We start from the raw sequence: 72,089 nt of genomic DNA on the forward strand, positions 1-72,089 counted from the left end.
AGAGGACCGTACCTTAGTCCCATACAACTAGCCCCAAAGAGCGGCCAAACCACGAAACAGCTTCCACCCTACCGCTCCGCCGCCCTCCCAAGTACCAGTACTCCGTCACGCTGTTTTTATTCTTTATTCAGGTAGCTCCTGCAGCGCCGTTGAGGCATTATTGCAGGGGGCGAACAACACAGAAAAAAACATTTCTGCATTTGCGGCGCAAACAGTTTCAACACTTAAATTGTTCCAATTCCTAATGGTCCTAACAAAGAAAAAATTTTTGCACAGTTCCGTCCTGGTGGAATATTCGCGCACTTTGTGGATATGATCTTTACGTTGGGAATTATAGTAAGGGGTAGAAGGTAATGAAAACCATTAATACCAGTGTGTTTATTATAAATGCTGAATGCATCGTGTTGTCCGGAGTTCTTAAGAAAACAAATAGAGGACCGTACCTTAGACCCATCCAACTAGACCGAAAGAGCGGCTAAACCACGAAACAGCTTCCACTCTACCACCTCCACTGTGGCGGCCGCATTGAAGGCGGACGTCGAAAGCATGAAGCCACTATTTTGACGTTTTACGGAAGTGACGTCACGGACGTGTAAATATTGTGTGAGATATTTTCACGGTGGGCTTCGAAATGGTCAGTCTAAAAAATAAATTATTGTTCAATATTTGCACGATTTTACAAGTCGGGTTATGTGGAAGCCTACCTCGTGTAATATTCGTCATTTTAGCCGCCTAAAAAAGGACATTTCTTGTTTATTTAGAATATTGCTAGGCATTTGTGTCTCGTAGGTGTCGGTTGCCCTTCAGGCATTCCACGTATTTCCCAACATTTTGAGGTTATTTTAATTGCATTTATATTATATTTATAACAATCTTTTACTCCATTTAGGATCTATTTATAATGTTTTATGTATCTATGTGTATTTGAAGTTTCCTTAATTCATATCTTTAAAAAAAGTATACTTGAAATTGTATTTTCAATATATATCTGAAACATATATTTAAAGTTGAGCAAATATAGTTTTTATTTACAAAACTACATTTGAAATGAAATTCAAATATACAAACCTGTTATTTCTGCGTCTAGGTTTTTCTTAGATGTATTTGGAGTATATAGCTAATATCTATATTTCCGACTTTTTTTCAGTAATGTACTTTTTTATTTATTTTTTATTTATTTGAAAATACTGTCAGCCCTCTCTTGAGGGCTATTACAGGGAGAGTATCCATCGTTGTGATGACACATAAAAAAAGACGCAAGCATAAGGAATTGTCAATGTAGCAGACACTGCTGTTAGAACAAGCAATGACAACAATGCACAACCTTGGCCCTCTAAACAAATAAACAAATTGAACAAATTGACCCACATAATTATTACAAATTGCACACTTAAAGGACATCACTTTAAGCTCTCATTATGTTAACAGCTTTGCAATGGAATCTTCAAAGGAGGACACGGTTTCCAAATTTACAACATCATTGGGCAAGGAATTCCAAGCCTCAATAGTTTTTACAAAGAAAGACTGTTTAAAGGTATCTATTCGGCTTTTATAAGTTTGACATATTTTTGTATGATTCAATCTACTTGATCGTTTTGAGCTGGATGGGAGAACGTATTTATTCGGGCTTAAATTTAGTTTGTCGTTGATCATTAAATAAAGCAATTTCAGACGTGCGACTTCTCGCCTTATGTGCAGAGGTTCTATATTACTAACTCTGAGCATTTCCGTTGGGGATGCTGTCTGTCTGTAGTTCGAGTGAATAAAACGCGCAGCTTGTCGCTGGACCTTTTCTAGCCTATCAATGTGTTTTTTTGTATAAGGATCCCAGACGACAATACCATATTCCAAGATGGGCCTAACGTGCGTTTTATAAGCAACCGTTTTGATCTCTTTAGTTGTATGTTTTAACTTGTGTCTCAAAAAACAAAGCTTTTTATATGCCGATGTGCAGACAGTGTCAATATGCTTGGTCCAGGTTAGGTCTTTAGAAAACGTGACACCAAGGTACTTAAAGTGCTCCACATTACTCGATTCTATGTCTCCAATGCAGTATATAAATGGCAAAATGCTTCGCTTCTTAGTGATATGGCAATACACGGACTTTGTGTCGTTTATTTTCATATCCCATTTGTCACACCATTCTTTAATGCGTTTAAGATATTCATTTAGTGAAGTTTGTTGATCGGTTGAATTAACAGCAGAGTAAATAATACAGTCATCGGCGAAGAGCCTTATATGAATGTCTGATGGAGTGTCTTGTACTATGTCATTTATACATATTAAGAACAGCAATGGCCCCAAGACAGAGCCTTGCGGCACGCCCGAGTAAACTGGAAGAAGGTTTGAGGCGTGGCCGTTAATTTCTACATACTGGCTTCTATTAGTTAGATATGACTCTATCCCTCCGGTAATCGTTGAGTGAATTCCGATTGTTTTAAGCATTAATATTAGTTTCCTGTGAGGCACGCGATCAAAGGCTTTGGAAAAGTCTATACAAATAACATCCCAGGTAGCACACCATGTCGGCCGATACTGGGATTACGTCGGCCAGTACCGGGAGCTGTACGGCGGATCCCGGCCAGGGACGCCGGTGAGAAACCGACACCGGCCGATATCGGGGACTCGTTGTCTAAACTGGCCAGCACCAGCCGGAAAGTTCCCGATACCGGCCGACATCGTTTTCTTGCTGTAGTCACCGGCCAGTCTAGCCATGGAGTTTCCGGTGACTGGCCGACATCGTTTTCTTGCTGTAGTCACCGGCCGGTCTAGCCATGGAGTTTCCGGTGACTGGCCGATATTGTTTTCTTGCTGTAGTCACTGGCCAGTCTAGCCATGGAGTTTCCGGTGACTGGCCGACATCGTTTTCTTGCTGTAGTCAGCGGCCAGTCCAGCCGTGGAGTCTCCGCTGACTGGCCGACATCGTTTTCTTTCTGTTATCACCGGCCAGTTCAGCCACTGAGTTTTCGGTGACTGGCCGACATCGTTTTTTCGCTGCTTTCACAGGCCATTCGAGCCATGCAAGTTTTGATATGTAACCGACATGGCTTTTTCGCTGATATGGAAACTATATGATGGTTACAAATGACCGTTAGTTTGGGTATGTCTTCAATGTGCTAAAAGGTGACACCTAATATTATCCTTGGCCTAGTATTAACGCCGCGTCATCCTTAAACCACTTAACAAAGGCTTATTTCAGTTTTGTTAAAAAAGACGGGATCAAACATCGCTGTGGAATGAAAATTTAATTTGGTTTACATCTATTAATTTTTTAGAGAGCAGCTCTTAGGCGCCCGTTTCCGGCTTGAGCGGCATCACCGTCGCAGTCGCCGTCGGCGTCGGCGTAACCGCGCATTGCATTATGGGAAACGTCCCATAATGACGGCGTGTGTGACGTCACGAGGGTCCCGCGCGTTGCATTATGGGAAGCGTCCCATGATGCAACGCGCGGTCGGCGACGGCGACGCCAACATCGCCGTTGGCGTAACCGCGCGTTGGGTTATGGGAAACGTCCCATAATGCAACGCGCCGTCTCATTTGTGACCCGCGCATTGCATTATGGGAAGCGTCTCATGATGCAACGCGCGGGCCGGCGACGCCAACGTCGCCGTCGGCGTAACTACGCGTTGAGTCATGGGAAACGTCCTATAATGCAATGTGCAGTCGCATTCGTGACCCGCGCATTGCATTATGGGACGTTTCCTATAATGACGTAACAATTGACGTCACGTGTGACGTCACAAGGGTCCCGCACGTTGCATTATGAAAAAAGTCCAATGATGCAACGCGCGGGTCACTCGTGACCTGCGCGTTGCATCGTGGCGGCGAAACTTGCTTTCGATGAGTTGGGCATTTTACTGCGGCACTGCGCTTCCACATGTTCTCAACGACAAGTCTCAGGGCTTACACCGGGTTTTAAAGAGCTTCTTCGACGAATGACTACGAACGAGTAGAAAACGTGTCTTCAGCATGTTGCCGCCAGCCTCCGGAACGCTCCAAAAACGCGATTTTTCAACATGCAAAATCGCCGATCGGTGGCTTCACTCTCGCGCTGCAGCTGCAGCGACCAAGCGGGGATGCGCGATCCAGCCCTTCGCCCAGGCAGATGCCGAGCGCTCCGCGCAAGCAGTCGTTGAGCGGTCGGCCTCATTAAGCGATCCACCCAGTTGCACGCGCTGCCACCGCTTTCATAGCGTCTGCCCTCGCTTTTTAACAGTTTCGGTTCCCATTGCTATCTTGCTGAAAGCATGAAGTTCTGATCGGAACTTCATGCTTTGACAAAAATGTTGATTGTTACTACTTTATTTACGGTGACCCCGACGTTGAGGCAGTATTTATTTTTCCTTACAGTTATATAAACCCGATGAAGACAACTACAAGTGCTTTTGTACGAGCCGCAGGATGCAATAGGCCCTTTGCAAAAATCCCAAAAGCCCGCGCGCGCCGCGCTTCAAATAATGGGAGTCCTCGGTACGCCCCCCCCTCCGGCTTCCACGTGGCATACGCGAGCAGGCACAGGTTACCACGGCAACAAAGCAGCCGAGTTGGGCCGTTGGTTGGGCGAGCGACGATCCGACGCCTGCCCCTTTCGTATCCCTCTCCTTTGTACCGGTTCTGTCGTCTGCTGCACCAACGCTTTGTCGAACCTGGTCGAAACCTGCCATGGTTGCGGTGCAAACTAGATGGATTTGGTGACACTTCAATACGTGAAGGTAAGTTCCGACGAATAACGTATTGGAATGAGTTCACCTGTCGCGATGCCTTTACGCTGCCACAGATACGGTACGCCGGCAACGACGTACGACTCGGCGGGATGGCTGCAACGGCTGCTGGCGGTAGCTGCCGGGACGCGCGCGCAGTCGCGGAGGCGCAACGAGAAAGCGCGTGCGCGTGATCTGTACCGAGGGTTCCCAAAATTTCCTGCCGTCGTGGCGCTGTACGTTTTGCAAAGGGTCTATTAAGCAATACCAAACACGTATGCCGTAAAGCGACCGTCATCTCGGAAGGCGAGTTCCATCTGAGGGGAATTTGTCGTATTGTCTTCTAGCAAACGACATACCTAGCTCTTCATCCGAATAGGTGCGCACAACGTCTTCGACGTAACGCCATATCTTGGGCCTCTTCGCTGGCAAGGCGAATGAGTCGGCGAAGACTTCGCCGAGAACGGCTGCCTCGTCGTCACTCGAGCTGGAGCTAAGCTGGTATCTTCGTCGCTGTCGCAGATTTCGCTGCTACTGCGTTTTCTTATACCTCCTCAAATTAACTGCAGCGATGTCAGCGCCGCAGTATGCTCGAGCCAGTCGGTCATGACAAGAGGAACGAAAGCAAGCACAGCAAGAGAGCCCACCCAGAAATCGAAACAAAAAAACAGCGAAACTCCTTCATTCCCCCGCGGCAACGTTGATAACGAAACTGAAATGTTGCGAGTGACTACAGATCGTACTCCCCCGAAAAAGGCTGCGCGGAGAACTACTCCGGGTCCGAGCGGTCTGTCCGAGGAAGACACAGTTCAGGCGGCACATTCGTTTCTTACATCTTTCTGCATGATCACAATCAAAACATCACGTGCACCCTATATTCAACCAGAAAGGGTCACTACATTTAACTCTTACGCGCTTATTAAAACCAGATCTGCTTCTCGCTACCACTGCTAGGGGATTCTATGGACTACTTCCATAAACCCCTGCGTGCAACACGGCGCACGTTGCTCTTTGGAAACTAGTTGGCCAGGGAGGAGAGTGGCATGGTTTCGGTTTCGATCGGCAGCGTGGACTATTAACGGCCGTGATCTCACGTTTTTTGGTCACGAGAGCATCATTTTTGGTCTCTAAACTAACCTAAATGGCCAGACCTCGAATCTATAGCACAAGCCCGAGACGTATAGCTTGTCTTCACACATGCTTGTTGCATTTTTCTACACTATCGAGCCTTTCTGTTTGCGTTTCGAGATATATGTGAACGAGCCAGTGCTGGAAATCTCGACGCTGCGTAGCTCGGGTATCTTGCTTGTCTACGAGTCAACAAGCTGTAACGACCAATAAGTTTGCATACATCAAACTCGACCCTTTACAGCTGGTCAGGAAGTTTGTTTTGTGCGTCCATAGACGAAATATTATTTTTTGCAACTACTGTTTTTCTTAATACGCCTAAGTACGTGAGGTAAAACTTGGGGGCGCCATTGAAAAGCTCAATTTGAACACACATCTTATCTCTTATCTGCACTGACCCGCAGCACTGCACGAAGCTAAGTCCCCACCCGCTTGCATTCCACTAATATTCAACATCGCGTACGCACATAAAATTTTTCTGCAATCATATAGGCACATTCCCACACACAAACCTTTTTAAGAAAGCAAAAGTCGAGCAATTGTGTGAAGAATGTCGCACCGTTCGCCGGAAGTGCGTCGGACGGGCGTGAACCTCTATGCGGTGTGCCAAAGGAACGAAATTATTCAAAGCGCATTTGACGGTTGCTAATGGCCGTAATATTTATATGTTTGCTTTCTTCCTGGCTGAGTATGCCGAGATATTTTCAAACACACCGTTCAGACACAGATCTTGGGCGTCAGTAAAAGCTCGTCCAAAAGGCTTAGCGAAGAGTAGGAGACGCTTGTTGGAGCCTCTGTCGTAGCTAGCCGACCTCAGCGTTTGCGAAAACCTAATTTCCTATCAGCGTAAAATTTGAGTGGGCGATATATGATGACACGAGGAAGACATCATAGTAATTTGTGTGCAGTAATTTGTGTGCAAGGAAATTGCCCCAGTTTTCGTTTTGTTTTGTTCGAGAATGAATGTATAGTACATTCGTGAAAAGTCAGATAATCGAAAACTCGAGCGGCGCATTCGGTCACGGCGTGATAGCATGAAAGGAAGCTGCTCAATCGAAACCGAAACTGAGTGGCCAACTAGTTCCCAGAGGGCACTTCGTCGAAGCGTCGTGTATTTCTTCGTGCCCCCGTTTCTTTTTTCTTTTTTTTTTTTTATAGAGTAGCACAGTAGCACAATTATATATTTGTAGCATTGGCTGCGTCTGGACCGAAGCTGAAACGAAGCATAGAACAGACCTCATCCAACATCGAGCCAGCTGTTGATGGACTTTGCTACACAGCCGATCCAGCATCCAATCCAAAGCCGGACAAGGTGAGCGAAAACAAATGGCGAGCGTGACGTTGGCGTGGTTCGCGACATGGTTCAGGTACAGTGGCTCCAGGGTTGAAAAATTGTATGTGACCGTGGTGGCGAGTGAAAGCGCTGCATGTAAATCTATGCGAGGCAGAAGTCGCTTGAAGTTACCGCCTGTGCTTTGATTTTGATGTTCGTGTTCTGTCGGTTTCGTCGTATGTAGGCCTAGTAAATCAACTTCCGCTCAACAACGCTTTCTGGTGGTTGACTCGACGGTGTTGACGGCCCTTCGCCGTATCCCGACGATCGTTTCGTCGGGATGTCCCGCAAGACAGAGTAGCCGTCAAGTAAGAGAAAGTACGAGCAGCAGGAAAGGGGTGCGGCCGCGTATTATTTCGTAGCGGCGAGCGGCGGCACTTTTCTGTTTACGTTCGCGCACGTTTCTGCATCGGCTTCTGCCCGTTCGTAGTGTAGATGCCCTTTGCCTTTCGTTGCATCGCGCTGTTTCCACGCTTCGAGTCGCACCTTCGGGGCTCCCGGCCGAGTCGCCGAGTATGGACGAGTGTCGCGCCGCTAGCCCGGCGAGACGGCGACATTGCCTCCGTGTGTTGTAAGCGTTGAAGTAAAATTAAGGGGGGGGGGGGGGGGGGGGGGGGGGGGGATAGAGTCAATCGTGTACGCGCGCTAGGCGCATTTGTCACTGACTTGGGGTAGGGTGAGGGGAGAAGATAGAAGTAGGAGTCGGGCGTCAGGAGCGTCGTCTCACCGTCCCGCTCGCTCGTCATCCCATCGTCGCGCTTAATCCATGAGTGAGTGAATGTGAGTGTGTGTGTGTGCGCGCGCGCGCGCGTGCGTGCGTGCGTGCGTGTGTGTGTGTCTGTGCGCGCGCGTGCGTGCGTGCGTGTGTGTGTGTGTGTGTGTGTGTGTGTGTGTGTGTGTGTGTGTGTGTGTGTGTGTGTGGGGTTTAGCACTGGTGGCTGGCACCGCGCGGTGTCCGGTGATCAAGGCGGTCTCCGGGGGCGACCGCGCCGTGTTGGTGGAGGCATGCTAGCTCGCCGAGACGTTGCTGGCGGGGCATCGGTTTGTGCCGTCCGCGAGACGCTTGTCCGTTATTTTATTTATCCTTGCATCAGGTTTTAGATTAGGACGGTAACCTTGCATTGTTTGCCATACTTCGCAAAGTCGTAACAATTTTTCTGCACGCGACTCCTAGAGCCGCTCGTCAAATTTTGGGGCACGCAATACAACTTCTTTTTTTTTTTTGCATTATAACTTAGCGGTATATCGAAACTTTCTGCTCGTAGCGCAATCACACCAATGCTGAAAAATTCCGCACGTACTGGCTAACCGTCATCATCATAAGCTCGGCTCGTTTTTCCGAGTTCACATCAAACAAAACTAGGTTCCTTCTATGAAAATACGGTGTACCGTTAAATACCGGGCAAGCGCGCACTCATACTTTGGAAATAATTGCAAAAAAATGGGGGATGGGTGCTTGTCCGGTCGTCAATTTTACATATAAATGTACTGTGCGTATTTCCTCAGATCTCAAAAATTTGGTAATGGGCGCATAATGTGGAATGGGCGGATGCACGGTATTCTACGGTATGTCCAGGCAGTTAGCGGCATCCTACGCCTTGGTAAGCACAACCGCGCGTTGTGCAGTCCACCACCGACATGGCACAGGGCCCCGTCCTTACCTAGCGTGTCGTCTTATGCAAGGAATGTATACTTCGTTCGCCCCTAAGCTGAGACTAGAATCTCTGCCTTCAGTGCGAGCTCGCTGGCTTCTGCAGTGCTTTGGTTTTGCGTGCCTGCATGATCGCACTTGTGTTAGCAAGGGCAGAAAGCTTGCGTTGAAGGCGGAGCTTCTAGTCTCAGCTTAAAAATGAACGGAGTATAGTCGAAACGCCATTGCCATTGCTTGAAAAACTGGATGTAAATAAGCTATTTGCACGAAACCTGGGTATCACGAAACCGTTGCAAGTAAAAAGCTACAAAGCATGGTGTAAACAGACCTTTACGCGAAATGAGCACCGTTTTTCTCTTTTACTGCTACTTTTATTATTTGGCGTTACCGGAATGCGACGCCGTCATGTTTCATTGTGGCCGTGCATGGGGATATAGCCATGGAGTTATAATATATGCTAAAGGTTGCGAAGACCTGACAGTGTGAAGTAACTTGAATGAACATCATGTCTGACCACGCCTTTTATTCTAGTGAGGAGGAGTACTGTTCATCGAAGAGAATGACGAAATAACGGTGGCGCCCGTCCCTCTGTTGTGGTTTGACGTGAGTATGAAACAACGGCGTGAGGCCAAGCAAAATTTTGGGGCGGACATCTTGTCTCGTGTGCGAGCGTACCGAGCACCAGACCCTGACTGGCCTTCGTTCAGAGCATCAAGTTTGCAGAAATGCAGTAAGTATTATTTTGTACTGTTCCTTTTCACCTAAAGTCCTGATAATGTGCTAGCACACGTTTTTGATCTGCCCTCCGTTAGCATGCTTGACCAGATTAGCTTGCGTGCAGTTGCTCAATTTAGTTAGCTCCAAAATCTTCGTAGTGACACATGCACAATTACAGTGGTGACAGAGTCCTTCAATACGCTACTGGGCACAAAACTTTCTCGTAATGCTGTGGGAAAGCATTGCATGCTGCCAAGAATGGCCGTGGTGCTGTCCTACTTTGGAGAGGTTCGACGGACAGCGTAGAGGCTTGTTTTTAGGTGCAGCAAGTTCGCTTCGGCGCCGTGCTGTGCAGCTTCTGTTTGTACCTTGAAATGTTGTACTAATGGCCCGATTTTGGTGTTTTGTGAAATTGAGATCTCGGTAGGCTTGTACTGAGGGAGCTGACCTTTCTTTAACAGACACGTCGCCTGCTAACGTGAGTAAAGAGGGAGTGCTTGTCTGCCCTAGAGTGTCATTTGCTGCGGGAAACAAGACGCCGTTGCGTCGTCTGCTACCAGAACCGAAGAAAGGTGGGTCATCTGTTACGCGCTGTATGCTGCAAGTGAAACGATAGAAAAAAAGTTGCATTGGGAACTTCTGCTATTTAACAAGGGGCACAATTGATGACCTGTGCTTTACTTGGAAGTGCCAATTCATTCTAAAGCATCATATGCCTAGGTGCGAGGTATCATGTGACCACAGAGCAGCCACTTGCAGCCAATTTCGTTTTCTATACCAGGGCAAGTGTTCTTAACGGGATTCTCTCCCATTCTTAGACGGTTGATAGTTTAAAAAAAAGGCCGTCCTGAAAGCCCAGAAAATGGCAGTTCCAACAAGGGTACAGGCACCAAGCTAGGCCTAATAGGCACGGACCTATATATCAGATTTTTAAACTGGTGCTTATCGCAGCCAAGCGCAGCGCGTCTTGCGTGCGTCGCCGACGAATCAGTATTGTTATTTCCTTTGATTGTCAAAAAACATCATAAAACTTTGTGGAAGCATTCATTTTGACCGCACAAGCCAAAACTGTGAAGTTCTGAAAATTGGGGCTGTGTCTCCTTTTCAGAAAGTTTATTTGATTAACACATTTTTTTTATTAAATTTATAAATATTGCATACAAAAAATAATTTCTCTTAAATTTTTACAAAAATTTGAAACACTCACTGTGTCTGGCAACCGTTCCAAAGCTACCCAAACCATCCGAAACCTGTAGGTTCAAGCGTTCTTCTGAAACTTCCCGAAACCCAAGTTTCTGAAAAAGTTTCTTCGCATCATCAGTGCATAATGTTGATCAGCAAAATGGATAATGCTTTCTTATGCTTTGGTTATCTTGCAGCCTTCGACGCTCAGCTGCTTAGGCCGTGATAGACCTGCACATCCAGAATGGGCACCTACAGCAGCAGAACAGGGAACTGCAAGTCTGTTGGGCAGGTGCTCGGGCACGTGGTGTCTTTCAAGCACCAGGGAGAGCAGGCGAGGCCCGGGGAACAGGCGACGCCCCAGGAACTGGCCAGGCCTGAACCACCCGAGCTGTTCCTGATGCCTCTCCGCAACATGGAACAGCTTATGCTGCAGAAGCGCAGCTGAAGAACTTCACCAACAGGACACTGCCGGTATTTATGTGTCCTCTTTTTCACAATATTGACGGGCATAAGGCTACGATTCTTACTTTGTGGTTTAACTTGGGTTATCTGAAGATTTATGCAAATGGGATTGGAATGTGGACTGAAGCCTTTTACCGTAACATTTCAAATGGATGCCCACCCAAACTATGTTTTAAGCACGGTCGGTGGCAAATCAAAAATGAGTAAGTTGCCCTACCTTCATTATGGGCCTTCTGTTATTTATAACAGCAGAGTGCATGCACAGCCAATGCACAATGGAAGGCTATTTATTGTAAGGGGTACCCTTAAACTGAACCGTGCGATAGAATTGTGTCAAGCTGACGCAACGCCTGTTGCACGTTTTGTAAGTCAGCTTTAGTAGCCTGCGTAAACTTTTTGCAATTGTTAAACTGCGTTTCATAGAGGCTACTGAAGGGAGAAATGATGGACGGTGGCCACCAAAAATAAATATTTGTGCATCATTACATTTTTGAACAGTTCTTTCCACCCGAAGGTCGTGTAGACAAGAGGCCTTCATGTGCAACCTCATTGAACGGCATTTTATGTCTTTTTCAACTGCCGCTTCTTGAAATATTTTTAAGTAAAGCATTTCACAACGGGGGAAGTAAAATCGCCCAACATATATGCCTTTGGGTGCTTACAATATGTCGGCCTGCAAATAATCATAAATCTTGCTGATTTGCTACGACACTTCTGCCCGTTATATCCTTAGAAGTTAAATTCCGCACCTGCAACAACTCTCGCCGTGAGTATGTGTGCGGAGCACACACAAACCTGCCTGCGGGCTTTTTGTGTTTAATGCTTGCTTGACAGAAGGATCGATATGCTGTAGTATATATTGGGCTTCTTTTGGTTTTGTTCCTGTTCTCACTTGAGGCTATAATCAAGAGATCTAAATATTTAGGGCAATAAATTCATTTGTGCTTTCGGCATCTGCTACAGAAGTAAAGGTACATGCTTGAAAATAACTTTCAGCCTGGTCTAAAATCGCTTTTGAGCGTGCCCACCATATGCGTATGCCCAAACAAATTTGTAAGGGGTTGCCAGATAAATCTTAATTAATTCCATCTTTACATTAGTATTGCATTTCCAAAATGAGATGTTAGCCAGTCCTAACCGAAGGTCACCCTATGAGAGGAAATCAAATTTTCCAAGGTGAAAGAGTAACTGTCATTGCATCCGCCACTTTATTCAGGGGGTGTGAGTGCATGTGTAGCTGTGTCTCCAGGCATAGCATACGGTAGTCGCGCAAGCGATTATTACACGAGGCGAGCTTGAGCTGAGTAAGTTAGTTCATTGGCCTACAGGGCCACCACTGAGTCAGCACTAAACAAAAATATGGAAAGGTAACTACTCATACTGTGCTGCTGTTGCCATTTTTTGCAACTATGATGACGGTTTTGGTCAATTCCTGCCTTTTTATGCCTTTTTCAATTCCAGTCTTCGTAAAGTCGTAAAATAGGTGATAAATTTGTAGGGTGACTAGCCGGCAGCTAGACTAAGCTTTAACAAAGTCAAGATGCGCAGGGTCTTGAATGCACTGTTTTGAGAACCACATACATTATTAAAATTACTGAGTGGATGCTGATGGGCAAAGAGGATCCATCAAAACGTTTGCACAATTTGAACGTTGCAACGAATTTGACTGACTGATGATATTTAGCGGAGTATGGAGGGGAATATTTTAATCTTTCTGGTTTCGTCTAAGACAGGTAGAGATGCCATATATTCTAATATTTTTTATTCTCTCTCTAGTAAATATTGTAACATTTTGATGCATGTATAGTGTGGCTTGCTGCATTTACCTGGGCATTCACATTCTCTTACTTGAGACATGTTCATACCATTGTATCTGCATATAAATAACTTTATTGACATATTGAGAACACATTTTGTCTTTCTAGCAGGAGCAGCTCGTGTCTCTAGGAGACAGCAAGAAGCTGCAGAAGGTGGTACGAGAGATGGTGGGACGCCTGTTCTCAAAGCAAGTCCAGGAGCAGTTTTCCGGCCCTTCTGGGCAACCAAGGAAAGTCAAGGTTCAAGGACGCCATGATGTGTAAGGTGGTCATCGGTAATGCATATTCTTTACTAGCTATTAAATTGATGGTATCTCTATTGGAGCTCAATAGACAAGCACAATCTTTGAAATAGGTTGACAATTGAAGGGAAACTGAAACACTTTTTGACAAAAAAACGAGTTATAGGTGACTTCTGGCGTATTTTTGTCCTGTGAATCTGAATATCACTTTCGTTTTCCCCGAAGGTGTAACTAGACGCGAGAAAACACGAAAAGCCTCAGAGCAGTCATGACGTCGTACTAGGATCTTTGGGGCGCCAAGCACGTGTCGCTCGTGTGGGCGGCGCGTGCAATTGCAAGCTTGCCAGTTGTATTTTTCCACACTGATGCCAGTTGTGGCGTCTATTTCTGACCTTTTTACAAATACAAGAGTTCACGTGCATAGGTTTGAGAGGAGCTGAAGATGAGCGAGAGAAGAAATTCCGAAAACTCCCAGCATGACGTCACGCCCCGGGAAGGAGGGGCTTCAGCTGTACTTTAGAAATTAATTTCTGCAGCCTCCGTGCACCAGATTGAAAAAATGAACTCGATATTCGTGATCCTGGATGCCATATCAAGACGATTTTGGTGTTCTTCCTCAAATACAAAACAGCTTCAGTTTCTTGTTAAGTCTTGCAATATGCAAAATTTAACTCGTCAATTTCTGTCGTTATTTTATTTTTTTTTTTTTAAATTTGACTTGCATTTTTTATTATGAATATCTCCTGTGTTACCATTCTCGGAACCTTCATACTGAAAAGCAGCGTCTTGAAGGAACTGTGAAAAAAGGTTTTTGTTGCTCTTGTCTTGTTATCCTGTTAGTTTCCAGGTTGAAAATCTAATGACGACCATTTAGAGGCCTTGGTCTGTAGAGTGTCAGTTGGGGAAGTTTTGCTCTTTTTTTAACCACTCATCTCTGCACCCCACCCCTTCTCGCCCCCGCCCCGTCTCGCCCCCCATTTCAGATTAATAGGATGTTGCGTGAAATAGCCATATGCCTCCATAGAATCTGCACCTTAGCGTGGTAGCCAAACGCACAATCTCCACCTCTGTGGTGCTCTCTTTCTGTCACCTTTGAATTGCAGGCTAAGTGAGGGACCTATATTTACACAAAGTAAACGCTCACAAACTGCAGTGTGTGAACAGCACCTTGTGTGTAGCTAATATGCAAGATATTGGCTTCCCCTATCCCTCAACTAATCTGTGTGATCTGACAATTCTCTTTACAGGTGCCATACAAAGTTGCACTCGTGCAGCGTGGACGCGGTGCAGAAGTGGCTGACGGGCAGGGAGGCGGGCAAGGGCAATAGAGTTAAAAAGACGGGCACTCCACTGGTGGTTCCAACCGCCCTTGACGATGAGGGACACTCTGGCTGAGGAGCTAGCTGCTATGGATGCACGAGTCACAATAAAGAATGTCACGGTAAAAAAAAATTTGTATGTTCCCTTCTTGTACTACCCACAATATGCATCTGGGCGACAGATGAATGGGACATGTCGTCTCAACGAGTATACAGTAATTGCCATGAGTATCCTGTATACATGGAGAAAGTCAATTGTTCACACAGAATTGTTTCTTAAAATTGCACAAATACTAAACCGGCTTTTTTCAGTTCAAGTCCAAGTTCAAGTGGGTACACTGAATAACGCATACGCTGGTGCTGATCCGCAATTTCGCAGGCAATGACCTGCAATTACGCTGGCACTGATCTGTTTTTACGCTGGGACTAATCCGCAATTGGACTGGCTCTGACCCGGAAACACGCTGGCACACTGATGGTTTCCTACCGTACCACCGGTTCCATGCCGGGGATCTGTGTCGGGAGCTCGCTGGGAACATCCCGTATTCCCGGCATCCCGGTTTCCCAATAAGTTCCCAGTACCGGCCGGATTCCGGCATTGGGCCCGGCCAATGTCGCCCCTTGGGGCGTTTCCGGTACTGGCCGGTATCAGTATCCCGGCAGGCCAATACCGCCCCATCCCCAACCCGGCGTGTTGTGCTACTTGGGATTAACCTGAAAAGAGTCAAAGTACAGGCTAGCTGGTGGAAGTAAACCATTTCGTCGTTTACCCTGAGACTGGGTTTTTTTTTTTTTTTTTGAAGAGCAGGAGTAACAGAAAAAACAGACAGGTCTCAAACTCAGCTACCTGAGTTTGAGACCTGTCTCCAACTCAGCTACCTACTAGGTTGCTGAGTTTGAGACCTGTCTGTTTTTTCTGTTACTCCTGCTCTTCAAAAAAAAAAAAAAAAAACCCAGTCTCAGGGTAAACGACGAAATGGTTAACATTAACCTGTTGTTTAGCTTTAAGTGTGGAAGCTATGTCATGGGTTACCTCAACCAGTTGCGTTGTTGTCGAAAGTCCAGACCGGAACCCATGCTGATCGGAATAAAGCAACTTGTTAGTTTCAAGGTGATAAAATATGTGTTTTGCTATTATATGTTCCATGACTTTACATGCTACAGCTGTTAAAGAAATTGGCCTGTAGTTGCCTACGGCCAGTCTATCGCCCGTTTTAAAGGTCGGGACAACACGTGCACACCGCCAATCAGAGGGAAGCTGGGATGACTGTAAAGAACTTACAAATAAACAATGTAAATAAAACGAAATCCATTCCGCATACCTCTTGAAAAAAATAGTCGGAATCTTATCTAGACCACATGCTTTCTTTGTGTCGAGGTGTAACAGTTTTGACAGAATTCCTTCTTTTGTTATTGTCAGTTGTGGCAGGGGGGGTACGGTATCACTCATTCGGTCTATCTCTGGCCCTGTTTCTATATCACCGACATTCTGTCCTGCCTTTCTTTTAGTCATGTTTTCCAAGTTCCCCTTTAGTGTCTCGCGTGTAAATACTGACTCTAAAAACAGGTTAAAACTATTTGCAAGAACAGTGGTATCTGTTACTATCTTTCCGTCCAGGGTGATTTGTTCAATATCTTCTTTTTTCGGGTTCAGGTATCGCCAGAATTTTGGGGGGTTGTTACTTAAGAAGTTATGAAGAGTTACTGAAAGGTAATTATGTTTTGACTTTTTTACCATTTCTTTAAGTTGTTGGCTTAACTGCCGTATGCTAACACTTACATTCTTATTTTTTTCTACATCTTTCAATTTTCGTTTAATGTGTATTATATTTCTTGTGATCCAAGGATTATTCCTCCTCGGCTTTTTCACTCTATTGGGTACGTATTTATTTATGCAATTGGAAACTGTGTCCTTGAAGTAATTCCATGCACGCTGAACATCACCACTACTACACAATAATTCGAAGGAGTTGAATGATATTTCCAAATGATCAAGAATGCTTGTGTCGTCGGCGCCTTCATAGTCCTTTATGTAAACTTGCTTGGTACTGAAGTCAACAAAACCATCTTATGATCAGATATGCCATCAGCCACAAACACTTTGTATTCACTAATATTATCACTTGCAAAGATTAAGTCCAACACTGATTGACTAGTGTCAGTTACTCTAGTGAATTCTTTTACTATTTGGGTGATGCTGTGGCTGAAGGCAATCTCGTCATTTTTTCGCCATTTACTTTGTCCGCACTTCCAGCTTGCAAAAGTTTCCAATTAACAGAAGACAAATTAAAATCACCCGCCAAAAGTACTCTCGTGTTGTCATTAACGTATTTATGCAGTATCAGATCGAAATCTTCTAGAAAATTAACGGGGCTGTTCGGGGCACGATATGCCGCGACAACAAGAAAGGATAAGTCACAATATTTTACAGAATAGCATCTCACTCAAACAACGTTCTAAGACAATACAATGTAAATCACACTTAACAGCAATAGCGACACCTCCTCCCCGAGAGCCCCTATCGTTTCTTATTAATTTGTAATTAGGTGGAATGACACAGTCACTCGTTACGTCGGGCGTAAGTCATGTTTCTGTTATAATGAGAATATGTGGTGCGTGACAGAGAAATACGCTTTCTAGGTCAGTGACTTTGCTTAATATACTTCGTGCGTTTAAATTGATTACTCGGAGTTTGGCCGGTGCGTATTCTTGCTTTTTTTGTCACTTAGCCCGTTCACTGCGGTTTCTTACAAACACGCGTTGATCCTGCTTCGGGTCCCATTCATATGTCTGATTATTGATTTTAAGTTTATCGTGGACTAGAAACACGTCATCCCCATCCGCCCTGTTCTTCGAGGCGCTGTTCCTTAGCTTTTTTCTTTCCCTGGTTTCTTTGGCATGATCGCTGCTAACACTGATAGTCGTTCCTTTCAACTTTTTGCAGTTCTTCAACACGAACAGCTTTTCGTTGTAGTTAAACAGCTTCATGATAACTGGCCGGCATGATTCGTTTCGTTTGTATCCTAATCTGTGGATCCGTTCGAGAGACGTGACTTGAACACCAAGCTTAACGTCAAACAATTCTTTTATCACCTTCTGTTTCAAATCATCTTCGCTCTCTTTATCTTCTTCTGGCAGTCCGTATATTATCAGGTTTTTTCTACGGCTTGATTTTCGAAGTCAATCAGTCGATCGTTCTGATGTTTTATCGTTTCTTCTAAACTTTGAATCTTCTTGTTAATTGCTATCACGTTTTCATTCAGGCCTTGTACTGTTTTCATTGTGTTTTCAAGTGTATTGATTTTATTGTTAATCTCCTTTATGCTATTCTCGAGACATGACTGGTTAGATTTTATATTATCTTGGTTTGATCTTATTTCCTTAATGTTCTCGGCAATGCCACTTTGATTAGCCAATATCTGACGAAGCAACTCTTCGACATTTTCGTCAGGCCCAGGGTTTTCCTCTACGTCTCCTGAGAGCAACAGTCGCAATATACAGCCCAACGTTACAACGTACCAACAATCATACAGCATTTCACGACACATTTGAGGGCTCGGCAGGACTAACAGAAATCTACAATCGCTACGGAACTCATGTAGATTTGCTGTATAACTAACCTGCGTGATGAACAAGGTGAATTTGAGCATCTTGATCGCTGCGTGGACGCCGAGCCCTCTCAGATCGTGCAGGTCCCGTTGATGGCTAAATAGCCCAGCCGTTGATGGCGTCGATGTGGGCGAAATGGTCGGTAGCCAATCTTGGCTGCCGAGTAGGATGGGAGCCGTGTCAGCTGCGTCATGTCGTGGCACGTAGAACTGCCTTGCGGTTTCAGACTGTCAGAAAAGCCACGGCAGCATCTGCGTGATGAACAAGGTGAGTTTGAGCATCTTGCTCGCTGCGTGGACGCCGAGCCCTCTCAGAGGCGTACTTTCAGTGTATTTCCACATTCAAAATACATATAAAGTACATTTTAACATATTTCAGACATATTCATTTTCGCTTGGGGCACCGTAAGTATTTTCGCGATAGTTGCATTTATGTTTATATATATATATAAAACTGAGAAGAAAAAAACCCTTAGTGAAAACAGCAACAACGGACGATTTAATCTTCGACGTTTCGGCCGGAGTCCGGCCTTCGAAGGCCGGACTCCGGCCGAAACGTCGAAGATTAAATCGTCCGTTGTTGCTGTTTTCACTAAGGGTTTTTTTCTTCTCAGTTTTATACCCACGCCTTCGGCCTCCCGCCACCATGCCCGTTATATATATATATATATATATATATATATATATATATATATATATATATATATATATATATATACATATATATATATATGCGTGTTAAGTGTATTTTAAACTAAATTATGATCGAATCTATTTACAACTCCTGCGATAATGCCCTTTGAACGTTGCAGGATAAGTTGAAATAATAAATAAACTAAGCTTCAATTCACCTTACCTACGATCGAAGCCAAAGCTACAAGTTCTGAAAAATAGTCTGTTATTTGAGGAAGGCGAACGCAACATCATAATGACTCTAAAAGGGCCACCGAATGCAAGCAAAAATCTTATACCCGTTCCTTCTTTATGAACACGGTGTTTACTTCATGCTTAAGTGGTCAAACCATTTCATTGCCCCTGCAAGAAAAGTCTGTCATATTTAAAATTTATGCCATTTGACTCAATATATAAAAGGAAAAATTTACTGCGGCCATAAATTAGAAGGTATCTCTCCTATTTGGATTACCATATAAAATGCATTTTAATTAGAATGACCACTTGACAGGCGGGGTACAGATAAAAATGTACCTTCTAATTGTTATAACCACTCGGTAAAAATCATCCCAGCTGAAATATCCGATTGGCTGCGTCAGTACTAATTGGAAGTGTAATTGGTTAAGAGAACAATATGAAAAATCTGTCCAATTAGGATAACCACTTGAAAGTGTGGTTCCAACTGGGACAGCCTGTTGGAAAATGAACACAATCGGAACGGTCAATTGAAAAGTTGTTTCAATTGAGACGAACAATTGGAAAATGCACTCAACGGAAGCAGCCAAATAAAGGTCGTGGTTTGAATTGGCCAGCCAATTGGAAAATACACCTATTTGAGTAGCCATATTGAAACTATGGTTTATATTGAGACAACAAATTAAAAAATATGCCCACTTGGGATATACCAAATGAAAGATATAATTTCAATTGGGCCAATCAGTTGGAAAATGCACTCAATTAGGATGCCGAATTTCGGCATCCTAATAGGCCCTTCCCAAAAGTGAGCGCCTCTGGTGCCAAACGAGCGAACTACACAAAATCCGCCATTACTGCGTCGTCGAGTTTTCGCACCGCTCGGCTCAGTGCTATATTGGTGAGATGCCGACTCACTGCTGCGTCCCCCAATGCAGCCAAAGAGGACCAAAAGATGAAGAAAAAAATAAGGTAAGTCATTGTTGTGAACATAGTACTTTATGGTTGTGAAGATGCATGCCAAAAATGCTAGGATTAATATAAATGGGGTTAGGCAGATCCGCGCGGAAGAGGCAGCCTCCATCCGTTCGCACGGGGTGAGAGTTTCAAAGGAACTGCACTAGGACGCTGATAACACATTAAATCAAAGTTAACCTGTTGCAAGGTCTGGTTGAAAAGTCAGCTGCACTCACGCTGCTCGATTTAGTTGCATAGGTCAACACGTTCAAAAGTATCGGGCGTGTGTTCGCCGCTTCGTAGTCGAAAGCACTCATGACGAATGTTTTCGACTACAAAGTCATAAAAGGATAACTCGCGTCCACGGAGCATAATCTTGAAATATAGTTGAGCTGCACCAGTGACCTTTCGCAAAGCAAATATCACTCTTTGTAGCCGCGGGAATATCTGAGAACTTTACCGAGTACTGGGAGTTTATTTGTAGCAACGTTTTGCGGTGCAGTGGTGTAAAGTTCAATCGATGGTACGAGCACCAGGGCGTAGTTTTGCAAAATATTTTGCCTGGACAAGTACTCGCGCGAGAAGTGTACATCGCTGGGACTGCTCGCGAGTCGCGCTCGTTCTTGTCACGCCAGATCCCAGAAGCAGTCGCTCGAGAAATGCACACCGCTAGCACTGCTCGCGCCCGTCCTTGTTACGCCAACCCAGAATTTCTTGGCAGGATTCATGGTGCGTCACTGTGAAGCATGCTTGTGAATCCTGACCTGAAGCAGTACAGCAACTATCTGCTATACCAGGGACCATTTCCTTTGGCAAAGTGAATAATAGCTTTAAAGAGTGCTGGAAGCGCAGAAGGAACTACGTTGCCTCAGAAGGTTGCCCTTAGCATAGAGCCCCCTCATTTACAACCCTATTACATTGCAGGCCAGTTACACAGTCATGTTTGTGTGCCATGATATAAACTAATGAATGAATGATTGAACAGTGAGGTGACGGCAGCACTGTAGAGTAAATCAAATATACACATGGGTGGAATGGGAAGCATGACTTTATTAGGGCAGCTTAAGCAGCTTGCTTGTTGAGACAAACCGACAGGGATACAAGATAATCTGTTAAAGCTTATCACGTCAGTTCCTATAGCTCAATACACTCAGTTGTTCATAAAGAGAGAGATAGCTGTTAAAGAAGACATCTCTTAGTATAACAGCCAGAAAAGAATATGTGTGCTTTGCAATGTTGCACCTGCATTATTTTAATTATATAATCATATTATGCAGGTTTCCTACTTCGGCTTTCCAAAGGACAAGGAGCTGTTCAAGAAGTGGATTGTTGCTATAAGGAGAGATGAAGGGAAGCATTTCAAGGTTTCCAAGTCGACAAAAGTGTGCTCCAAACACTTCAAGGACAAAGACTTCCTGCCTGGCTACGTGAATGGCAGGAAGTTCCTAAAAGAAGGGATTGTGCCCAGCACATTCCGATTCTCAGCTCCGAAAGTGCCGAGAAGAAAAGTTCAGAGGCGCAACACTCAACCAGTAAGCAACCCCATCAACATGATTGCTGCTGCTGCAGACGATGAATGCGACAGCACAGCAGCTTTTGAGAACCAGCCTCCACCACATCCAGGGGTATGCGTGCTGGCTGCAGGACTTCAAGGGCAAGTCGCCGTACAAGCTGCGCGAGTGAGTCAGCTGACGTCTGATCTCCAAGAAGCTCGAGAAGAGCTCGCTGAAGCCAGAAATGAGGTCCAAAAATTAACAAGGCACATTGAACTTCTAGAAGAATCGAAGAAGAAAATGGAAGAGAAACTGAGCCGAAAATTCTCAATAGAATGTTTCAAGGACAGCCCCGATGATGTGCTGTTTTACACGGGACTGCCAAACTATGGTGCCTTCCTTTCCTTGCTAAAGTATGTGAATCCTGGAAGCAACGGTGAAAACATCAAGGTGTGGTCAACCTCCTACTCCCGAGGTAGCAGCAAACAGGGGCGACCACGAAGCTTGCCCCCTCACGACGAGCTCTTCTTAGTGTTAGTCCGCCTTCGGCTTGGCCTTCTTGAGAAGGACTTGGCGTACCGATTTGGGATTTCAGTCTCCACGGTGTCAAGACTCTGCATAACGTGGATCAGTTACCTCTACCTGTACCTATCACAACTTCCCCTGTGGGCAACACGGCAGGAGGTCGACGAGGACATGCCACCTGCTTTTAAAGAAAAGTATCCAACAACACGGGTTATCCTCGATGCAACCGAGATCAAGTGCCAAGTGCCGAGCTCCCTTGTGCTTCAATCCGCGAGCTTTTCGACATACAAGTCGACGAACACCTTTAAGGGACTCGTAGGGATATCTCCAGATGGAGCTGTGACATTTGTGTCGCAACTCTTTCTGGGGTCAATGTCGGACAAGGAATGCGTACGGCAGAGCGGATTTCTGGAGCGTTCCTTTGATGAGAATGACTCGGTCATGGCCGATAAAGGATTTTTGATTTCCGAGCTCCTGGCGAAGATCAATGTACAGCTCAATATCCCTCCATTTCTTGGCCAGGGTACATTCACGGAGACTCAAGTCAAAGAAACTGAGAGCATTGCATCACTTCGCATACACGTGGAAAGGAGAATACAGCGAATCAAAAGCTTTCACATTTTTGATCGTGCCATCCCCCTGTCACTCGGGCCAGTAGTGAATGAAATATGGACCATTTGCACGATACTGACAAACTTTCAGAGCCCCCTGTTACGCCAGCATGAGGATGGTAGCACTGCTCTGGATTAGCTGTATTCGTTTTGCTTAATTTCTGCCTAAGCGTTTGAGGACGTCAATGGTCCTCCTTACACCATAAAGCTTTCCTTCAACTTTGTCTCTACGTGTTTTACATATCTTGCCAAAAGTCAAACTTGGGGGTTTTACGTGCCAAACCAACGACGGGCATCTGGCATGCCCCAGCGGAACTGTGGAACACAGCACGATAGATGAACATAAGAATGGAGCTTTTCACATTTTAGTTGTTTAGCCTGGCGTCGACCATATGTTACAGCCTAGGCTTGTGCCTTGCATATGTACATTTCACTACACTTTGGGGCAACCCTGTACTCTGGGGGCAGTCTTAGCCATACTGTACATTTCACTACACTTGTGCTCTGGGGCAACCCTGTACTCTGGGGGCAGTCCTAGCCATACTGTACATTTCACTACACACTTGTGCTCTGGGGCAACCCTGTACTCGGGGGGGGGGGGGGGCAGTCCGAGCCATACTTTGGTTAGCCTCGGCGGCACATCTGCTCACGAGTTCAACCATTCGGGACGTACCACGGAGCACACCTACAGTGTTATGGCTCGCAAAAACAAAACAGATGACCGGATGTGGCGCTGCTGTCAACTACATGAGGAGAAAGTGGATGTAGGTGCTGCTGTGTGACCCCTCTTAAGGCCCGCCCACACACTTGCATTTGACTAGAACCAACCGAGGAAAGGCTGGTTTTCAATACTGTTGTGATGGCTTGCGACCAGCTCAACAGCGGCGCATCCAGTTGTAAGCCGTTGCAAGAGGCTTAAAGACCGGTTTTTGTCTCAGTCGGTCGTACTCAGTTGCAAGTGTGTGAATGGGCCCTTACCCTAAAAGACAGAAGCAAAATACTGTGAGCAACAAGGCCCCAGTCTTGTCACTTCTTCTCGAGGTGTCTGCACCAGCACCATACAACAAATCCATTTAAAAAAACACGACAAAGTGTTGCATTTGCCACTACAACCTCACTAAAGTGCTGACAATTTTATTCAAGTTTCATCCTCGAAAAATGGCACTGGTCTATCAAAGCTGCTGCTACTCTCCTTTCGAAAAATAGAACTTGGCGATTGGTATTGATGCTTCCCTGCAACACGCATTCCCTCATTTCATAATTGCTTCTTTTTCTTTTCACAAGTTCTCAAGGAATTGGCTATTGGCTATTTTATTTCAGAATGCATTATGCTGGAACCGAAATGTCCGCGACATTTTAAATGGAGGTATTTGCACACCAGAAGAACCTTGGTGCAGTAGCTGAAGTTATGCACCTGCACTGCAAGATGTCAAAGAGTGAGCGTTCTACAAGGCATACAAAAGGCAGGTAGAAACGTGCTTGAGATGTCACTGTGCGCTTTGCCACTCTTCGTAGTTACCGACGCTGACAGCGCGCTTGAGAGAAAAATGCAAAGAAATTGCGAGGAACAAAATAGTGCTGTAGTAGTACCAAAGTGAGAAGATTGGGAAGGGAGATGGGGGTTCGAGCACATGCTCGCGGACAAAATAAACAGTAAAAGCATTTTCACGCAAAATGTGTGGGTGACACCACCCAAAGACAGATCCGTGCACATAAAAGAACTCTACACTAGCATGGAAACACAGTATATAGAAACATTTGGAAGCTTTTCACGAGACAGTGCAATGTCCGTAACGATCGCAATGAATTCAGGAAGGTAACTCATTCTACGCACGAAAGGCAAATGGTTGAACTGAATTAATTAATGTGTCTGTTCAGCAAGAGGTATAAAGAAAACTTTTACTGCATGGCACATAGGGATAATCTATTCAGAAGTTCACTTGGTTACTGACAGCTGTACTAGAAATAATAAATTAAGCATGAGCATAAGATAATTACTGCTGTCATTAAACTATTTAAGCATGAGAATGGATGTGTTTGTATTTACTGCTCGTGACTGACTTGGGATTGAAAAACTAAAGTACATATCTAAGTGCAGAAAAATGTTTTATGAAAAGATTATGAAAAGAAAACAATGCCAATAATGCCCGAGACAAATTTGTAGTCGACATATCTGAACATGTATGACTCAATCTGTCTCTTGTGTTTAAAGGGATAGTTCAACGAAATTGGGAATACTCCTGTCGTGTTCAAAAATAGGTTGAATATGATCCACAATATCCGTAAATGACAATCGCGCGTTTGTATTTTGAGCCTGGTGGCTGTATTTTTCGTTATAAACGGCCGACTCTGGCAAGCGCTCGGAGAAGGCCCAGCGGAGACCACGTGACATGGGTCGTCTTGGGACGAGCAAAGCTACGGAGAGGCTCACGTCGAGAGGATGGCCTAGTCGCTCCAGCCACCGAAGCGGCTGCTTTTGTACGAATTTTGAGTGACAGGTTAATCTTGTAGGGGGACGATAGCGACTTCTGCGACACACAAAAGGCATCTCGAGAAGAGGGAAGTTCCTCCTACCCCTCTTCTGTCGTCGTGGCCGGAGGCGAGACACTCACCGTCACTAGCTGTCAAGGTTCCTAGACGGGCATTACAAGCGAGGCGTTAGCAACATCCACCAGGTGCTCTTTGCTAATCGTTTTAAAATTCCTTTTCGAGGCTTTTTTAACAAGATATTGGTATGTTCGATGTGATACTGCTCCTTTGAACAGATATAGACCAGAAAATGAGCGTCGAAATTTCGTTGTAGTATCCCTTTAAGATATTAAAAAAAAAGACTGCTTGTTAACATGATAAAATGGCACGGTTGCTCTGAGGTGAAGCACTGGCTTTACACAATTATGCGCGACTTTTGCACAAGTATGGAAGCAAGACGGAAAAGTAGAAGTCGTCTAGTGCTGCCTTGCATTCTGACCAGTTTCTATCAGAAAAATAAATTCTTTCCACAATCAAAAACTGATGGGAATAAACCACAAAGTCACCCCACAGCAGCCCAGAGAGAGCCATCTGTCCATGGATTTGGTAGTAGTTCGTGTGATTCCTGTTGAGGCGGTATATGCCTGCAGCGTCCTTCTCCATGTAGAAATTGACTGCAGTGTCGAGGCCTCCATCTTTCAGGGTGTAGGGACACTTTACCTCAACGACTCCATGAGGAGTCGCTTCCGCTGGATCCCACACGAGCCTGTCCGGAGACGCCCCAAGCCACGGGCAGTCTGGACGAACAAGAATGCCGCAGGGGAATGTCTGGATGTCATGCCCCAGGGCTCGCAAAGAACTTTCGTAGCGCTGTATGGCGACCGGCTCATACTTGATGCCATGCCTATTGGAATATAAAAGGCGTGTAAAGGTCAGAAACCGGATGCCGAGAAAGAATTTGAAAAAAGGCTCTGGAATTAGACACAAACACGGCAATGGCTACCCCACATTCAGACTGAATTTAGTCATACCCACTGCTCAGTCATGGCTGCATGGTCACTGACACTTTATCGGGAGCTTTGTGTTTTATCGCTCATCACTGATGAGACACATGACAGTAATGGTGTGCTTGCACGACGAATATTTTTCCCGCGGATAGAGCTAAACGTTAATCACGAAGGTTCTGTAGGTGGCTCACAGTCTTCCGAGAGATTCTCGAAAACAGGAAGGCACCGTCCTTTTGGGAAAGGACTAACGGCAGTTGCAATAAACTGCAAAGCACTTTTCTTTGGTTTTTTTTTATTTTTTTACTCTTCCTTTTGTGCCTTGAGAATGCGATTGTCACAAACAGACTCATGAGAGCACAAGAACTTCAGACACCGAAGACATGCGATTCCGTCGTGCGAGCACCCGCTCAGATTTTCCTCACTACTTCCTCCTCCTTGTGGCTTTCCCCCCTCGCAGGTCAACGAAATACTTGGTACTCTCTGCAGAAATACCTCCCTCATGTGTATACATCATAAATAGCGTCGATAGCACCGCCATTTTGGTTATATAAACCGGTGTTCTCTTTTGTTGTAAATTATGAGAAGAAGCAGATGCACAGAACAAGTTCACCACTCCTTCGGATGGAGGGAAGTTCGTTCTGCCATAATGCCTTCCCAGCAATAGGCTTCCGCCAAACTGTGGGCACCCCAGGGTCCGAACACGCCAAGTGACGCTCTAATGTAAGCTTTAATTCAAGAGCTGTTTCCTCCAAGGAAATTTTATAATCACCTGACTGCACGGACGTGAGAGAGATCCTTGGGTGAAGTCAAGTTGATGAGGCCTTTCGTAGTCCAGCTCTCTCTTGTGGCAGCATCCCCAAAGCAGGAGGCTGTGAGTCGGGTCTGCCGGGCTGCCTTCCACAGCGGACTTTTAGACTGTTGTCGAGTGTTTCTCTCCAAACATCTAGCCTCCGTAGAAGTCACCAGGAGAGACTGAGAAAATAGTAGCCTTTGTTAGTTGGTTGGAATCATTGACACCCAACGCATGAAAGGGGCGACATCTGAACGCATAGGTCACAACGAACATGCAATTGATTAATTCTCTGCTGGTACACAAATAGGTGCCGAAGGTCTTACACACCATTGGTGCCTATGGTGGCTTGGAGCTCATGGCCATGAGCGACTATGTGAATAGCTAATGCCACATCTCAGACTTGTTTTTTGAAACGGGTTGACGGTTGTAAACAAGGGATAAATAAAGTTAAAAATACTTGAAGGAATAACCTTGTGCTGGTGTGCATTGCTTCTAGCACTGGCACAGCTACAAACATGACAGTTTTGCAAAGGCTCTTGTTCTACAAGGTCCTATGTGTGCGAGAAACGGTATGCCACTTTTACCACTCGGACTCTTCAAGTTCTTTTGAGTTGCAGTCAATGGTGCCAGCCAGAATAGTGAATGACATAAAGAAACATCAGCTTGTACTCTATTTTTACACATGCCAGCCATAACTGATGTTTGGGCGATAGGCTCATCAGCAGCCAAAATGGCCCTGGCAGATTCACTTGGGCGGCTCCAAAGAGAAAACACATTAAGAAACCGTCTAGCGATCCAAACACGTCCCCAATCATGCATATTGAGTTATCTCGTTGGTCGAGCCACTCGTCATGCTTCTGATATTTAAAAGCACAAAATATAAAACTACTGAAAAGTCACTTGCATGTAAACGAATAGTGCAAATGACGGAAAGGTGGTACCAGCGTGGTTGCAAACTATGAAATTAGAGTGGAATGGTGCTAAGGGCGATTCACACACTTGCGTTGAATTTGACCGAGTACAAGGGTTGTTACGGCAACAGCTGTGTCGGCTCCAACAAAACCAATTTTTACCCCGCTTTGTTGGAGCCGACACAGCTGTTGTCATAGCAACCCTCGCACTCGGTCGGACTCAATGCAAGTATGTGAATCGCCCTTTAGGCGATACCATCGTATAATGCAGTGTGTGCAGCTGACCAAGTAGGCAGCGTGCTCGTGGCCTAGCATTTATTGCGCTTGTCTTCCATGCAAAAAGTCAAGGTTTGATGCCTGGCCGCAGGTACACATTTTTGTTGACTCTGTAATGTGATGTTCTGGTAAATTCAAGAACCATGTTGCTGATTCGTGGTTAGAATGTTCTACATGCCAAGCCTTCTACGCTGATTGTCCTACATGCCAAACCTTTTACACGTGTACAAAAGAGGCTCCACGTGGCAAGCCGTGGTCAGTCTTACGCTAGCGCCGGATTCTGCCTCTTCACCGACATCGTCGCTCGCTTACAACACCTTTTCTTTTTAACCCTTTGTTTTAAGCCCAAGTTCGCCATATCAAACGTGTCTCCTTCCTGTTTATTTTTGTTTGTTTTGATCACCATTCATGACAATATCAAGATCTATTGCGAAGGTGCAAGCGAACATCCAAATATTACTTGTTGGTGTTTGCTTTGCTGGTACCTGCAATAAACACCTGAAAATGAATGATGTGGAGATTACACTCTCAGGCTGTTTTGGTCTGCCTTTGTTTTTCTTGTTCCTTCTTATATATTTGCCGCATGAACGGTGTTGTTGTAAGCATCAGAACACAGCTATGTGTAAAAAGGTATGGTACCTTAAGGAGCAGGTCTTGTTCCACGGGAAGGCTCAGCCCAGACATCTTCCAGTTTATGCAGGCGTCGAAGAAGGTCGGCTCACAAGGCAGCGCCTGGTTTCTTTCCTGGACATGGCCCACCTCCGGGCTGATGAAAGTCTCGTATCCGAAAGGCACCAGCGCCTGCTGGTAGGACAGGACACTGCCAACCGGAGCCAGGCCAAACTTCGTCTTGACCGGATCAGCAGCAGTTGCCCTTCGGAGGTGCTTTGCAAAGGGCGAGGCTTGACTTGAATAGAGACTCTCTCCAAGGGCTTGGATCGAGGCCATTCTATCACTGAAGTGCATCGCGTTTCTTTGGGCATCATACAACTTGGATGTGATAGGGGTTTCCAGCCCGTCCTCTCGAACGCTTCTCCAGTCGACCGACTGCACGCTTGTGGAGGCAACTGCTTCCCCTCGTGGACGGCGCCACTGCTGGGGCAACTCAGTGCAGGCTACTGCAGGGGGAACTTCTTCATAGTCCTTCGCTCTTAACAAAGCGAGAAGCTTGAGGAGGGCCAGACTGTGGTTGCACGCCCCACTTTTGCCAGCTGCACACTCACAGTCGGCACCCTTCACAACTCCACTCTGAAGGAGGTTCACAGAAACCTGGTAAGGCTTTGCTGCTTTCTTTTGGCTCCTGAAGCAACTTGCTTTGGCGTGAACACCAGTAGGTGAGCTGAAATGAATAAAAATAAATGTGATCATTAGCCTTTTTGTTCACACATATGTGCTCCATAGATAGTTTAAGTAAGCGACATGATCTTAAATCTCTGGAAATATGTTGTATACACTCGCTCGAACTATCTTTTGCGCGAGCGTGATCGTGCAAACACACCGAATCGTCAACGGGAAACCACCAGCTCTGGAAACAACACGACCAAAACAGACGTACGACACGAGCGATTCCGTTTTGAACTCAATCCCCCACTCGTCACTTCGCACGCCACTGAGTCTCGCAACATCATGTCAAACTGTGAGAAAGCAACGACTATGGTTTGTTTCAACATATTTTCCCAGTGCGGAAGATGCCGAAGATGGAAATGCAAGCATGATTCCTAACGCGCTTCGAAGCGTTCAACGACACAAGCGCGCGCGCACGTAGCTGGCGCGCTCACAGCCTGATGATTACGTTTGTAACTTTGGATTCCCTCAGATTTAGGTCGAAACAGGGGACAAGAAACAGGCGTGCTTCAATGCTTACCTGTACACTCGAATCGACGAAGGCTCTAGGTAGGCCTCGGTGAAAAACTTCTGGCTTCGGACGACTTGACGGCTGGACGCCAATCTCGACGCGCGGTAGGCCTCAATCTTCTCTTCATTGAAGCTCCGCGGAATCGTGACAAGACTAATGCTCCAAGGCGAAGCTGATGAGACGTCAGCGGTACCGGCGGTACCTACACAGGCAGATGCCTTAGCCGCCATAGCCCGCTTCAAGTGCGACGCCGCTCTAATGGCGGCGGTTTCGGTTTCTCAGTGTTGCTTGACTGACTTTCGGGAAGGGCCTATTGAGTGTAGATGCCCGAAAAACGGGCATTTTTAACTGGGAAAATACCCGGTGCATGTATTTCACGAAGGGCTACCATAACCTTCAACAATCGCAAAAATATCAACAATTCTCCAACCATTAGAAATAGCGAAAGATAAACATTCAGAGACAGGGAAATATGGCTATCTTTAGACGAGCGGATTCCAGCCCTGAAAATAACAAAAGGCAGTGGTCGCGATTAAAGGGACACTGAAAGGGTATTTATGCTCGCCGATGTTTTAGTTGTAGGCGATATATGAGAGCCAATCTACCAAGAACAGAAATTGCGGCTCGAAATTCGGCTTCTTTCCACCCGAAAACCGCCCATCAAGAAGTGGCCGGTTCGGGTCTAGCTCACTCTCTTTTCCGTGGCCATGGGCCGTTTTCTAAGGTTTAGACACAACCACCAAATTTAATCAAATTCGTTTGTCATTGAAAGCACACACTCAATATTAAAAATAGAAAAAAAAATATAAAACCCATTCTTTGTGGCTTCTAAAAAGCTGCAAATAGGTTGATTGAAAAAAAAGTTGCACAAAGAACTGGAAGCATTCTGTGCGTTCACTGTGTAGTTCTCAACATGGCGTCGTTTTGCGCGTCGTGGGACTCGCGGGGACGGCGATGGCAGCAGGCGATGGACGTGGGACCTCTACTTCAGAACTATCGTTCACTGTACCAGCGAATTCTCTCTTCCTTCGAAAGAAAAATTTTGGACCGATCTGAAGAATTGGTATTCATCGCGTGGGACATGCCCGACCACCAAGCACGAAGACGTCGCCGAGCCGTCGTCCCTTCTCGTGGCTGAAGACATCGCTCGCGCAAACATCAACCACGAAGTGCGTACTTCAAGTTGAATATGCACGCATACGATTTCTTTACTAGATGCGAATGTGGCCAATGCGTGGTGGGGTCCGACTTCGAGCCGGGAATTCATGTACTGGAGGGGAGTCGGCAGCAAACTCTCCGACCTGCAGTCGACCGGCTGCATTACTATCGACGAGGGAGTTTTCCCCGTAGCTCAGTGGAAAGACTTCCGCTTCACATGAAGCGGGAAAGAATTTGATCCCTAGTGTGGTCGTACTTTTTTTAGTCAAGCATTTTGCAATGTTTACATTTCTTTTTTTACAATCGTATCTGAAGAAAATATAAATTTTTTGTGGACGATACGTCGCTGAACTAAATGGCATGGGATTTCCTTTTTGACACCTGCGAACTCAATGTAGTCACTTTCCACAAAATGCAAGGAGCATATGAATTGGGTAGCGTTTGCTTTCCAAGGTGCCCGTAACTGTTCTACAGGAATTGCAGCCAGCCATTGGCCTCGATCCCGTTGATTTTTCGGAAACTTGTGCGGACTCTGCCTCACAATGCCACTTTCAGATGCAAGACATGTGAGGCAGCCCTTCACGCAAAACCTTGGGGGTATGCTTTTCGGAGCCGATCACGGGAATTCCACCACTGGAATTCACTACTCATTTCCAGCTCTTCAGTGTGCAGCACAACTTATCTCGAAATACAGAACAGCGAGCGGAACCAACACAACTGGAAAGGAATCGTACGCAAACAGTTCCCGCTACGCATTTCGCCTGCTGCACGCCGAACAAAACAAAAAAAAGAAAAAGAAACGCACGGTCGGTTGTAGCCACGTGACTTCCGCCACTCACTCTCTTTCCTTTCCGCTTCTCTGACCTTTGTGTGCAGGTTTCGGTTTCGGTTTTGAGAAGTTGCGTTTTTTGGCTTTATTAAAAATATACGCGACTCTGTAGCAAAATATTAATTGGGTAGTCTTCCGACACCATTATGAATCGCCTCGCAAAAAGTTAAAAAATACATTTGGGGGGGGGGGGGGGGAGGAGGTCAGTATCCCTTTAAGGCCCACGAGGTAAATTTGCAAAAAGTGGTGGTCACGTAATTCAGCCTTTCCTGAAATGTATTGTTTATAGTGACGTCCCATTTGGTAAGGAACGTAATGTGAAGCAAGACCAGGGTAAGTGATGGAAAATAAATGCAAACAACGTAGCACGGATATGCGACGCCGCGGACTTTGAATTTGCCTTTTACACACGCCGCGATTCTTGAATTGTTATTTTTTAAATGTGTCACACGCAAAAAAAACGACATTTCTTATTTTGAAGAATTAATCATTAAGCTAGAACTTAATTTGGTGACAAGTTCATACATTTTTGTAGATGACAGCTTTTAGAAAACTTTGCTCTATTCCCAGGCACATAAGTGTTTAGCGTTGTCATTCATTAGTTTTTTTTGTACGAGCGAGTGCAAGCACTTTGCGTTTGCGTAAGAGTTACGTTTTGCTATAGCCTCATTTATACTCCCAAAGTCTGGCAGTTCGACGACGGAGCCATAGAGTACCCGGTCACCGATTTGAAGCGCGGGGATCTGGCAGCGCAGGGCATCAAAAAGCCATTTCTCGGGGGACCTGGACACCAGCGCACAACTTTTCCAGCGGTGAGGAGCCAAAACACACTTGTTCGCTCAGAAGAAGTGTGTTTCGGCGTCCCGCCGCAGCGGGGTGCCAGTCACGTGGCTCTCCTCTCATCCGTTGTCTGCCGCTCCACCTTTTTCTTCTTGGCGGCCGCTTCTCGTGGTGATCTACCAGGCGTTGGCAGTATATTGAAGGCTATGGTTTTACACACTGCGCGTGCACATAGCTCAAACTGCGGTCTTGGATTTTTTTTAATTTAATTTAACAATACTATCATTCCTTGGGAGGAATACAATAGGAGCGGCAAATTCAACACAGAATGAACAATGATAAGACAACGCGGTCACTTTCCAATACAACACTATGATAGGAAATAGAGATTGGAATCAATATCAGACAAGGCAAGGGTCAAAGCAAGTTGAAAAAAATAAAACTATGACAATACATGCACAAATACAAATTCAAGGTCCCGCAGCACCAATAAAGCAGAAGGTTAATCTCGATAAAGTAGTTATAGTTAAAGTGCTGTTCCAGCTACAAAACAATATATTTAAACATAAGGTGCCAGTTGGCCTAAAAACAAAGAAACATTATCACTGTCAACGACATTCCTGGGTAGCTTGATCCACTCCGATATTGTGGGCGGGAAAAACGAATATTTAAAGAAATCAATTCGGGACCGGTGTTCAATAATCGTTTTCGAAAGCGTAAATCTGTTATTAGTTCTAGTCGTGAAAGTTACGTATTTGTCCTGTAGAATTTTAATGGAGTGATTGATGATTTGGAAAAGGGTCTAGCACGCCTGCGCGTGCCTAGCGGCGACGCGCAGGCGCAGTGTGGAGCGCACAATGCTAACGCAAACGCACAGCGCTTGACTTTGCTTCGATACTCAACGTTGAAACTCTATTTTGTTTGAACGCCTTTCACATCACAACTGTTTGGGTATAGCTCAGTAAATTTTGGTTAACGTGTTTTCGGGTGGACTGTTTACCATATCGTGGCATTAAAACCAATGTTCGTTGACGAGAATATGGGGAGGTTCCAAAAAAAAATTGAGTTAGAGGTTAACGTTGTTTTATCCCGTGAAGTTATTTATGACAACAATTTTACCCAAAAATAGGTCTAAACGCCAGAAGAGAAAAAAAGCGCCGCACGTTACCGCGCTTTGTCGGACGACGCTGCGCCGTGCCTTTTGTTGAATACACAATGACGTCAGTCTAAGGCCATGCGGTTTTCAACGTCTCTTGGTTGCTCAGCGGAGCGGCCGATGTAAACAATGCCGATTGAAAATGTTGATTCCGGACGTGCAAAGAACTGTCTACGTGAAGCCTTAAGCCTTCGAGCCTCTAGCCAAGCGTCGGAAGGATGTTCGCAAAGACGCTAACAGTGCAGGGGTGCCGAACGATTCACAGTCTCGGGTCAGCTGCATCGCGTGCTCTGCCCGTGTCGGCAACACAGACTGGTACGTATCCGTGCTTCTACGTTTGTTTAAGTTGAAAATTAAAATTAAAGGAACGAAAATTGAGACATCGCGTTCTTTATGTACAAACAGTTGTATGGCGAGACCTCCACTGTTTGGTCAGATCCCGAGCACACAGAAACGCTCAGTTCAAGTAGGCGCGCCCGTAAGGTTTTGAGTACGTTTTTAGTGATATTTTTACGAGGATTCGGTTTCACGGTCGGAATAAATTGAACTAAGGACATATCATGGCGTATTGATTATGGAGTCACCCCGAGGCATGGCGGGAATCTAAAACAGCAGCAAGAATTAAACCACCCAAGGGAATCAGCCACGATTCGCGAGCGGTAATTTCAAAGGGTCAATTATTCCGCGAGCGTTTTCGTTGCCTATTTGTTTAGGTGATCAGTCTTTCCCTGAAGTTGAATTCGCGTGAAGGTTACAAACAGCAATGTCAAGTTCGGCAGGGTGTTCTTCCCAGTGTTACATATTTTCGATTTTGCTGGATCCTGAATAGCACCGTGCTTATTATAGCTCAAAGCGCTACCACGGGACGCCAGACTATCTCCTTCGAAATCTTGCTATACCTTGTTACTCGTTGTGCACAGAAAACGAATAACTGAAGTTCACATACTTTATTTCTGTGCACAAATAATTACTGACGTTAAAATGAACTAACCAGAGTAAGTCTCAAAACATTGTTAATTTCTTTTCAATAGGTGTTCCTGAGGGATGTGCAGCAGTATGAACACAGAAGAGAAGAGTATGTGCTGTCACGAGGTGCCGCCAAAATTACAAAAGGCCCCCCAAAAAAATCCAAACAGTACCAAACTTCAGCTACGTATATCTATACAAGTCGGTGGCGGAAGTTGCTCTGGCGAACAGAAGGCAGGATGGGTAAAGACCTTGCACAAGAAACAGGTAAACAAACATATTAATGAGCAGAGCATGACATAATTAGGTCGAGCCAAACATCACTAGTTCTTTTAGTTTTTTTTTTCAGCAAACGCCATAAACGTCTACAGAGGAGGGTGTTTATTTTAGGTACCTGCCTAGAGGTTTCTGGGAAGTACATCGCAATGTGCAAAAAAGAAAATTTCATACCCCAACGATGCACAGCAAAACAGTCCACTCAATATTTAATTTTTTTTTTGGTCTTTTCAGGCAGATTAGACATACCGCCTACAGGCAGTTTGGCTTCGTCAGTTAGAAATGCCTTGGCAAGGGAAACAGGCAAATCATACCTAGCCGCGTTCTAAACAAAATCCGTAAAAAGTTCCCATCAGGGGTCAGAGCTTACATTAAATTTCGATCTATATTTTAGAGGAATTTATGCTATACACACGTTTTCAATTCATTGAATTGTATAAAAAATGACAAGACAGGTGCATAGTAAATGTGATCCTCTTCTAATGTCCTAACAGGATTGCAAGCGCAATTCAACAAAAAAAAAAGCTCATTGACCCCAATATTAACTATGCTGGTGTACCATAAACAAAAGATTCATGCAAGCACAGAATTCACTTTCTGCTACAAATCAAAGAATGCTCGATGCCACTGAGCGTTCCACTCAGGATACTGCGATCCACTGGTGCTGCAGCTTTTTTTTTCTTAAATAGACGAGATGAGGGCCTGTCTGGTACGCTTGCAGATGACATGCCTGGAGTAAGGTTTCCAATGAACAGAGAACTGCGAAAGACACCTGGGATTTAAATAAAAAAAAGTAAGCTAGGTAAGTGAAGTCAATCAACCAATCTTTCCAAATGTGATATGTCATTCCATTTCAGACAAACCTTATTTGTGGAACCTTGTTTTGTGTGTCTATCAGTTCTGCCTTTGGGATCTGTGCAGAGCAGGAAAGTAGTAGCGCACCAACAGAAGGCATGACGAGGCTAGCGCCTCGAGTTTTTCTCTGGGCTCCATCCAGAAGCTTATCAAGGAGCCTTTTGACGTAGTCTGCAACAAGCAAAAAGTCATTAACCAATTTAGTGTGAAATAGTAACTGATGGGAACGAACAGCTTCCAGAACGACGCGAAGAAAAGAAGCACACACGACAGGGAAAGTGCTGTACTTGCAACTGTAGTCTAACACACACGGGTAAACAGGAAACACCCTTAGTCAAATTAAATAAATACATAAACACGTGCCAACCATGCACCTCACTATTTCCGAGATATGGAAATGAAGACTCTACGTAACACCACTTATGGGTGATTGAGGGAACACTAATAGATACAAGTGGCTCGCTGACATGTTTTCTCCTCAAACCAGAACACAAAAGTTCCTCAACTATTTTTCTAGTTGCCCTCCCAGTGTGCATTAACCCGCCCCCCCCAAAAAAAAAAGAAAAAAGAAAACGTGATTTTTTTAAATGCTGGTTGGCAGATAACAGTGTCTACAACGCAATGACAGGAGACACATAGCCGTGGCTTGGCCAAGGTCACGATTTTTGCATTTAGCGAGGTCAATCCCGAAGGAAAAATCCATCAATGTAACCCTGTTTGGCAGTCAATGTTTTCTAGTGGACCGCTGACTGTGCCTGACTGTACGTCAAGCATGTCTGATTGGCCAACAAGTTAGTCTGACCGACAGTCAAACTCCAGTCAGACTCCACTTGTCGGCTTTCTGATGGTTTCCTGGTGGCAGTCGGCCGCCGCGAAATGCCATCAGGATGTCTTGGTGGTGATTCTGACTGTACATCGATTGTCTCTGACTGTACGTCAGAAAGCTTTGACGTGCAGACAGACGTACGGTCAAAGGACGTAAAGTTCGTTCGGATACCACTATTTCGTCAAATGTATGAATGCGAAAAGTAATCTATGCACGAGAAAACGATTTCGGGACGTGAGCCCATAAAACCGCTGACGTTAGAGATATGACACGCAACCGACCGACAACCTTGATCAGAAGCCCGCCGGAGCGCCGAACACTACATTTCGCACTTTGCTTCGCCCATAGAGGCTTCGCCGAGCTTTCATGAACGATCGCTCTCGAATCGTTTTGTTTGCCCGGTTGCTCCAACCTGTCGATCCTGCCCGGGCTCTACAATGTCTTATGTTTTAGTAGAATTTCTACTCGACAAGACTCAGCCTGTTGTGAGTTCTGACGATGTAAGGGACTTTAGCGGTGTAGTTGAAGACGACAAGGTGTACCAGGTCTACTGGGCCGGTGACGCGCGAACAAAAGGATCGTTCTACGACGCGAAAGTGCTCTACATGGCGGGTGAGTAGAACTGAACTACGGCGAGTGATGTACGAGTGCTTTGCATAACATGCTGACGGCTTAACTGCATTTGCAGCCGAAGCATCTCGTATAAAACAAATAGTCAAATCGAGTGTATTTAACGGTGGCAAAGCATAGCGGTTAAGGTGTCTGATTTGTACGCATGTGGTCGCGGGTTCGATGCGCGGTGGTCCTGCTTTTTTTTTTTCTCGAACATTTTGTTTTATTGAGGCATTTGGCGATATTTATGAGAGCGCATAGCTTTACTCTTATATAAATGCTGCCCTTGTTGATGAACTTCCCTTGGCAGTGGCAGTCAGACGTCATCTGATGGACCATCAGATGACGTCTGATGGTCCATCACGTTCCACCAAGGCTGCTGACTGGCAGTCAGTGTCCCGAATTAGGTATCTTGATGGAATTTTCAATAGGGATGCCTTGGGAGAGCATGGGGCGACACTGCCTGGACAGATGATTGAGGCCTTCTTTATTATTAACTTAGTGGAAATATGCATCAGGGAGACATATTTGCGCTATATGGAAAGGAATTGGCGTTCCTACCATAAACCAGAAGTGACATTACATAATGGTCTTCATTGCCAAAACTCGAAAATAATGAGGTGCCTGGTTAGCGCGTGTTTGTGCATGTATTTAATTTGAATAATGATGCATTTTATTTTCCTTTTGTGTATTAAACTACAGTTGCGAGTACCGTAATGGTCACGCCGTCTGTGTTCGTCCCTTCGTTGTCGTTCTTGAAACTGTTCATTCCCATCCAGTTGAATTGTTAAGAACATGATATAATATTAATGCAACTTGTACGCCCTTTTTGCCTGTTTAAATTGTCAATAAATTTGCGAATAACAAGCATTTTTGCATTCAGATTGCCACCTTGACATCAACAAACGCAAGAAATATCGCGGTACGGCCAAACTTTTCAATGCAAGCTGACTCTTTTGCTTTCAATTTCGAATATCGATGTTCACAAGAGCGAATTGTGCTAAAAATAAATTTCCGCAACGTTGTACACCATCAAAATAAATAAATATAAAAGACATTTGATACATACGTTGAGTTTGTCCTGTCTTCCTTGGCTTTGACAACGGCTCCTCTCCATTGGCCTTGGGGTAGCTCAAGATGAAACATTCCTCATCCTCCCATGTGAGTATATGAGTGCTTGAGGCCGGTTGTCATTCTCGTTGAAGTGACAAAAAAATGCTAGCTGGGTTTTTAAGTTAAATCATTTCCTAGATATAAAAACATGAATATAGACTCGTATGACATTTCGTTTACTTAGCAGTGAGCGGGATGTCCTCAACATTACAAGAAACAGCATTGTATAAAATCGCCGGTTGTCAAGTTTTGCAAACGGCCGAGTCTTGTTGCAGGTTGTTGTATTTCCAGAAAGCTGTACTGTTTCCGTACATGCAAGTATTTGTTGATATATGCTGAAGTTTGCGCATGAAAACAATATTTTTTTAGATGATGTTTTGTATTTCGCTCCAAGGCCCTATCATAAAAGAATGGAACAAAATTATTGGCTCAAAACGATGTCTCAAATTTGAGGCTGCCAAACAGTAATATTTTGTGTTCCAAGTTACCTTGCATTCATTCCATTGTACAAGTACTGGCAGAGGTTGGGGCAGAATTGATTCCGGGGACCATGAAAGGCCTCCACGGAATACGTCTGAAAGCGAGTTGATAGCTTCAGCCGGCCGGCGAGCGGGGACTTCTTGATCACGATGCCCACAAGCTTCTCAAAGCCCCCCGAGTATAAAAGAAATGCAATTGCAGAAAAAAACGTTCGGTAGCTAGGAGAGATGGTGGAGTAATCAGAAAGGATGAGTAGAAGTAAAAAGTCTATAGATACCATCAATTAGCCAATCTCTGGTTTCAAGCTCGCTGTGGGCATATGACGGAAACTGGCCCTCCTTGTGGTTGTGAATATTGCGAACGTGGTTCACGACGGACAACCACTTCGGAAGGATAAGGTCTGGATTGCCATCGCAAGATGCAGCTTCCCAGCAAAAGTGGTTTCGCACAGGTGGTTTTACAGAACATTGCTCTACAGGGCAAGCTTTTTCTTGATGCCTGAGAATTAAAATCATATCTTAAGGTAAGAGCTATATAAAATTTTGTTACAGAATCTATTTATTCAGCCATATAAGGCACAAACCCATAATTTTTGCTTATCAACAAAAGTATCTGTGAGTGCAGCCCTTGAATCCTTGGAGGTTTTGCTAATATTAAATTTTGAAAACGTGTATTCTATGTCGGTATGCATAGCAGATTGCAGCATGACCAGACTACTAAAAATATATCTGGCAACAGTGCGCTCAGGCCCCAAAATAGTGAAAGAACAACGGCATAAAATAATGAGACAATTATAACAAATCTGGCGTCTCAATAGTTATCCGAATCAACTTAGTGTATGACGGATATTTGGCCAGGCAAACTCAGCCAAGCAGGCTGTATGTAACTCACCTTCTTTCGAAAATGTATTGTGCGCATGCGCGTAATCCTTGACACCTGTGTTCAAGACCGTGTGCGCGACCACTATAGGTCTGCTATAATGAATGTTTTATGCTAGAGCCTTGCTTGCATGCTACTCTTCGTCGAGCCAGCCATACATGAGCTATTCAGCTGTACCAGCATCGACCCAAGTTTTGATTACGACCCAAGTGTTCCCCCTTGCAAGCATGCCGGTAAATGTTTAGACCATTGGCTACTAACATTTGTTTCATCTTACATCAAAAGAAAGATTAGTTATCGTGAGAACCGTACCGTCTAGAAATATTTCGATCCCGTAATGAGGAGAAGCGATTGTGGCATTATTACTTTCTGGGTATTTCCCGTTTCTCTTGACTATTCAATTTTTATTTGAACTCGTGAAATACTTTTCTTTCCTATGATTATCCTATACCACAAATGTTTTTTTTTGTTTTTTCGGTGAAACAGGTGGCATGAATTTGTGCTGCAGCTTTGTAAGGTTCTTTTGGAGGCATACTCGTACCCACGGATGAGGTTCGCATGATTTGAACCTGATGAACTTAATGGTCTGCTTCAAACACGTACGAACAATCTGGAAATGCACAGTCCCTACGCAAATACCGTGATCTCCTGGATTAAACAAACCTAGCGAGCACACTGCTTTCTATCTGCTCAATCTTAAGTCCAGTTGTGCCCCAGTTTCAGAAATGTCTCAATAGGCAGTAGCACTTGCTTGAAAAAGGTGGGTTCAAAAAAGATTTCCGGTGACCCGCCACTTCTTTAACACGATTAATCAGCCATCTGTACTACGAGCCACTGTCCACTAAAAATCACACCACAATATGTGCAGTATTTATCGCAATTTTACTTGTACCATTAGCTCCATTGTTGACATACGAAATAAATTCAGATGCAGAATCTTAAGAGACATACAGCACCTTCCCCAACCTGCCAGACGTGGATCTCAAGATGAAATGGAGATTTTCCTTCTTGAGGAAGGCTTTTCCATGAACATGTCGGTAGGTCACGAGGAGCTCAACAGTAGTGCTCTTCAATTCCAGTAAGCTCAAGCTCGTCTTTAGGCCCTCAAGCTTCATCCAGTCGCTCCCTCCTCCTTTATTATACCCGTGCCACAGGGGCAACTCGAATGCCATTTACAACGAATGGCATTTGAGCGGACGGCCAATCAGCGCGCGACAAACCGGGCGTAGCACATTCCACGCGCGAAAGGTTGCGAGCTGATTCGCGGATCACACAAATGTCAATCCCTGTAAATTACGTTCGAGTAGCCCGTGTCGCACGGGTATTAGACTATCCAGTGAAAACGTATAACATTTTACCACAAAAACAAAGCAAGCTACAATATATTTAAACAAAATTTCAACATCTGAAGATTTCCTAGAAGAGCGAATATTACATATCATTCCTAAACGTTTCTTTCGTAGCTATTATTTATTGTGGCTTCCCATGAAACCACGGAGTTTACCACTCCCTGGTTTTATGTCCACGTTACGATTAAACAACCGCCACAAACTCACGCTCATTCAAATGACCGCGTCCGTAGAGAACGGATTAGGAATGACCAAGGCGTGGGCACCTAACCTCCAGATGACTCTCCCAGCGTCAGTGTTGCGCGCGCCAACCGCTAGGCACACAGGATAGCACGAATGACGTTTTTGCGTCTCTGGCTGGGCGCGGCGGTGATAGAAAGAAAGTAGTTGGGGAGAGACGGCTCTTTGTGATTTCCGGTGCCTCAACAGGCAGGCCAGGTGTGCTTTCCCCCGGCGGCTACGGAGCAATAGGCCAAGTTTTGTAAATGGTTTCCATATGTCTGTGACTGTGTAATGTAGCATTTGTAGTTGTGTACTTCTTTTAGTGTTTATCATGCTTTGCCTTTTGAACAAATTAGAGTGGAACTGAACTGCGGTGTAAGTTCTGTGTGGCGCATCTTGCCGACGAACCACGTTGGAGCCAGTGTAATGGTGGCTGTACACAATTCCCACACTACCAAATTTTGGATTCTTCATGTTTTTTTTAAATTATTAATATTTGTAAAACGATGCATAGTGAAACAAAAATTATATTTAACTTTCACTTATTTTAGCATAAGTAAGACAATGGCTGTGACACGGGTCTGCAATTACTGTTACTAAAAGTTGTATTGTAGCAAAGTGCCTTTATTTTCTGAAACCTTAGGTGCATCTTTGCTACGTTCTTGGAGCACACTTGCCTGAGAGTGAAACATTTGGTTTCTATGCATTACGAAATTTCACTTGTAACATCCACAATTTCTGAACAGAACTAGCACCATAGCAGTCTAGATCGTTAGATTTGTCAAGGTATGTAAAGTTATCTTCACAATACATGGGTTGCATCTACGTCGCAAGATGACATTGAACACCGGCGGTGACCATTCCAGTGGTTGAGATCTATTCATAATGTAGTTCCAATGAGAGCGACAGTATACTGCGTCGTATTTCGCAGCAGTAATTGCTCGGGGAACAAAAAAGCGACCGGGACAGCTACGCGGGTGGTTTTTACCGTATTCCGGTGATCGTAACATTGCCGCACTCCGCGTGAGAGCAACCTTCAAGGAAGAAAACGCGTCAGTGGCCGAGAATGCGCGACGGACCTGATGTAGATGACACGACAGCTCACTATCGAGTTTGCGGTATGCATTTTGTTAGATGTACAGACGAACTTTTAACCCTGTTTATGTCCGTGTAAGCTTTGCACCAGTATTCATGGTACCGGTTCGTGAATTGGACGCGTGCACCCGTTCCTTTAACGCACTCATATTGGCAGTTGTTTGTATAAATTTGTAAATGTTAACTTGCCAATAACAACTTCACTCCTTAAAAGAGGCAACTTTCAATCACGTTTCCTTTATCGAGCTGTACGTCAAATGATTGTGCGATATTTCAATGATTTATGCGCCATAAACTGCTTCTGCGTAATAATGCTCATTTTGGAACAAGAGAGTCCTTGGAGTCAAAATGTTCCAACTTAGAATATGCACTTCCATTGGCCACATTCTCGCCTATTAAAGACAAGAGAGGATTCTTAACGCCACATACCAACACCTCCCTTGTAGCGTGCTAACACCAATGCCATAAATTATGCGTATGGACGCCAGTTCCATAATCAAATTGTTTAAAGTTCACATGTCCAAAACCACCTACTTTTGTTGAAAAGAGAGAGCATGTTTTCACATTTTTGCGCCGCCAATGGCACACTGCACATTGCTAAGCACGTGCCTGCGGTGCGTTCTTAACCACCAGAATGGCTAGGAGCCCGTCCTCTTTCCTAGCGTGACGTCAAGTACAACCCATGTATACACCCCAATAGTGCTGCCACTTCTGATTTTAACCCTTGAATAAAAAGGTTAAATGCTCTTGTTGTTTAAAAATATGCCCAAAGATAAACTGGAGGACAGATTGCAACATGTATCCCTGCACTAGTTCGAAATCAATCATCATGGTGATGTCGAGGTCCAAAACTGAGCATGTGCCGAACTTGGCGCTGATGCATGGCGAGTCGGCTTGACCATTCCTGGCCAGCCTCAGTGGACGGGCCCTTGCCTTTTCCAACAGAGCCGCTTGCTTTTTGCTCCAGACCTGTAGATAAGGTAGTATGACTACTTCGTGTCTCTCAGCTTATGTTTATATTTAAATAACTAAACCTATCAGCACCCAGGCTGTTAGTGAGCAGTTAGTGCGGTCGGCCATGTGATTGAACAAAAGCTTTTCAACAATCATTATGTTAATCGCCGGCCGCAAGTAATTTTGGTGCAAGGTGATCAATGTAGAGCAGCTGTCCCTTTGGACACCGATGCTGGTCAATGGTCTCAAGGATACTCAAGGATTGCACCCTGTAAGACAGGATACCTGCACAGACAGCAGGTTGAGCGACTGCTATTCACGGTGTCCTTGTTTATTCAGTACAGGTGATGCTCTGCAGGGCACTCATAGAGCACTTCCAGAACTGTCCAATCACATCATATGGACATGTGGCAGCTGGAGTAATACTCTGGGAAGATCTTAAATAGTTTACTAAACTGGATCTCTGCCACCAAAAACACGAGCCTGCCCTCGCGTTCACTTTCTGGTTCGTAAAACCTGCAACAAAAAGCAAAAACAAAAAAAAAAACAAAGAATGCTCGTGGGAAACAGCTTAAACATTAAATGATTGCACAGAGACCGGTTCAGACATTTGAAGTGAATATCAACTATTCTTTAATATTTAATCTTCCCCAACCCTCGGTCTTGTCTTCTTCATCCAATTAGCCGCTACACATGGAAAAACAAGTGATACACCCAAAAGAGAAAAACAGAAGACGAATAATTAAATGAAGTCAGAAAGTGAAAGCCCAGAACTTATCTCCATACACTTCCACCGTGAGTCCTTGGGCCTCCGCGTATTGTGAGGCGTGCTCACACAACTGCCACTACGAGTGACTGGGTCGTAGCGTGTTGCACATATTGTTTTTCTTTGTTGTGAAGCCAGACCGAAGGACTGCGGTATGCCTTGTCCTGTCTCTGTGTAGTGGTTTGATTTTAAGCTATTTCCCCATCATCATTGAACAAGTACTAACTAGATCAACTCAATCTAAAAAACATTCAAACTTTTTTTTGCAGGTGGGGCAACATATAGATTGTTTTAGATACGTGGCTATAAAACACAATTGGTTCATTCAGTAATTTTGATGTCTTCGTGTGAAATAGCACTTTTCTCGCCAAAAGCAGAAAGGAACCCAATGAAGAGTATAAACTTCCGCTGAAAATGCTGACCTGATTGATATCCTGCACTTCACACATAAAAGTTCTCGTCACCTAGTCGTCTGAGCTATTTATGTGAGCTGCACCCAACTGCCCTGTTCATATTTTAGTTAACGTGTCCCAACATGATATTTGAGAAAATTTTTATGTCGTCAATGCTTGACTCTGTTGAGCATACCTTACCCCATGCTCGTCTGAAGTGTCATAGTCGTTGCCTCGATCTTCCGAGCTGGTACCAGGCTCTTTTTCACTGAGCTCTAGTTCGCTGAATTCGTCGCTGCCGTCCTCTGGCTCGATCTCATTTGGCTTACTATTAGGTGTATAGCTGGGTTCAGTCTGGGTTTCCGCATCAGCATGCAGGCATCAAGTCATCTGCACTCCTGATAATAAAAGAAATACTGTATTATATAGATGAAAAAAAGATGAACTTCAATGACTAAACTATCATGGGGTAAAGGTTAAAAATCGTGTGAGCCTTCTCCATTTGATAACGCCGTAGTGCATGCGCAGCCAGAAAACGGTGAAAGCCAACGTGAGCCTGCTTGAGGCAGAGGTTAGGGCGCATTCTTTTCCTGTGCCTGAGTATAGTTATAATCTGGACATTGGGCCAGTGAATGTGCGTCACTTAAACTGTAATGCACGAAGATTAGGCTTAATTAGCTGAAACCGTTGCATTATGTCAGGGAAACCACTGTACTTCAATGCTCGTAACATCAAAAAACATTCACATGAGCTAGTTTGTATAACATTTGGTGACCAGAGAAAAATACAATGTTTTTTTCTAAATAATTATTTAACTAATTAAGACCCGCTTAGACCTGGCAATTTTTTATGGTTTCTTGGGGTAGCTAAAGAATTGTTCACTTGAGGCTCAGGCTGTAGACAAACAGCTCGATCTGGATTAAAATTAAAGATCAACTCAAACAAATCTAAGTTGAGCAGGAGCACGTTGGTTCCGCTACATTTGACCGAGAATAAAGCACACGGACAGAGTTCTTCGTTTCTATATTTTATTTCTGTCAAGTGTCAAACGACTCGGGCGATTGGTTCACGTGGCCGTTTGTGGTAGTGATGATGATAACTGAAGATATGGTTTGACTTATTCTGATTTGCTACGGATTTTTTTCATGTCGAAAATATTTCAAGATCATCGGCTAGTCTCTACAAAGTTATTTAGAAATAACAATAATGCTATTAACTCTGCACCAGTTCTAAATAATGTAAAGAAATTGCATTTACAATGGTGGAAATGACAAAACGGACAATCAAAGCTGCCGAAGCTGCAACGTCGAGATGTTCGAAAAAGTGGCTTTGTCTGAAGCCGGATAAACTGTTGTCCCTACCCGAAACTCCGGTATAACTTTTAGCTATCCGGATTATGGAACCGGAAATCTATCTGGGTTCTATCCGGATCCTATCTGGAATTGAGGTTTTCAGAAATTATTCCTTTGTCTGTAATCTGGATTTCGGGTTTCCAGAAACAAATTTCCGGTTCCATAATCCGGATAGTGAAAAGTTATACCAGATTTTTCGGTAGGGGTTGAATGCACGTAGAAGTAAATTAGTAATTCTCCATAAAATGGAGAAACCACTCACGTTCAGTGGCGTCGCTAGGGACAGCTGCACCGGGGGCGGTGGCCCGCCGCGATTCCTCATCACCTCCCCGCCCCCCCCTTCCACCGCTGTCTCGTGCCCCGCAGCGAGGACCCCCCATCCCCCTTTTTTTCTTTTTTTTTTTTACTGCCGGCTTCACCCCCCCTGAGCGCAGCACGCGGGGCGGTGGTGGTGTGCTTCCCTTCCCATGTAACGCCGCCGCTCGCATTGCGCACTTGTGGTGTTCGCCTCACTTGCACTTCATGGGCAAATACGGCGCAGGCCCGATGGGATGCACATCGCAATAAAAGTCTTACCTGAGTTTCAGATTACTACACCTAAATTGCATCGGTCGCAAGGCTTTCTTATTTTTATTGTTCGAACGTCCAAAAACTTCTGGTGACAGTTTGTGGTATACTGAGTCTGGGGGATGTCAGCTGAACTCAACCACTCAGCAACTGCTCCGGAGTTACAGGAGGGCGCTCGAATGCATTATTCAAACTATTTTTAAACTGAAAGTTTGATTGTCAAAAAATATAGTGCACGAAGTCGCTACTTAAGTAAGCGGGGGGCATGCGAAAAACAGCAATGTCTAGAATTGTCGTGGTTACAGATCAAGAATCCGCCAAAATCTCAATTCGTGAAAGGTCCCAACTAGTTGTACTACTTTCATCCAAGTTCGCTTTGTGAGCTCTCCTCGTGTGCGTTGAAGTTGCTGCCTATTTAGCGAAAAGATGGTGGGAACAACGCCTTGTTCTGAACTTGGTTTTTCATGCTGGCCCATCGTCTTCATGATACAGATCTTGTCCTTGTAAGCGTCTTTAGTGAAATTTGCCGAACACAGCACACTGCGTTTATTTGGGACAAACTTTTGTATTTTCATGGTTCCACCATAAAAATACAAAAGTTTGACCCACTGTTTGGAGTTCATAGCGTTGGGAGGAAACTTTTGAAAGTACTGCCTCTACGAGATGTGTTCGAGTAGCCGACGGCCGCGCATAACGCCGGTATTGTGAAAGGGCCACCATAAAAATTATATAGTTGGTCGGACAGTAGCGCACACCTTACCCACAGCAAAACGAAAGGGAGGGACGAACAGGCGAAAGAACAACGCGAGCAAATGGCAATACGCAACCACCGTTGAGCAATCGGAGACGGTGCGCAGTCAGCGGTTAGCTGCTGCGACAAGCGGCGGCGAGTCGAGAGGTCTGTGAGTGACGTCACGCCATCTCCTCTACGTTTTGCTTTTCGTTGATGCAACGCGCGGGGAAGGCAGGGCTTGGGCACTAGTTTGAAAGCACTTTTATAGTAACACCAAGCTTCAAATTGAAAAGTTAGTTAGATATCCGTAATTACAGTGGAAAAATGAACGTGACGGAAGTGATTTTTTGCTTTATAACTATAGATCCGCCCCATCCTCTTTTTAAATCGTTGTGCTTTCTCTAGTAGTTTTTTTCGCTTGCAGCCATGAGGAAAGAGTTAGAGCATACTGGTTTAGCCAAAACCTCTCGGTGCGTTTTTACAGCGAATACGCTTTACTACGGTAAGATACGACTGCAAATTGTTTACGTTTTATTGTTCTAATATTAGCAGTAGCGTGCGCCCTGACCAGTTTTACGAAGGCACTACAATAGAGACTACGTTTTTATATTGTTGTTCATAGTCGGGACAATGAATTCGACTGATGTTTTTTGTAACTGTACAGTGGATTCTGAAAGATGAAAGACTCGGAGGATGACGTCTTTGTATGACTCTTTTTGGAATATCTCGTTTCAGGTCATAAATAAAAAAGAAATGCATTTTACGGTTTTATGCATTCTCGTTTCGCTCAACGAAGTTGTACCAGCCAGCATTGACGGAAGGGACGGTGGATACAACATTGTTGTTGGTCTTCACGACTCTGTACCACACGATGACTTGATCATCCGGAATATTAAGGTACTAAACTAGAATACATTTTACGGGTCAAAATGCATATTTCTTTGAATGTCTGGTGGCTTTTTTTTTTGCGTCAGTCACCGAGAAAACACCAAAAGTAGGCTTCAGTACTGAACACTTATATTAATTTATTCATCTCTCAAGTTGTAGCTTGCTAACTTATTACTGTGGCAATTTAGGACTTTGGTCCTAAACTGTCACACAAGTGCAAGAATAAGGCTTCAATTGGGATTTTTGGGGTGATTGGTGCCATATTTCGCTTATGTATGGAGTTTTTTTAGTAGCTATGTGGAGGACCATACTATAGTCATAGAAAAGGAGCGAAAAGTACTCCGGAACTAATGCTAAGGTAAAAAGCGCAGACACAGAGGAAGCAGAACGGGGTAGGAATAAGAGGTAGCTCACAACTAGTGATGTTTTTTATAAGAAAGGTAAGGAAAGCAAGACGAAAACACCGCATTTCACACCTTTCTACATTCATCCACAACGTGTCTTCTGACAGCTAATCATCATCGCACATATAAGGGCCCGGCTGCCAACTTCAGGAAACCTATTTTCTTGCTCCACAACATTATTGATGCTTCACTGATTCTGTCCCCCATCTAGATGTAGTATACTTCGAGTACCTCCCGTGTCCCTTTGTCAATCTGCCTTCCCAAGATAGTGGCGTCCCTCAAGCACGGTGAGCACAAATAGAAAAAAAAAGGTTATTCTTTCTATCTCCGTGTTTGCGCTACTTTACCTCAGTGGGTACGGTGATTACCAATTAGCCAAGCTATAACCGATATTGCAAAACGTAGGCCAAGCTAGGTGTCCCTCTGGCGTGTTGCCTAGGAAAGGTTTACTGACATCAAGTATTTTACCACTGCCGCAGTTACCGCGTTATGCAAGCTTGCCCGTAGCCGAAGGGTTATTGTGCTTGCCTCCCACGGAGAGGGCGAAGGATCGATGCCTGGCGGTGGACGCGGCTTTTTGCTGTTTCTGTAAATGTAAGGTTTTGATAAATTGAAGAGCCATGTTGCTTGTTCGAGGTCCCAATGTTCTACGCAACGAACCTTCTACGTCGATTGTTCCAGAAGCAAACATGTGTACATAAGGGGCTCCGCGCGGCGAGCGGCAGTTTATCTCGCACCCGCGCTCGGTCCTGCGTTGTTCCGCCGACATTGACGCCTGCGACGCAAATCTTCTTCTACTTTGTTTCGGGCAAACGTTCGCCCATTAAATGTTTAGATTGTTCATTTATTCGCCGCCTCATCATTAGTAATTCGTGACAATATCAACGACAGTTGTTGGAGACTAAATTTCAAGGGGGCTCTGCATGGGGTTACGTTGCCACTCGGAATTTTGACTTCCGTTGCGTAACTTCCAGATAAAATTTTTAAAGTGCATTTAACCAAAGCTACGACATAGTACAAGGGTGGCCAGGCTAACCCGGCCTAAGAGCCGCAAAGAAAACCACAAAACTTCCAAGAGCTGCGGGGGGGGGGGGGGGGGGGGGAGAGAGGGCAAACTTGTTTAGAGCAATAAACGAAACTCCAACTACTTTAAATCTATCCGAGCCAAGAGTAGTCCAACTGTACCTAAGGTAGCAGTAGCACAAGACTACCAAACCGCAGCCTCTCTTTCGATTTAAAACGCGTCCTTTGTTGTTGTTTTTTTTTTGGGGGGGGGGGGGAGAGAAGGGGGGGAAGGGAGCCGCGAGCCGCACTTTTACATGCGAAGAGCGGCATGCGGCTCGCGAGCCGCAGCTTGGCCACCCTTGACATAGTGCATGAGGCTTAGCCGACGCTTTGTTCCTAAAAATAACTTTTTTTTTTCAAAACAATTATGACAGAAATAACTGAGTGCCGTTGCAGCTACGAGACTTCATTACGCATATTTTATATTGATACATTCCCCTTTATAACACAGGTCACAATAACGCACTGGTACCTGATAACATGCACTTGTATTAGGTAATTTACTTCTCAAGTTGTAGCTTCTTAACTTATGCCTTTAAAGGTTGTTCGTTTTTCCGTAGTGATTTACGGTTACACAGCGTTGGTCACAGGCATATTGTCACGAATGGGAGTGATGACTCGATGAATAAGCCAACAAGAAACCGATGAGACTGAGCATTTAATGTGGTGAACTTGTGCCAGTAAAAAAATATAGAAATAGTGGCGCCACAAGTGTCGAAGTCGGTGTAGAGCGCAGACCACTTGACGCGTTTATCTACACGCGAAAACGCTGCGCGCTATGAACGCTCGCGCGGAAGCTGACGCGTGGGCACCCGCATGCAGACAAAGCCAAGCACCGCCAGCCACACGTTATCAGCATTGTCGGATATCAGAATTCTCAACACGTGATGTAAATGTTGACCCAAATACTACAAAATGAGAATTAAATGAACAAATAATTAAATAAAACGGGTATGTGTGTCAAAAGAAACACTTTTTAAATTTTTCTACGGGAAATAAAAAATGCTTTTGAACACTTTGAAATGTTTTGAATATGAAATAGCGTACTGTGCAGGATCACGTGATAGTTCGACCGACCCTCATTGGCCGAGAGCCGCTTCGACACCTCGGCGCGCGCGTCTTGTTCTGGGTCGGCTACAAACCAACGCTCCCACGAAAACGCGCTCCCGCGCGCAGGAAATGACATCAGTTTGACACCGACGCGCCTGAATCGTGTACAAGAACGCGCCATGCGGTCTGCGCTTAACCACACGGGTTGAGCGCTGAAGCGAGATTGTCCCCGGCTCGCCACGCGGAGCCCTTTAAGTACGCGCGTGGGTTCCTGCAACAATCGGCGTAAAAGGTTAGGTGCGCATAACATTCGGACTTCGAACAAGCAACAGGATTTTCAAATTTACCAGAAAGCAGCATTTACAGAAATAACAAAAAGGTGCGTTCGCTTTTAGGAATGGAACCTCGCCTTTTTGCGTGGGAGCCAAACACGGCAACCATTCGACCACGGAGGCGTTTGTTTGGAGGTGCGCGAGACAATATAAAGATAATCCCTGTTTTTCTTCAGTCTTCTTACGTTCGTAAACTCTTCCTAAAGGTGCTGTTCAGACAGTGCTCCCAACTACTGCACCAGGCGACCTACGGGAAGTTCTACTTTAAGCACGTGACCATTGTCCTTCCCTCTACCTGGCCCCAGACGACTGAAAGACAGATGACAGGGGACAGCCTCTTCCCCAGAGCCGACCTTCGTGTTGGTGGCACGCCTAATGGTGGGAACGGAAGTCGCCCTTTTACGCAACACCAGAGAGGTTGTGGAGAGAGAGGAGAGTACATCCAGGTACCGACAGAATTTCTGGTCAACATGAATCTATCTTCGTTGACAGAATGTGGGAGTTCAGGTAGGTATGGAATTAGTGATTGTTTCTAACACCAACATAGTTTAAGTATTAAATATACTAAGCGGGGACGAAGAATACAAAGCTAAATATTTCAAAAAACAATAACCCCAACCAACTACGTTTATCTGTCGAACGTCCGAACAAGAACCATTGTCAGAGAAGGACGATCGTCGGATGTACACTGGACATCCGTTTCTGTAAGTACAAAGTTGGAAGTATAGTGGACGTCCTGTGGATATACAGAAATAGATATCCGACGGTTGTCGAATTGTGTATGTTGGAACATTATCCAGCAGGTATTGGGAAAACATCCAAAAACAGTTACTTAAACCTTAGTAGCACGGAATGTTGCTGCAACATTACTGGAATGTGGCTAATATGGCCCAATGTTGCGCCACATACAATAATGTAACTGCAACATTATTTAGATAACATTTCAGAACATCATGAAACAAGACTGACACAATGTTACAAAAATATTATGCACCATTACACAACTTTTGCTGATGATACTTTAACGTTGCTGAGGAAATGTGAGGGCAACACAATAAACACCTTCCATGAACCCCTGCATTAAACACGGCGCGCGTTGCACTCTGGGAACTAGTTGGCCAGGGAGGAGAGTGGCATAGTTCTGGTTTCGATTGTTACGTCGACAATAGATTATAAACAGAGTGTATCTCATGTTTTCTGGTCCCGAGAGCGTCAGTTTTGGTTTCTAAAATAACCTACAGGGCTAGACCGCAAAGCTTTAGCACAGGCCCGAGACGTATAGTTTGTCTTAACATATGCTTGTTGTATTTTTGTACTCGAGCATTTCTGTTAGCGTTTGAAGTATGTGAACAAGCCAGTGGTGGGAATTTCGACGCTGCGAAGCTCGGGATCTTGCTAGTGTACGAGTCAACACGCTGTACTAACCAAAAAGTATGCGTACATTGAGCTCGTACCTTTATATTAGTGTTGCGGGTCAGAACGTTTGTTTATTTTGGGCGTCCATGAACGAAATATAACTTTTTTACCATTACTGTTTTGCTTAATGAGCCTGAGTATGCGAGGTAGAACTCGGAGGCGTCATTCAAAAGCTCAATTCGAACACACTGCTTATTTATTATCTGTACTGACCCGCAGCACTGTACGAAGTGAAGTCCTGGCCAGAGGTCGGCATTTTAGGTCGCCCTCACTCACCCTCACCCTCACAGCCACACTCACCTAAGCCTCTCACTCACCCTCACCCTCACAGCTACACTCACTTTCAGCCGCTCATTCACCCTCACCCTCACAGTCACACTCACCTTCAGCCCTTCACTCACCCTCACTGAACCTCACGGCCCTCACGCACTCACCGCGCTCACGGCCCTCACGCCCCTCACGGCCCTCACGGCCCTCAGCGCCCTCACGGCCCTCACGCCCATCACTCACTCATGGCCCTCACGCCACTCACCGCCCTCACGGCCCTCACCGCCCTCACGGCCCTCACCGCCCTCACGGCCCTCACCACCCTCACGGCCCTCACCGCCCTTACCGCCCTCACCGCCCTCACCGCCCTAACCGCCCTCACGGCCCTCACCGCCCTCACCGCCCTCACGCACTCATAGCCCTCACGCCACTCATCGCCCTCACGCCACTCACCGCCCTCACCGCCCTCACGGCCCTCACGGTCCTCACCGCCCTCACGGCCCTCACACCACTCACCGCCGTCACGCCACTCACCGCCCTCACGCCACTCACCGCCCTCACGAGCCTCACCGCCCTTGCGGCCCTCACACCCCTCACGCCCCTCACGCACTGATGGCCCTCATGCCACTCAGGCCAGCTTCAGATGGGGCAATTTCGCCCAGAAACTTTAAGTCGCAACACCAGCAACACGGGCCGCCCGCGATCACACGCAGCAACCAATTGCTGCAATTTGCCATCGTCATCATAAAATATTATTTTTCTTGCACCATTTAGACAGAATTACGCGTTATAAACGTGTTTTTATGCATTTAAATCTCGTTAAGGATACTAATGCACCTTTCTGAAACAGTTTATTTCAAAAAAAAACTATCGATTTCAATCCAGAACCAAGTCTTTCTTTGTCATCATCACCGGCGCGAGGTATCACGTGAAAATTTTGTGTCCCTGATTGGATGCAGCCGCTTCAAACGCATTCGAATTGCTCCGAGTTGCTTGCTTATTTCGAGCCGGACCCGATCTCAGCAATTCGTGTCGATCTAGGGAAAGCTATAGAGAACAACCCGCCATTACCACCAAAATTGCTGAGAAAGATGCTCGATCTGAAGGGGGCCTCACGCACTCACCGCCCTCACCCACTCATGGCCCTCACACCACCTCATGTACTCACCGCCCTCACGGCCCTCACGGCCCTCACGCCTCTCATGCCACGCACTTCCCTCACGCACTCACCGCCCTCACACCACTCGCGCACTCATGGCCCTCATACCCCTTGCCGCCCTCACCGCCCTCATGGCCCTCATGGCCCTCACGGCCCTCACGGCCCTCACCACCCTCACGGCCCTCACGGCCCTCACCGCCCTCACCGCCCTCACGGCCCTCACGGCCCTCACGGCCCTCACCGCCCTCACGGCCCTCACGGCCCTCACCGCCCTCACAGCCCCTCATGGCCCTCACGGCCCTCACTCACCCTCACACTCATGAATTTTCCTGGTTCAGAAACTCACTCACCCTCACCTGACCCGTGAAGATGAGGGTGAGTGAGGGTGAGTGAGGGCCCTCATGAGCGAGGTTTGCCGAGGTATGGTCCGGGCCCCAACCGCTTGCATTCTACCAATTTATTATCGCGTATGCGCAGGAAGTTATCCTGCAGTCATATAGGCACATTCGCACTAACAAACTGTTTTAAGAAAGCAAAAGTCGAGCACTTGTGTGAAGAATGTCGCACCGTTCGCCTGAAGTGCACCGGACGGGCTTGAACCCCTATGCGGTGCGCCAATGGAACGAAATTATTCAGAGCGCACACTAAACATTGTAGCACACATAATCGTGTAAAAGGGGTGTAAGAAGAGTGAAAGTTAGGAAAAATACCCTTTTTGCACCATTTCGACATGATTTCTGAATATCAGTGGGCGTAAAAAGGCTGTGTTGACGTCTTACATCCCTTACACTCCCTTTTTACGCCCCACTTGTAGCGATGGTTTCTGAAATCGTGTAAAGAGGGTGTGTGGGCGAATTTTACGCCCTTCATTCACACAATGTGAGAGGGGCGTAATGTTGATACAGTCGATTACACCCATGATTTCATAGCCTTTCATGTTTATTGCTTTTGTGAAAAGGTTGGTGATGTACGGCGGTACAAACATCGAATATAATTAATCGCCACACGAAGGCGCGTATGATTAGGAAATGATAGAGAATAGTTTTTGCAACTCCGGTCGAACTCTCTTTCCGACAGGAGCCGAAAATTACGTTTCACGCGTGTATCAGTTTTATCAGGTCAACTTCGATTTAAAAAAATCACCTCTGCTCGCAAAAGCTGACCGACGACGTGTAAATAGACAGCCCAGGCAGCACACCGGATGTCGCCGATATTGGATCTAATCGAAAAGATGGTTCCCATACCATTTTGCTTTAGCCAATATTTAACGAAGGGGATGAGTCGCTTCGACGATTTTCTGACATAACATACAGGATGCCGACTTTTGTTGAATGTTGAGAGTATCCTGCGTGAATCGGCTATGCCGGAGAGGTATTTCTATTTCTTTACCGCTTAAAATACGACGTTAAAAAAAAGATTAAGCAAAATGGAGTCTGCTTCCTTTTAGCCCGAGAAGTCTTTCTTGGGTGAAAAGCAAACAAATTCCGTTTTCCTTAATCTTTTGTTTTATAGCGCAGGTCTTAGGCGCCTGTTTCTGGCTTGAGCGGCGTCGCCGTCGGCGTAACCGCGCGGAGCATTATGGGTAAATTTCCCCGCTAAATCTAGTGGAAAAATCTCCCCGCTTAAGCTCGCGGAAAATTTTCCCATTAAATCTAGCGGAACAATTTCCGCGTTAAATCCACAGGCAAAATTTTCCCGTTAAATCTAGTTGGAAAATTTCCCCGCTAAATCTAGTGGGAAAATTTCCGCGCTAAATCTAGCGGAAAAATTTACCCGCTAGATTTAATGGAAAAATTTCCCCGTTAAATCTAGCGGAGAAGTTTCACTGGGGGGTCACGTGGACTGGGGGGCCACGTGATCCGCCCCGCCCCCCCCCCCCCCCCCCCCCGAGAACACGTTACCCTCAGTGCCCTTCCCTCCTTCTCCTCAAGAGCTGCGCTCTAATTCGGCGTTACAGGGAGTTGTAAACGGCTTTCATTTTTTAACTGCGCTGAAGCTTGGAACAAACTGTGGCGCCCATGTTTCGGGTAGCTTAAACTCACCTGACTGAACCAATAATTACACTTCTAAACATATGAAGAAAAAAAAAGGATATGGGTTGGGTTGGTTGGGGTTTTATGGCGCAAAAGCATCTTAGGCTATGATGCGCCAGGTACATACACTATTGCAGATAGGGTTTCGAAGAGGATAGAACTTTAGTAGTTGATGATAGGTTAAAACTATGTGTATGACTTGTAAGTAGTTATGGGCATGAAGTTGGGTGGAAAATCATAGTCGGTGTAAAAGGCCGATAGCTTTCAAGAAGCTAAAAACGCTGTGATGCGGAACTAATGGTTCGTTGCCAAGCAAAATAGGGAGGTTTAAAGGCGTATGTTCTTTATATAGCTGAGAAAAATGTTTCCGTCGGTCTAGGTCATAAGCAGGGCATTCTAATAATATGTGTGCGACAGTTAAAGGATTATTGCAGTGCCCGCACTCTGGGGCTTCGTCCCTGCGCAGAAGGTGGCCATGGGTGAGGTGCGTATGCCCTATCCTTAGCCGACACAGGACAACCTCATAAAAGCGTTCACGGTGTCTTGCACTCTCCCACTCACTAAGCAGTGGCTTTACAGTATCCAGCTTGTTATTTACTTCTTCATCCCATTCTTGCTGCCACTTCTCTTATATACGATGCCTTAAAAGTCTGTAATAGTCTTTATATGGAATTCATGCTGTTTGGGATCTGAAGACGATACAACCCGATCGACTGGTGGTAGCGGTTTATCAGAACGAGAACATGGCGGGCTTCCTACGCGCGTGACCCCGTTCCCACTTCTTCGTGGTCCCGTATCCATTCTCCAACATCCTCCCACCCAACAAAGTCAAACCGACCGTTTAGTCAGAGTTTCTAGACGGTAAAGAAGTTGAATGGGTCTTCTTCTCTTCACCTCCCTACCAAGTCGAATAGTGCAGGCACGAACGTTCCCATCTCGACCAGGAAAGTTCTTGTCGACGACGGCCAGATATCAAAATGTTCTTGGGCGATGGTTGTTCCTGAGAAGCGCAACATCTTTCACTTGAATGCCGCTTGAATTAGATGAGCCTACCGTGTGATGAGCCTACCAAGTTGCAACTCCAAGGGGCCAAATCTGAAATATTTCACATTACACGTTCTTCGCCGCTGGCTTCGTGTGAGCATTCGCTTCTGGGGAACGGGAGTAGAACATTTCTGCCACTTCCTGGTTATCCTGGGTGGAACTTTGAGCCCCGAATCCGAATAGATAGCTCGTCAAATATCCCGTTCCCACTTCTTCGTGGTCCCGTATCCATTCTCCAACACATGCAGTTGGACTCCTTTGTCACCAGCAGAGCTGGCTGCAAGGTCTGCTTCCTCATTACCCGGTATACCAACATGGCTAGGGACCCAGCAAAAAACTATTTTAATGTTCCTTTTGGAAGCATCAATGATTTTATTCTGCAACTCTATGATTATTGGGTGTTTAGAGGTATTTAGTGATGAGAGCGCTCTCAATGAACTGAGTGAATCAGTATACACAACTGACTTCATGCTCTTCGTTTCTATAATATGATTAACTGCCAGGCGGATACCACATAGTTCAGCTGTTAAAATAGCAGCTGTATATGCAATTCGTTGAACATAGCGAACAGAGGGGCCAACCATAGCACATCCAACGAACGTTTCTGTCTTGGTGCCATATGTGTAATACGAGATGTGTCCAGCATATCTACTTTGCATTTCATAAAATTCCTGTTTGATGCATTCTGGTGGGGTGTCTTTCTTTCTGTACTTAGTGAAAAGTCATACGAAATGAGGCTATATTCCCACGGAGCTATTGCTTAAGGTACGGGGGTCACGGGCATTGTAGTGCTCAGTCCAACTAAATCTGCTGCAGCTGCATCTTTCATACTAAAAGGCGGGATTACAGAGGGCTTGTTGTCAAAGGTGCGCTTATACCTTGTTTCTTCTACAGCCTCGCGTGCAGGATGCAGGGTGAATGAACGTATTCTCAGGGAATACATAAACCCCAAAGCAAACCTTCGCTTCTCCAGAGACCATTCATTTGTCTCTGCATAAAGGCCGGGGATAGGCGACGTGCGAAATGCACCTGTAGACAGTCGCAATCCCTGGTGATGAATGGGATCAAGCATTCGAAGAGCTGAGGATCTAGCCGATCCGTATACACAGCTACCATAGTCGAGGCATGAGCGAACCACCGAACTGTAAATTCGGAGGAGGCAAAGACGATCAGAGCCCCATGAGGTATGAGAAAGGACTTTAAGAATGTTTAGTGCTTTCTGGCATTTTACCATAAGATACTTAATATGAGAAAGAAAGGACAGTTAAGTATCAAAAATAAGCCCTAGGAACCTCTGTTCCGGTTTTGTTGGAATTGGGGTGGAGTGCATGGTCACCAATGGATCTACTGTAGCTCCCCGTAAGCGAGAAAAGCAAACAGAAACTGTTTTCTCTGGTGAAAACCTAAAGCCGTTTTGATCAGCCCACTTGAGCAGATTGTTTACTGCTAATTGGATCCTACATTCACAGAAAGCAATGTTACAGGATGAGACGGATATTTGAAGATCATCAACATAAAGTGAATACTGTACGGATGATGGAATGGCCCGGGCTATCGAGTTTATTTTTATTATAAAAAGGGTGACACTCAATACGCCTCCCTGGGGAACACCGTTTTCCTGGCAAAACTCTCGAGAGTAGGTAGTGCCTAATTTGACACGAAAGGTACGTATCGCCAAATAGCTCTGTACGAATTCTAGCATCCTGCCTCGCATGCCATAGTTATACATATCTTGTAGGATGCCATGCCGCCAGGCAGTGTCGTAAGCCTTTTCTAAATCGAAAAAGACAGAGAGGCAGTACTGTTTATTTACGAAGGCCTCACGGATGGTAGACTCCAAGCGGACAAGATTGTCTAATGTAGATTGTGACGAACGGAAGCCACACTGATATTTATCAAAAATATTTTCTTTTTCTAAAAAGTACATAAGTCGCTTGTTAAGCATTCTCTCCAGAGTTTCGCTAAGACAGCTTGTTAGCGCTATTGGGCGGTAACTGGATGCACACGATGCATCCTTTCCAGGCTTTAGTAAAGGAATGACGGTTGCCACTCTCCAAGACGATAGAAATGTACTTTCCTGCCAAATGCGATTAAACAAATACAAAATTATGTCGAGAATGGAAGGGTGAAGGTGAGTAAGCATATGGTAGTGAATTCCATCTGGTCCAGCAGATGTAGGTTTAGTTTCATGTAGCACCCGTTCCAGTTCATTCAGTATGAGTTGTAAGTTGTATGCTTCTCGAGCTCCGCCGGATGTCCGCACGGATTGGAGTTCTGCTTGTCTCTTGTGTTTCAGAAAAGCAGATGAACAATTCTGAGAGCTAGAAACACGTTCAAAGTGTTTCCCAAGGAGATCTGCCTGTTCTTCGAGGCTCTCAGGGCACAGTCCGTTTTCGGGAAAAAGCGGTACTGAGTAAGCCCGGTAATGCCCATTGGCTTTATGTACTCTATCCCATACTTCCTTAGTGGTGGCGGTGCTGTTAATAGAGGAAGCATAACCTCGGAAACTTTAACGTTGTGAGACGCGGCGAATGTATCTCGCATGAGCCTTCATCCGCTTGAAACTGATGAGATTAGTCACTGTCGGGTAACGTCTAAATATGCCCCATGCTCTGTCCTGCTTTTTTCTTGATTTTTCACAGTCGGCATTCCACCATGGTTTAGGGCGGCGGGGTAAGCGAGATGAAGTCATAGGGATAGCTAAAATTGCAGCATTCAGGATGTGGGCGCTAAGCAAATTGGTGAGTTTATCGATAGACAGTTTGTTAAGCGATGTACAAGCGAGCTGGGTTGCTTGGCTGAAGACAGACTAGTTTGCTTCCTCAAACTTCCAACGGGGAGTTCGTGTAGGCACTGTAACAGGTGGATTTAGTCGGTTCAGAATGATAGGAAAGTGATCGCTCCCATAGGGGTTAGGATCCACAGCCGAGGAAAACAAAGGAAATAATGCCGGATCGCAAAGAGACAGATCAATAGATGTAAACGATTGAGTTGGGGCACTGAAATACGTAGATTCTGCTTTGTTCAGTAAGCATATAGGTGTTGAGGAAAAAAAACGCTCTATCATCGAGCCACGTGAATCTCGTCTTCTACAACCCCAAAGAGGATTATGAGCGTTGAAGTCACGAGAATTAGGGCAGCTTGGGGTAATTGGTCGTGGAGTGATTCAAGCTCTTCGCGGGATACAGGATATCTTGGGGGAATGTAAAGTGAACAGACGGTTATTAAACGGTCCAACAGAACACAAACTGCCACGGCTTCCAGAGTGGTATTCAAAGGAACCTCAATACATGGGGTAGACGGCTGGACAACTATAGCTACTCCACCAGAACTGTGCGACAAAAGAGGTCTGTCCTTGCGAAAAACCTGAAAGCGCCTTAGGATATTAGAGAAACTATTGTTTAAGTGTGTTTCCTGAAGACAAAATGCTATAGGGTGATGCTGGTCTAACAGAGAGTGCACGTCATCGTAGTTTCGAAGCAACCCTCGACAGTTCCACTGCAGGAATGCTGCCATTATGCATGAATTAGAAGAAAGACCATTCATCAAGACCTAAAAATCAATTTTGATGCGGGGTGCATTTTTCTTTTTAGATGTGTTCTTCGGCCTATCTGTGTTACCACAGGAAGTCGAAGGTAAGGACTCCGAGCTTGAGAATGGCCTGTCGTCCTTGGACTTGGGCCCGCTCTCGTCCATCGGCTCATCAAGGGCCGCCTCTGGCTGACCCGTAAGGGCCTGTGACCCCGACGGCTCACCAGGTTTTCGGGGGGTTCAGAGGGACGAGAAGGAAGTCCCCGACCTCGAAACACCTGCGTTTTGGATGGCGCAGGGATTGAAGATCCCTGCGCTTGAATGGACCCCGAAGCGATAGGATCTACCTTTCGCTTTGGGGTTGAAGTGGTCTGTGCCACTCCAGATGAGGTTGAGGGAGACTGAGGGGGGGAGGGGGGGACGCAGGTCGTCCGTTGACGTCTGCGTTCCCGTTGACGCCGTCGACCGCGCCGGTCCCCTTCGCGCGGCCTCGGCATAAGAGCCTTGAGAAATAAAAGAATATCTTTTCCGTGCTTCTGAGTAAGAAATATTTTCTTTGGCCTTAGTGAGAGAATTTCCTTCTCTCTCTTCCACAGGGGACAGCTGCGAGAATATGCTGGGTGTGTTCCTCGGCAGTTGTCGCAAAGATGGGTATTGTTGCCAGAGTTGTCGGATGGGTGGTCAGTGCTTGCACATTTTGCACAGGTGGCTTTTCCTGTGCAGGTTAGTGACCCATGTCCAAAGCGCTGGCAGCGGAAGCGACGCCTTGGGTTGGGGACGTAGGGGCGGACTTTGCAGTTGAGATACCCGGCTTTAACAGTGGAGGGGAGCGTTGTCGAGTTGAACGTTAGCACAATGTGTTTTGTGTCCCGTTCTTCACCGTCGCGACGGATAGTGATACGTCGCACAGCGACTACCTCTTGATCTTGAAGTCCCTCGAGTATCTCGTCGGTAGACATTCCAAAGAGATCATCTTCAGAGATGACACCCTGCGTGTTGTTCAGTGAGCGATGTGGAGTCACTGACACGTTGTAATCTCTTACTTCGTTGACTGCAAGAAGTGCTTTGCTTTGCTCAGCATTTGTGACCTCCACAAGCAGGTCGCCAGATGGAAGTTTTTTAGCTTTAAAGGATTTTCCTATCACAGTTTCTAGGGTCTTTGCGACCAAGAATGGGGAAAGCTTTGCAAGTGGTTGATCTTCGTTCTCCGAGTGCATTACTATAAATTTGGGAAAATTCATGACTGGCAAGGTAAGGCTTGTTGATGTTGTCTCTTCGGTCCGGACCCTTTTCGGGGCTCGATCAAGGAAAGATTTAGCTTTAGTACCTATATGAATGGGAAAAGGATTTCGGCACCTGCGGTGTGCCGCCCACCATCGAGCCCAACTTAGGGAGTAGTCAGCAGCCCATAACAAAATGGGCTTTGCTGGAACCGCTGATCTACTAGCACTTGCCCAGGTGCTATACCCAAGTGTGGTTAGGATAAGGGTATCTGCCACCACACAAGGTTGGCCCTTGCCGCCAAAGAAGGTGAAAGTGAGGGAGAGGGAAGGGTAGAAAAGAGAAAGAGGGGATAGTAAAAGAAAAGGCGACTAGACTGAATCATCCTGGCCGGGCCTTACCAGGACTCCCGTCTAGGAGAAGCGGGGGCGGAAGTGGTGTATTGCCTCACTCGGGGGGTCCCGAACGGTCCAAACCTACCCCGGGCTCGGCTCAACCACCAGGATGCCCTTTTCCCCGGACACGGGCTCGCTACGCACAGTCAGATGTGGGTGGGTTTTAGCCACTCTTTACTCAGGGTCTGTGGTGTCGCCAATGTGGCTGGGGTCCGTGGTGACGCTACTCACCAAGCACCTGGCACCTAAGGCGCAGGCGCCTCTTGCGGGGCTCGGGGTCCGTGGAGACGCCACTCTCCAAACACCTGCTTTCACAGGTGCCCCCTGCGGGGGAAAAAAAAGGAAGGGAAAGAAGAAATTCAAACGCCTAAACAAGACGACGATCAACGAGTTCTACCCAGACAGCATAAGCCACTCCCCGGCTCCACACTTTTCGAAAGGGAACCGCCATTCGAACAACAACAACCCCAAGGTCCCAGACACAAGGCGGCCCTCCCTGTGCACCCCAGGAGGCAGCAGAGGGAGGTTAGCTGCTTTGTCCACACTTCTTTGACCTCTTCTTCTAATAAGCCTCCCCACTTTCTTTTATGTCCGTATGGCTGTGAGCGAGTGCGAAGGCCGCTTCTAGCGAATCAGGGGTGTGGAGCGAAACACGTGACCGCTCTCCGTAGGACAAAAACGCTTCGACGAAACTTTTGTCACGCGACTCGCTCTGACGCGCCGATGGGCTCACATGGTTTATAGCCTTCGCCGTTTGCCAGTTTATGGTGAGTTGTAGGGACCACGTAAATCCGGTTTCCAAAAAACGTCCGTCAGTTTTCTCCTGTTTTTCGTGCAAGCAGGTCCTCACGAGTTCCATTTCACGACCGTGGTTTCTCGTCGTGAACGGCCGGAATACATCTATGCCAACTTTTTCATATTGGCTGTATATTTCGTCGGAGTATATGGAAATATTGTTCTGTACTTGTTGAACGCGTTTCGACAAAGAGTTGCTAATCGGCGAACGCGATCGAGATTTCCGTCGAATGTGAACGACCGCCTTCATCCCGGGCATTATGTTTGCGAATGGGATTATGCGTCTATCACGAATTGCGTGAGATCCCTCTCTTATTTGTAAGTACTTTGCAAGCATGCTTTTGATAGTTGCCATGCTTCCGTCTCAATAGACCATTTTACTCTCTACAAACATGAACTGTCGCTTGCGTCCCAATTTACTTCCGGTCGTTCCGCCTTTGCAAGCCTGTCGAGGTTTGCTTACGTCACCAGTGCTAGAAAGATTATATGTCGCACGAAAAGTAAAGTTGGAGGTTTAACTAGGGGCTTCGGTCGGATGGAATGTTTATGACCTCACGGAGTCTGGCCCTTATATACTCGCACGGACCACCACTGACTCAGAAGCGTCTTGATCGTGGTGAAATTGCGAGGATAAAAGGGAACTAGTTCTTTCAGTCTTGCCTTCGCCAAGCTTGATGATGTGCGCGTGAACGTAGTTTTGCCCTTTAGCGAGCCTGTAATTGCACGCACGTGCCCGCACAAGCATAGACATGGCGACGGCCAGATGATCTGCTTGCAATCGTCTGAAGAGAATTTAGTAGAACCTAGTAGAATCTTGATCGAATAATAAAAAGTTAACCAGGCATGTTTCGACTCATTCGCTGTCATTTTCTCGTGCAGTCTTTTGGGTTATTTATTACACCCTATCTTATGGGTGTTGGAGATTGCGTTATTTTTTTACTTATCTTTCTGGCGGTGTTACACCCAATTTAGAGGTCGTACTGGGCGGTTATTACACCCTAATGAAACGGTGTATTGTAGAATCACAACTTAATTTAAGGATGTTCGGAATAAAGCCTTAATTTAGGGGTGTTAGGAATAACGGCCCTCTTTTAGGGCCTTTTGCTACACCAAGGGGGGGTGTTCGTTATAGGACAAGCCATTTACGCCTTGAAGGGTGTAATAATGTTTAGTGTGCGCATTTGACGGTTGCTAATAATCATAACATGTGTTATGTGTTTTGTGAGAGTTTGGGAATAAGAAAAATGTTTAATGAATGAAAATAAAGTAAATAATGGAAGGATGGCTGAGTGAAGGCTGATGGCTAGTCATGGGTGGCTGGCGTTCTTCTACTTCTTCGTCTTTTTCTGTCTCTGAGGCCAGATGAGGCACGTTCGGCGCTGTGGGCAGGCACGCTGCTCACATCCGACCTCTTTTTTTTTTTTAGCTTTAGCAAAGTTCTTTTTGTCAATATTTTTAACGCTGGGACTAGGCTTGGCATAGGAAGACGGAGTTTAGCACGTGGGGCGGGGTCCGAGAGGACGAAATTCGTGGGGCTAAGTCTGAGAGAATGGCCGGGGTCCGGTCGGGTTCCTTATGAGTCCGTCTCGGGCTCTGTTGTTGCATTGAAATCGTTACAGGGACAAATCTTAGTCCTGCGGTCGTTTCGGTTGTGTCCGGTGGCGTTGTGGTCTCTGGTCTATTGGGTGGGCAGTGAAGCTTGCGTTCCAGTTCAATGAAGGCACGGCTTGCATACTCAGTGAAAATTTCTTTGCCATTCTGCCTCTGAGAGAGGACAGCACCAAGAGCTGTGGCTGCGCCATCTGTAGCAACAGGTGTTGGCGCAACTGCATCGAAGTGTCCAAGGATTGGCGCCGAGGTGAGGGCTGCATGAAGGGTCTCAAATGCTTGTTGACACTCCAGTGTCCAGTTGAACTCAGGTCTTCGAATAACAACTTGCTGGGGGGCAGCAATCTTCGAAAAGTTGCTAATGAATCTCCTGTAAAAGTTGACTGTCTTAACCCAGGAGAGCAGTTGCTTTGAGGTCAATGGTGTAGGAATGCGTAGCATGGCTTCAACTTTGGAGGGGTCTGGCTCTTTTCCTTTGTCGAAAATCAGGAAGCCAAGAAACTTAACAAAGGGCACGGTAAACTTGCACTTTGTTAACAAAATCTTGAAGCCGGCGAGTTGGAGAAGGCTCATAGTGTCATCCAGACGGTCCAAGAATTCCAAGAATCAAACGGCAAACACAATGATGTCGTCCAGGTACGTCCTGACTTCTGACTAGGTCTGTCTAGGTTTCAGACTCGTAAAAACTTCATTTATTGCCTGTTGGAATGTTGCTGGTGCGTTTTTCAATCCAAAGGGCATTCGGGTCCGTTTGAAGGTACCATAATGCGTAATGAACGTACTCTTGTCTTGGTCGGACTCCCTGACACGAATTTGCCCGTAGGCAGAGCACAAGTCCAGGACCGCGAACAAAGAGCATCCCGCAAGGTCATCTAGGATGTCGTCGGCCCGGGTAAGCGGTTGCAGGACGTTGATCGTCATCTTGTTTAATGGGATGTAGTTGACACACAGTCTCTTCTTAATTTTCTGTGTGACCACAATGGCTGGAAATCCCCGTGGTCCCGAGGATGGCTTGACGATACCCTTGTCGAGTAGCGTGACGACCTGGGTCTCGAGGAATTGTCTATCAGTCACCGTGTAGCGATACGGCTGTCGTCCATATGATTTTGCCTCAGGTACAAGGTCAATTTGATGTTCAATGCCTTCATAGAGGCCAAGGTTGAGAGGGTCACGCGGGAAGAGGTCAGTGTGGAGGAGCAGGATTTGTTTCACATCGTATTGTTGTTTAGTCGTGAGCTGGGAGCCGATGCAAACGCCATCAAGAGCAGTTTCACTTGATACGGATGCACATTAACGTGAGCCATATGTCAGACTTTGATTTGGTGATGCGGTTGCCGCTAGTTGTGGTGGAGCAAAGGTTGAGGGCTCATGACAACAGGCTGCGTTGTTCAGCTCACTCCATAGTGGTGCTTCCTCGTCGGGCTCATGTTTGGTCTGCAGAGGCTCGGCCGTAGCATGCGGAGGATCAAACTGCGAGAGAGCCGACCATGTGAGGATCACGGCGTTGGACATCCTTGGTAAAAGTTCTTCCCTACATTGTACAACCGTGTTTCTGTTAGGTTGGCAAATGATAGGCAACTCTGGGGGCTTAATGTGAAGCTCGGCTTGTGCGATGCGAAACCAGTCTTCTCCCAATATGAAAGGTAAGGCGTTTCTTTCGAGGACTGCTGCTTAGACTGTGGCTGACATTGGTGCAATTGCAATCAGAAGTGGGACCACACCTTTTGGAGTGACGGAAGCGCCGCCAACGACAAGCAATGGTGGTTTCGTCCATGGCAGTAGGGCGAGTTTGTTGACAAGGCTTGCAGTGATGACTGTTATGCTGAAACCACTGTCAGGAAAGGCGCTTACTGTGCCAACTCCAGTTATGTGAGCTGGAACGACTGGGCACTTCAGCTTAGAACCATGCAAGACATCTAGCTGGCTGACTAGAGCTGTAGGTTAATGTGGCGTTTTTGGCTTGGAATGATTTGGAGGTTGTTTTGGCTTTTTACACTTGCTTGCGAGATAGTCAGGCTTTTTGCAATTGTAGCAGATGGCTTCTTTGATGTCTTGTCCCGGTCGGTATGCCGGGGAACCATATTTTGTGGAAATTGTATTGTACCTGGCTTCCTGTTGGTCGGGAGGCACATCCGCGATGCGCGTACGGCCAGTTTGTGATGTGCTAGGCGTACAATTGAAGTGCGTGGTTGAGCCGCTCGGTGAGAAACGTCCATCCCGGGCTAGCTTTGGGAATGTGGGCGCGCGGGCCAGACGGGAATATTCTATCGTTCTCTCCACTTCGGACACGATGTTGAGGAAGTCGTTCATTGTTCGGGGTCGGTGGACAGTAGTGGATATGGCGATCTGATCATCACGAATGCCTTGAACAAGGTATTCAATACGTTCCTTGTCAGCGATGGGGACTGCACATCGCGACATGATCTTGAGCTTGGCGAAGGCATACAGCTGTAGGCTATCGCCAGGTTTCTGGGTGAGGGCTGTTACCTTCTGTTGCCACTGAATGAGCGAAAGTTGCTCGCCGAATTGTTCTTTCAGTCCGGCTTTCCAAATGGTCCAGGTGGTAAGTTGTCGCCCTGTTGACGCATGCCAGTCAGCTGCGACACCACATAGCTTCCCTTGAGCGATGGCTAAAAGAGTGGGGTCTTCCCATCCTGCAAGGCGCTGAGTGCGTTCAAGCTCTTCAGTCCAGTGCTTGAACGTAGGAGTGCCGCTTCCGTTGAAAGTGGACAGCGAAGCTGATAGATCTGGCAGAGTTGTCACATGCACTTGGTTCGCTTGATTGGCTAGCGTCGTCATTATTACGGCCATGTTCTGGTGAAGGAATGCGGCCATGCGCTGCATGTTCTCAGCTTCGTCTGTGGTAAACGCTGGCATAGTCGGGAATTGCGTTGCAGGAGCTAGTGCATTTGGCGGGTTTTGGGCGGCATCAATCAAAAGCCTGTCAATAAGCTCTTCCTTGTTTGCAATTGTGCTAAGGTTTCGACGTTGAAGTTCTATTTTGAGGAACTGAACGCTCAGGGTCGGGAGATCTTGGATGTAGCGTTACTCCAGTTGATAAGTGACATCGTTGTTCTGGGCGTTCGGCTACGCGGATGCAAGCGGGCAGGCAGGCTTACGTGGCTATTAGGTGGCGAAGGCAGGTTGTGGGCGTCGACTGCGCCATATGTGAGACTTTGGGAATAAGACAAATGTTTAATGAATGAAAATAAAGTAAATAATGGAAGGATGGCTGAATGAAGGCTGATTGCTAATCGTGGCTGGCTGGCGTTCTTCTACTTCTTCTTCGTCTTTTTCTGTCTCTGATGCCATATGAGGCACGTTCGGCGCTGTGGGCAGGCAAGCTGCTCACAGTTTGCTTTCTTCCTGCTTGAGTATGCCGAGATAATCTCAGACACAACGTTCAGACACAAATCTTGGGCGTCAGTAAAAGCTCGTCCAGAAAGGCTTAGCGAGTAGGGGACGCTTGTTAGGGACTCTGTCGTAGCCAGCCGATCTCAGCGTTTGCGATAACTAAATCTTCCATCAGCATAAAATTTGAGTGTGAGATATGTGATGACACGAGGAAGACATCATAGTAATGTTTGTGCAGTAGTGAGGTCCAGTTTATTGCGTTTTTTTAACAGTTGATGCGTCGACGCTGGGCTCAACTTTGGTACTCCTGCGAGGATGCGGCTTGTTTTTTGCCCAATGAAGTAACAAGAAGCGGACAATGATAATGTAGTGATTGCGCAGGCGAGCTGGTGGATGTTAACCATTTTGTTCTTAGCCCGAGACTGAGGCAGGAAAAGAGGAAAGTTTCAAAGTAGAAGAAAAATGAACAGTCGAGGACACGTGTTAGAGACGTTTCCTCGACTGTTCATTTTTCTTCTACTTTGAAACTTTCTTCTTTTCCTGCCTCAGTCTCGGGCTAAGAGGAAAGTGGATAAGAAACGGACGTTTGGCAAGCGAAATACCTATAAAGCTCAAGATGACAAAATTTCAGTTGTAGTTCACTGCTATTAAACGGGATCATTGAAATTGAGCTTAAAGATGCGATTGTGGGGTGAGGTGACTAAGCCACGTCTTGCTACGTTTGCATGCGTACGCACATTATCTGGTGTTTCGGGAACTAAGTTAAGTGCCCCGGTCTTTGTTTTGTATCGCTCGCGAATGAGTGCACATTCGTGAAAAGTCAGATCATCGAAAACGCAAGCAGCGCATTCTGTCCCGGCGTGATGGAATGAAATGAAGCTGCTTATTCGAAACCGTTACTGAGTGGCCAACTAGTTCTCAGAGTGCACTGCGTGGTATTTCGCCGCGATGGGGTGCTTCGATTTCGGAAGAAGTCTATTAGGTACCAGGCATAACTGAAAAACATTTTTTGTTTGCTTTTTCGCGGGTAACGAAAAACAAGCGAACAGAAACCGAAATTGTTAATGTTTGTAAAAACAATAAAAGTTTTGCTGAAAAATTTCAAATAAAAGTAGCTGTTTTTTTAATTTTTTATATATGATATAATCCTTGCATTGAAGCATGCGGCGGCCGAGCATTCCTCCGAACATCTTTGGCAACCCAATGGCCACAGCCATCGCCAATGGCCGTTCGTTCTCGTTTCCCGCTTTTTCGAGTTCGCGGCTCCTTTATCCCGCCTTCGCAATTTTGTGCCGTTGCCTCGGCTGCCTGGTACCGTGTTTTCTACACCGATGGCTCAAGCCTTTATACAAAAAGACGGTGATGGTGAGTGATTTCTTTCCTCGTATGATTTACAATACTTCTAAAAAAAAAAAGCAGCTTCGCGCCCTTCCTAGTCTTTTGTTTAGAGGTACAAGGCGAATTTTGGGTGCTTTCTCTGAGGCCAGCACTCGAGGCACGATAGATTAAAGTCCTGCATTTTTTTTTCAGTACGAAGAGGGTGAAATGCTCTCTGAGTGATGGGAGCAGCCGTCGGAAGCGAAGAATAGCTGAAGCCGTCCTCAACAAGCTGGAAGAGAACAGCAGCGACAGCAGTTGCTTATTGAACGTGTTGGTGGCGCCGAAGCGAGAAGACACTGCTCCCCTCTTGGTCGTTTCTGAAGAGGAAAGTGGTCAACGTTCGTTGTTGTTTGACACATTATCTTCAGCTGATTCATCCGTTCAAGCCGGGCACACAGATGGTAGTTCCGTGAATAGTGTTGGTTGTTCGTTCCTCGGGCCTCAACACTTCCGAATTGAGATTCTCTGAAGCGGAGTCGATGTGCCGAGGGACAACGGGACGAGTGTCCCGAGTCAAAGAATTGCTTCCAGCGCCGAGCTGTTGTCTCTAGAGAGCGATCTGCGAAAGTGGGCAGTCAGCACCAATGTCTCACACATGAATTTTCTTCTGAAGATCCTTACAGCACCCTGAGTTGCCTGCGGATTCCAGAACGTTGTTGAAGACTCCACCACAAACTGAGTCAGTGTCAATGAGTGGTGGTGTTTACCACTATAGTGGTACATAAAGGATGCTGTACTGAACCCTGGCAAATTGGATAACTGCGTCCAGTTGAAGAATGGTCAGATTGTGTTGATTGCTAACCTGTTACAGTCACTTTCAGGAATCAGCATCTGCAGGCACCATTTCACCACCCTGGCAGACTTGTAATTGCCTTCCTCACCATCCTCGCAGTTGATTTTTGCTGCAAAATGTCTTTCCCGAGATTTGGCAGCGTGGAGTGTAGATTGGCATTCAGCACAAGTCCGTGTGCCTGCCAAATCGAGAGAACTGCTATGCTATTTGTCAACTTCTACACACGTGCAACGAGAGCGCTCTTCTCTGAAGCAAAATGCTGGAAGTGGTAAGTATTAATTATAAATGGGTTGTGTATCCTAGCAGTCGCACAGTAGCAAATGAAAGAGCGGTATTGTTCACACAGCATAGCCGCTAATATATGGTTTACTGATTCGATTTCCATATTTGTCTTCTGCCCTGTCTTTTCAGGAGTTCAGAATTACAACATTGTTTATTTGCATGAGCGAGGCAAGGTATCTGTTGTTCCTTCTAAGTAGGTCAGAGGAAATGAAGTCATGTGGCCGAAGTACAAAAGCACAACGAAGATCACGGCTGCGATCAAAGACTGAGAGGAACCGTCATCATGTGACTGGAAGCGGTACAAGTGTAGAGTGAGTATGACATGTGGTATGCACCCTTTGGAATATTATGCCAGACCACAGATGGAACTGTTAGCAGTAGTTTGTATAGCTCTAAAACTCTTAATTTTGATTTCCATGAGGACATAAATGTCTGCATGCAGTTTACGGCCGGGGAAAATGAAATGCGAGCAACAAGATTCACTTGCGGTGCTCTGGCTCCAAGTGGGCAGTTTCTCTCATATTTCTAACACAGATTAGTTGAGGTTTAGCTGTTACATGATTATAAGCGGATCATTGACTTTCATCTTCATTACAAATCTTGACCTGGAAGGTTTCGTATGTACTGAGTGCCACTTGGAAGTTAGCCATCCAGTCTGCTGCTGAGAGCTTCAGGTACGTTGTCGGTGCACGTGAAAAATGCCTGCACTCATATGCATTTGTCAACTTGTTTTCTTTGGGTTGCACGGTGCAGAGGGACCACCCCATTCGTGGGTTCAGCACCATCCAGTGTGCCGCTGAAAGCTACGGATACGTTGACGGTGTACGTGAAAATTTAGCGCGCTCACGCCTTTATCAACTTTTCTTGGGACTGCATGGTGCAGAGGGACCTCCCCATGCGTGGGTCAAGCACCATCCAGTCTGCCGCTGAAAGCTACAGGTACGTTGACGGTGTACGTGAAAATTGCCCGCGCTCATGCCTTTGTCAACTTTTCTTAGCACTGCACGGTGCACAGGGACCTCCCCATGCGTGGGTCAAGCAAGCACCATCCAGTCTGCCGCTGAAAGCAACAGATACGTTGACGGTGTACGCGAAAATTGCCCGCGCTCATGCCTTTGTCAACTTTTCTTAGGACTGCACGGTGCAGAGGGACCTCCCCATGCGTTGGTCAAGCACCATCCAGTCTGCGCTGAAAGCAACAGGTACGTTGACGGTGTATGTGAAAATTGCCCGCGCTCATGCCTTTGTCAACTTTTCTTAAGACAGCACGGTGCAGAAGGACCTCCCCATGCGTGGGTCTAGCACCATCCAGTCTGCCGCTGAAAGCTACAGGTGAGTTGACGGTGTACGTGAAAATTGCCCGCGCTTATGCCTTTGTCAACTTTTCTTAGGACTGCACGGTGATGAGGGACCTCCCCATGCCTGGGTCAAGCACCATCCAGTTTGCCGCTGAAAGCTACAGGTACGTTGACGGTGTACGTGAAAATTGCCCGAGCTCATGCCTTTGTCAACTTTTCTTAGGACTGCACGGTGCAGAGGGACCTCCCCATTCCTGGGTCAAGCACCATCCAGTCTGCCGCTGAAAGCTACAGGTACGTTGACGGTGTACGTGAAAATTGCCCGCACTCATGCCTTTGTCAACTTGTTTTCTTAGGGCTGCATAGTTGAGAGGGATTTCCCCATGCCTCGGTCAAGCACCATCCACTCTGCCGCTGTAAGCAACAGGTACGTTGACGGTGTACGTGACGATTGCCCGCACTCATGCCTTTGTCAATTTTTCTTAGGGCTG

General features: G+C 45.9%; 2 protein-coding genes across 2 annotated transcripts; one reads left to right on the forward strand and one right to left on the reverse strand.

Moving 5' to 3' along the window:
- The first annotated feature begins 19,924 nt into the window (after window positions 1-19,924).
- LOC120849318 lies at window positions 19,925-22,776 on the forward strand. Its single transcript, XM_040221526.2, has 2 exons — window positions 19,925-19,998; window positions 21,261-22,776. Exons 1-2 carry the CDS (start codon window positions 19,933-19,935, stop codon window positions 22,749-22,751), a joined length of 1,557 nt encoding a protein of 518 aa, XP_040077460.1. The 5' UTR covers window positions 19,925-19,932; the 3' UTR covers window positions 22,752-22,776.
- A 2,696-nt stretch (window positions 22,777-25,472) lies between these two features.
- On the reverse strand, window positions 25,473-29,034 carry LOC121048523. Its single transcript, XM_040504966.1, has 3 exons — window positions 28,708-29,034; window positions 26,858-27,060; window positions 25,473-25,985 (listed from the first exon to the last, which is right to left on the reverse strand). Exons 1-3 carry the CDS (start codon window positions 29,032-29,034, stop codon window positions 25,505-25,507), a joined length of 1,011 nt encoding a protein of 336 aa, XP_040360900.1. The 3' UTR covers window positions 25,473-25,504.
- Between the last annotated feature and the right edge of the window lie 43,055 nt (window positions 29,035-72,089).

Source organism: Ixodes scapularis, unplaced genomic scaffold (assembly GCF_016920785.2).
Source record: "Ixodes scapularis isolate PalLabHiFi unplaced genomic scaffold, ASM1692078v2 PGA_scaffold6__148_contigs__length_123643588, whole genome shotgun sequence".
Classification (NCBI taxonomy): domain Eukaryota; kingdom Metazoa; phylum Arthropoda; class Arachnida; order Ixodida; family Ixodidae; genus Ixodes; species Ixodes scapularis.

Bases quoted from the DNA above. Each gene is read 5' to 3' on its own strand.
- LOC120849318 (XM_040221526.2), top strand. From the start codon at position 19,933: ATGCCGACTCACTGCTGCGTCCCCCAATGCAGCCAAAGAGGACCAAAA. The intron at 19,999-21,260 runs GTAAGTCATTGT...CATATTATGCAG, and splicing joins AAGATGAAGAAAAAAATAAG to GTTTCCTACTTCGGCTTTCC.
- LOC121048523 (XM_040504966.1), bottom strand. From the start codon at position 29,034: ATGCACTTCAGTGATAGAATGGCCTCGATCCAAGCCCTTGGAGAGAGT. The intron at 27,061-28,707 runs GTACCATACCTT...CTATTTTCTCAG, and splicing joins AACAAGACCTGCTCCTTAAG to TCTCTCCTGGTGACTTCTAC. The intron at 25,986-26,857 runs GTGATTATAAAA...ATATTCCAATAG, and splicing joins TCTCACGTCCGTGCAGTCAG to GCATGGCATCAAGTATGAGC.